Consider the following 64677-nt stretch of genomic DNA (forward strand, 5'->3'; position numbering starts at 1 on the left):
TTCTTCCTTGAATCGAATTGGAATTTGACTCAGTTTACGGATCTGTTCTAGGGCAGTACTACAAAATGATAAAATAATGAAGATGGATGCATTGATATGACTGAAACTAAATTATTTATACTCAATTGTGATAAATGAAAGTAGAATAGTCAAATAAGAATATCTAGGATAATCATTTGCCTAAATATATCCATATGCAAAAGTATAATATTCAATAAAATAATCTATAGATTTTTTCAATTTTATTCATATTTTCTAATTTTAATTCAGCCAACGGTGATTTTATTAGCTAGGCCACATTAAACCAATCATAATTCGTGCATATTTTATTTAATATGTTCTTAATCGCATTCAAGATGCAAAACGTCTACAGATCTAACGGAAAAGTCATAAATAAATATTTTTATTTGACAATCACCACTTACTCCTTAATATATAGTAATAAATTATATTTTTTAAATTCAATATCATTTTAATCGTAACGAAAAAATAATTTAAGCGCATACTTATGAGCAGTAATAAAAATCTGTTTATTGTTAGTTTTTATGATTGTCATCTTTCAAAATTTGTTTCGTTTTTTAAGTGCTTTCTCAAAATATTTCAATGTGACAATGTTATTGTGGTGGCGTATATTAAAAGATCGTAAAAAATATTGTATTGGATTTTTAAATTGGATTTTTATAATTATTTTAGAACAAAATTTTGAATTATGTGTGCTTAATAATACATTTATTTTATTTTTTCAGGGTTTGCCATTGCACCTCCAAATTGATACATTTGAAGATCCACGAGACCCAACCGTGTTTCATAGAGGTTACTGCCAGATCAAAGTCTTCTGTGATAAGGTAAAGTAAAAAATAAAATTATTATAAACCGAACAATTGTATATTTATAATTGCGAAAAGAATCATTCTTGCATATGCAGTTTATTATCAACTTACGTTACAACTAACAGGTGTCTATTTTTTTATTAAAGTCTATTTTTTTATAACCATATTTGATGATTTTGTATATTTTTGTGATATTTATGAATCAACCTAATTATTTAATTTGCAAAATTTCCAAGATTCTATTCACTTTATTACACGATAATTTATATACTAGACTTTACAATCTGGTTTTGACAGTTCATAAATTTCGAGTGGTTTGTCGAATGTTCATGTTCTGAAACTTGATGTAATTTATTGATTTTATTTATACTAACAAATTTATCGTGTATATAAAAATGAATGATTGATTAAATTTTCCGTATTAATGGAAGAATTATATATAAATATGAATTAATCTATTTATTAAACTATTTTTGCATTGAACAGTAAATTGGGTATTTTCGTACACTACAATACCTAAGAATTTATACTATATTTTATTCTTTATAATTATGTATGTATTTATAAAACATATTTATATTTATATATAGTCTCCCATCGCGACCGAGAGGCATTTTGACAGCTACTTTTTTAAATGCATGACACACAAACCTTTTTTGACAACTTGACATTTATCAGTTAAGTGTCAAATCACTCTACATATATCTCAGGAGTTCGCTCAGTATGGCGCTAATCTCTTGTTTAGATTTTTTTTAATTTCGGTATAGTTTTCTGAGTCACTTTTTTCTTGTCGGTAATTTTTTTCTTCAAAACTGATTATGTTGATTTACTAATAAATGCGTAATATATTTTGTTAGTTATTGAACCCAAAACTTTGATACTACCATCGATATCGATTCAAGAATATCGAATTTTGATTTATTATTACACTAATTACAAAGAAATATGATGTATGATTACTTATAATATGCTTGCAATTAAGCCAGAACCACTTTGAGACGTTCATGTTTAATACGATTTTCCAGATAATTTGAAACATTATCCTTATCCTGAATATAGGATTTATCGCTTAATACACGTTTTTGGTCCTGAAAATCGTCTTAACAGAGTTTTTCGTCATATTCTTAGTTTTGAAGCAATTACGAAAATTTCAAAGTTTGTACTTTACTTGTTTATAATAGTGCTTATTATTTAGCGGCGCGATTTAAATAAATTTGCCATTTTTGATATAATAATCTTTAATTTGAGCCTTTTTTAAGCCAAACTAAGCTCAAAAGTGAAATTTTAATTTAACTGATGTACTATGCTAAATTAGATTAGTACCATATAATATGACCATTTTACTTTGTTCAAAATAACGTCTAATGTGGTTTTTGCTCAATATGATTTTAACAATGCATTTTCATTGGTTACCCTTTTATATTATTTCTCAGTTATTACCAATTCAAAATCTAAAAATGTATTTTAATATTGATCTCAGCTCTTCGGCTAAGTATAATAAAATATTTGTACTTTTTTTCTCACCACGTCCAGGGTACTTAGGATTTAATACTTGCGATTATTGTGCACTGTTGGTCTCATATATCACTACGAGAACATTCAAATTGATTTATATTGGCCAGTTTCGTGTGAATTTATTGTAATTATATATCACTCGTGCTTGAGAATGCAATACTATCTGGGATAAAGGGTATAGTAAAAAACAATCTATATTGAAAAAAACATTACTAAGTACGTCTTATTGTTAGAATACTATAAAAGTTTCTAATACCTATTTTTTTACTAATTTTTGATAAAGTTATTAGATTTACCTATATTTAATTAATTTTCAATATTCATTGTTGCGTAATAACTACTTGGCATAGTTGTTAATTAATATTTTTTTAACGCGTCCGCATAATGAGCACCGTTGTAGTACACAAACATATAAATAAACGATAATTAATGTTTTTGTCTCGTCCCATTAATAATATAATATCTTCATATACATTATGCTTGTAGAAACAAAAAATATGTACTGGAATATGATTAAGATTGAAAATTTACGGTATGGCAGTTTTTTTAAAACGAATTAAAAACAAAGCTATATACTTGTATAAAACTAGAAATGTAATGGTAAGGGTATATAATTGTATGAGTAGTCACAAACTGTTAAAAGCTATGTATTTTCTGTACGATAAGGCGTTTAACACATAAAACCTAACCTCTTAAATGTACAATTGTCAAATATCAATTTCATCATAAGTGCAACTTTCTGATGTTCCTTTGATAACAAATATGCGAAGTTAGGTTTTATGTGTAAAACATAGCTAACAAATACATAGCTTTTCGACAGTTTGTCACAACCAACTCATACGAATATAGACCCATAACAAAACATTACCATAACATTTCTATTTTATCCAAAAATTGTATCCTTGGTTTATTCCACTGTTTTTCTTTATATGATTGTTCTTCAAGATGCTGTTGAATTTTAGGGTTTTAATTTGCAACAAATAACTCCCCGTCAACCAATTTATCTAGCTGCTCTAATTATTACTGCAGTTTTCCATTCAATCTTTTATCATGCATGTTAAAAATATTTAAAGTGTTACAGAATCTGACATTGGCTTTACTTGACTGTTCCTTTCAATATTTATTACTTCATCCGTGTCTGTACTCAAACTACCAACAATACTATTTGTTATCTTAGCCTCGGACAGAGGACTAAATCTCCTTCGGTAATTTATTGAGGCAATTAACAAACGCATATAAAACGATTCGATATCTCGACTCTACATACAATATAAATGACTTTAAAAGTCGCTTTAAATGAGTAATTAGAATGTGTTCCTGATTGAAAGTTTTGATTGTGCGTCAGAAGTTTTATATGCCGTTGGGCTCTTAATGTACATGAAAACGGTATTTTGTGTCAAAAGTAGTGACGAAATTTTTAATTTAGAATTATAGAATACAAATAAGAGATGCATTTAACGAATCGTTATTAGTAACAAGTGCCTTCGATTAAATCTATAACTAATTGTAAGTAGATTGATACAAGCTCGTTGTTCATTATAAAGTTTAATCAGTAAAATTATTATCAATTTTGGTTGTTAATTTCATTCGAATATTATACCATTATATAAGCCCCTAAATTCTATATCAAATGTGTTATAAAAATAAATAAATGTCAATAATTTACAATTTTGATTCGTTTTGCCATGCTTGTCTGCTGCTAAAAATCTAAATATTGAACGTGCATTAATTAATTAAATAAAATATAGTTGTGTATAAATTTTATACTATCTATAAGAATTAGCGCGACCTTCCAGTCGACTTTGAAATGTATCTATGATATTTAACTAACGTATATTTATATAGTGTTACGTGTTTCCGTGTTCGGACACAGGTGTATGCTGAATTGACAATTAGCGCAATAAATTAAAACTTATGAGCGAATAGATCCGAAAGGCAACAGATTATATTTTTTTTATTTTTCGTTTTATTTTCAAAATAAATCATCAAAACGACATCGGTATCGAAAAAGCAATCGCTAGTGACCTCCGTTGACCTTCTGATGGCTAATACAACAGCGGAATTTCGTTGTCTTCACGGATTTTTTATGTCGAAATTTTTGTGTTACGAAAGAAGACGATGTTTATTTTTTATGGTTTGTAAAATTGATATGATCAAACAATGACATATTTTGGTTTAAATCGTCTTAAAAACGTCAAAGTGTTGAATAAATGTTATCAAGCCGTTGGGAAAAGTGATCACTATCAATGATACGAATTAAATTCGTTTCTTTTCTATTCAGTTACTTTTCCGTTCTGCAAATAAGTCTGGCCGTTATTAATTTTGAATTTCGATTAATACTAATATAATTTTTGAAAATGATGCAAATCCAGTAAAACTTCAATTAAAATTAAAAAGTTCACGGTTGACCAATCAGACTGTAAACAGATCCGTTTGAACAAAATCCAGGTTAAACATGGAATTGTTAATCGTGCAATATTAATGCGTTTAAAATAAAAGCGCTTTTGTTATTAATTATGACAATGAAGCAATAAAAGTAACAATAATTGTTATAATAAATTTTATTATTTTCCAGGGCGCAGAGCGTAAAACACGCGACGAAGAGCGCAGAGCGGCAAAGAGGAAAATGACAGCAACTGGACGCAAGAAGTTGGACGAACTTTACCATCCCGTTGTCGAAAGGAGCGAATTCTACAGCATGAGCGATTTGAACAAACCGCCAGTGCTATTTTCACCTGCTGAGGACATCGATAAGGTAAATAAACTTAAAAAAACACAATTAATAAAATAGGAATAATGTTGTCTAAATATCAAAAGATATGATCCTGAAGATTCTTAAAAAATACAGTGAAATATTATGCTTATTGAAGATTTATTATATATAATCAATTTGTCTTAATTCTAGTTGACGTCTATGGAATTGCAAGGTTTCTATGGTCATGAAAACTCTGAAGGAGCATCTCTCGGAGCAGGTGACATGAAAGGAACTTCACCATTCTTACTGCATACCCCAAAGCCACCATCTACGCCTACTCTCAAGTTCCATAATCATTTTCCACCAGACACGTCTGTGTAAGTATTTAAAATAAAAAAAACTAATTCATTAAGATGACTCAAAATTTATCTGTCTTATTTGTGCTCATTTGTTTCCTGGTACTTAATTTAACCATTTGCGCTCGCTTGTGTCCTTTTGGGGACGACGTGAGTCTAGCATATCACTTAGCTCTCCTGATTGTGAGCCTATCTCTTCTGCAGCACTTTGAAGATGTATCAGTTCGTGTTGAAGCGTCGAATATAATAGATCAATGATAAGCAACCTGCGGCCCGCGGGCTTTTAAATATTTTTCTGACTGACCGCTAAGCATTTCTAAAGTAGAATTTTATTTATTTCATCAACTGTCTTTCATCAATAAATTAATTATAATGTATTTTTTTCTTGTTGCATTAATTCAGGAATATTAACTTATTTTAATTTAGTTTTTCATGTTTCAATGTTCATTAATATATATCAAGCTTAGTAAATTATTAGTGTTGCTCGCCATAAAATTTAAAAATATAAATGCGGTCCGTGAATTAAAAATTTGCTCATTCTTAGAATAAATCTATGCAGTGATAAGACAGTGTTCTCTTTTCAAAATATTACTGTTTGTAGTTTTCAAAATATTTTTCATTCTTTTTTTATAAAAAATACCGAGCAATTCGTAAAGTAAATTTTTCATCTAACAAGATGATTTACTACATTTTTCTGTAGAATGATAAAAAACACTGTCACGTCGCTAATCAATTATAACGACATTGGAATCAACCTGCTATGCCTGCTTTAAACTTTACCATAATGCAGGAAATAAATTTAGATATTATTGTAAATGTTCTTCAATTCCCCTAATTCCTATAAAACAAATTGCATAACATGCACGAAGCACGATAATACCAAGTTCACAGCAGATACGTTTTTGTCAGAATGCGGCGCCAAGTTTATGGTGCCAAGCCTGACATCAGGCAACTTTGATGTCAAATTTCCACTTGGGGTTATAGATCACAATATAATTCCAAGTGGAAATCGTCCTTCGTGGACATAGTTGCATACAATCATATGCACACTATTAAACATAAGTGCTAATATATAAACCTCACACATAGGTGAATGATGAACCGATGGGTTGCTTCTCATATCAATACCTTAGGTCATAAGTCATTCACAAAAACAGCTTATAGAACAGTAATAAAGAGTTCTGATTGTTGTGGAAACAATAAAAAAAAAAGTTTATGGTAGATTGTTTTTGAATCTTTTGTTATTATTTGCTTTTTTCTCAGATTACAGTATTTTATGGACAAAATCAGTTATAATATTGATTTTTTTTTCAGTGACAAGAAAACAGTCGATATGCTTGACCAGGGCATGTCGTCCGAATTCACGCCGCCCATGATCAAACGATCTCGCCTGTCGCCGCCGCCGTTGAGCGAGCGCGTTATGCTGTACGTGCGTCAAGAGGCCGAAGACGTCTACACTCCGCTGCACGTCGTGCCGCCCACCACACAGGGCCTACTGAATGCCGTAAGTGTTTTCAAATGTTTCTCATATAAGGAGCCTATCAGATGAGCCATAAAAATTTTCCTAAAAGTCGATGGTACCAGAAACTCGAGTCATTGGTGGTTGGCAATACCTTCTAAATGGTATTAACAATATTCCGTGAGTTTCTCGTTCAAATTATATGCCAGCGACTGTTGACCCTTAGCAAAATTTTTGTCGCTCATCTGATTGTTTCGAATGTGGATTTAAAATGGTTTGCCAAATTGTTAGATTGTACTTACAAATATATGTGTTGTCCATAACATATTTCATAATAAAAGTAATACATTGTATTCCAAATGAAAACTGTATGTGTGTATGAAAAAACTTACATTTTTAAGAACTTTAGTCGTCATAGTTCTTTTTATATTCAATTTATGTTTTGGTTTGGAATCATTTTTGTTACAATTTTCATCCAAAAATATTTGTCATGCTTTTTTGGGATGCGCTTTTTTAACGCAGACGGATGGAATATATAAAATGTTGTACATTGTGCGATGTTTTGTTAATAATATGCAACAATAATAACTAATTTATGTTTAACAAAATGAAAAACAAATGCTTGAATTAACACAAAATAACGAACACATCTGATTCAAGGTAAATTGTTCGAGATATTATGAAATTTAGTTTCATGTACATTTTTCATTCTACATGGAAATATTATTATATGATTGTTAATATGTTTTATTGTGAACTTTGGTTTATGATATATATGAATGTATGTCATATAAAAAAGTACAAATCTTGATAGTTGATTTCAAATAGTTTTGTGAAAATTTGTTACCCAAAAAATGTTTTATTTACATCGATTTTCATCAGAGAATGCATATTGTTGATGTTTAAAAATTTATTAAATTACAAAATCTATCGCGACTATTTTTTAAATGTTCCTTCTATTAAAAGTGTTTTACGTGCATACTTACAACACTTTATCAAATTAAATTAATAGTGATGTTAGCTTTGCTATATTTAGCAAAATGTATTTTTGAAAACGTGGTTGTATTTAAAATTTACATTCATTATGAAATGTAATTTTAATAACGCAAAAAGTACTGAAAATTATGTACAACACATAAATTTGATCGATGTTTTTTAAATATCAAAGTAAATTAAAACCTTTGTGTTAACGCACTATTTTGCTTATTTTTGTTTCAGATCGAAAATAAATACAAAATTTCTGCTTCAAGCATAAATAACATTTATAGAAAAAACATGAAAGGGTAAGTTTTTCCTTTAGCAAGAGCTTATTTATCGTTTTAAATAAGAACCGTATTATAGTATTTTAAACAAATTAAGCCTTTATTGTAATTCTTTTTCCAAATTTTTATTGATTTAAAAATCCATTGTCGTAGACACGTTTGCATGTATGATAACATAACATTAACATACTAATTTTGATTGTTTTTGGTTTTACAATCATTACCATAAATCATCTGGTTTTTTAACATATGGTGACAGTAGCTTTCTTGTGCTGTTTAGAAATAAGTAAGGAAATTAATATTTATTGCTTTCAATAATTATTCTTATTATAACAAAAATAAATATATTTAATAAAATTAGTAAATTTGTCACTAAATTGCATTTCAAAGAACCTGTGCATTTTTATTTTTGATTAAGTCTGCATGTTTATTATAAATATATTTATTGAGTAACTTTTGAATAGTAAAATTTATTGCAATTTTATTATAATCTCATTCAAAATTTATCTTAAAACATAGAAATTTAAAAAATTAATTGGAAAAAATCTGCTCTATCCTTAAAACTGTAACTTTTCTAGTCATAATACATACTAAATATTTTTATTATTGCAAAACATTTTTTTATTATATAGTATTATTAATATTGTATTTATATTTTCTATGGTTTAGAGAAGTAGGAAGTAGGCAGAAATATTCTTAATTATAATTTTGTAATAATATTTACTTTTTTTTCAGGATTACGGCCAAAATAGACAATGAAATGCTTTCATATTACTGTAATGAAGACCTATTTCTATTGGAAGTCAGAAGATCAGAGGATGATTTGCTCGATATAACGCTGGTTGAACTACCAAATCATTAGCAAATCTATAAATGAAATATTGTTAGATTATGAACTATCTTGCCTTACTTGACAAATGCTGGAGAATGCATTTATTAGTACATACATACATATTTTGTGAGTATATATAACTATATACTTAAATCATAAAATTTGTAATGTATATATTACTTCTTCGGCAGAATTCATGATATTGAAGGATCAATTAACGGATCATGTTATATTAGATTTTATAAGTATTGGCCTTTATGAAAAATGAATATTTTTTAGTATCTTTATGTGATTTTACAAAGATTTCATAGAAGTTTTAATATAAATCTATTTTGTTAATATTTTTACACTAATTCTAAGTTGTAGTGATTTTTAATTGTTTTTTCAACTTAAACAGAATCGACAATACTCTTATCTTTCACAAATGAATATATATGTAGATGTTAATTATTAAGTATTTTTAATACAATGTTTTGTGACAATTGTTACAAGAAAATATTTCTTTTATTAACTATTATCGTATTTTATTAGGTTTATGGATATAGTTTTGGAATATATAAATGCATTTTATATTGGCATCTTTAAATGTTGTTTAGTTTATGATCTCAAACTTTAAAAATTGATCAATATAAATTCGTTATAAAAACTGAAAATGGAAGGTATTGGAAACTTGAACTTAAAATAATTTATACGCATTTTATACATTCCTCATATACATATTTTCTATAACACGAAAGACTTGTGATCTTCTCTGCACTAATAATATCTTAACCATTACAATAGATTATACAAAAAATACAAAGCAAAAAAGCACCTGTAAAAGGTAATCACAGAAATTATATCAACTGATTTTTCATTAATAGTCCTGACAGATTTTATTTACTGGGATTTTATTAAAATTAAAATAAATACTTCACGACGTTATTCTGCAAAAATATATAATTATTAACAATCGTACGATTATTACTCAGTTTCATAGCATTTTCTTGTATATAAAATAATTTAATTAAAAAGGGTTTCATAAACAATGAGTGCCTATAATATAAACTTTACAATAAAAAGCAATGCTTTATAAAGTTTACGTAAAAATGAAGTCAAGCTTTTATATTATACCTTCATCTATGCTTTCAATTATTTAATTCGCAATGTTTTTATTGTGCCAAATATCATTAAGAAAGCATTTCAGTTTAGTGTCGGTGTATATTGTATACATACTTCAATATCCAAAGTGGATATATGATCTTCCATATTTATACTTACATATGAATATTAAGCTCTAGTTATATATTATATAAGTCTAATAATATCATTAACTTTAATTGTACTGAAAAAATATTCTTTTTGATGTATATGCCATGACAATAAACATAAGTGTTTTTTTATTAAACATATTGTTGTATAAGCTAATTTGTAAGATAAGATATATTTTATATGAAGATAATATTTTTCAATTAATCTTGCAACATTCCAAAATATTGAGCTATAAATTATGAGCTGTGACGTCTGCAAATTATATGAAAATTGTAAATCTAATAACTCACAAATGATCTTAAGTGTATAAATTACATGTTACGATCACAGACGTCATGGAATCAAACTAAAAATCACAAAATTTCTTGCCTTAATTATATTAATGAAGTAATAATTCTCTAAAATCGTCAAAATTTCAATATATTAATAACCTACAAATTACTTAAAAATATGCTTCAAAATTCTTCATACCCGTAAATGGTACCTGACTTATGCTTTATTTAAAACATAAGCCTAATAATAAAAATTATGTGAAAGTTTGACATATTAAATATGACAACATTGACTATATGATGATTAAAAAATTAGTTCATTTAATATCATATTAAATTGCTTGTTGGCCAATAGCATCAGATATATATATATATATATATATATATATATATATATATATATATATATATATATATATATATACTTGCACATCTACACCAATGTAGCAATTTATTAAATGAAAATATTTTTATAACTCTTTTATATTTATATTCACAAAATTTAGCTCGAAATTATTTTTTTACAATGTCATGAAAATACTTTTACTCAAATTACTCAAAAAGTAACAAGAAGTATTTCTAAACGTATTAGATCAAATATATTTTTGTGTTTGATCAATTATAATTTGTACATAAATAATATAATGTTTTATTAATATTTAAAAATATATAATTATATGCCTATTGTATATATCAGCTGCTATTTTCAAGAAATTTGGACATCAATTTAATACAGCCATGACAATGTGCTCTTATATGAATTATAAATAAATTTTCAGCATGTATATATGTGTACATATACATGTTATATTTATAAATAATTCATATATAATTTTGTAAGATAATTCGATTCAGAATCAACTTTGTGAAAATAGTAAGCAACAAGTGAAAAACTGCAATATTTTGTTTCCGACCCAATGGTGGCGGTGCATTACTTTATAAAATATTTTTATTATTAGTATAATCGTAATAATGTCAAATGACGGTTATTTTATTAATTTTATACTATCTAAGTATTTGATTATATTATTGTAATTTAAAAAATTACGCTTTAGAGTACAATAAAGAAGAATTGTGAATCTGATACCCATTGTTTTTTTATAATAGAAAGATAACACCAATTATATGTATGTTTGGATTTTTTTAGAGTTGAGTAATTTCGCCAATAGTAATATCTACGAAGATAACTTTTCTCGTCGAATTATACTGTTCTTTAAAAAAAATATTGACGATTTTAATAAATATGTGTATAGGATAAATCATGGTTCAAATGAACATTCTAAAATATTAGGGTTCTTCGAAAAGTAGTTTATTAAAGTTTAAAAAGTTTCAAGTTTAACAAATTTGTTAAAACTGGGAGTAAGTGATGTAATTAGAAAATATGTATGTATTCATTATATTCTCAAAGGTATTTTTGATATCTAAAAACTTTGTATATGATAGATCGCGTATTTTTGTCACCTGAACTTCCAAATTAGCAACCAGATGTCGCAAACTCTGGTACAAAGTTGAATTTTGTCAGTCAACTGGTGGTAGTTGACCATTCAGTATCAACAGTCTTATGTGTAATATAGTGTTGAAGTGTATTTATTTTTTTTAATTTTTTTTGTATTTTGTAATTCAATCTATAGTATAATTATAATCTATGTAATCAGCAACAGCACTAGTAAGCCCTTATTTATAACACTCGCGCCTTTTTGTGAACCGGACTTCCAAATTGACCACCAGATGTCGCAAAATCTGGTACAAAGTTGAATTTTGTCAGTCAACTGGTGGTAGTTGACCATTCAGTATCAACAGTCCAATGTGTAATATAGTGTTAATGTGTATTTATTTTTTCTTATTTTATAACTCGAACTGTAGTGCTTGAGTAACACATTGTGCGATGCAAATTTTAGAAAACAACAATGAGACAAATCAGCAGCAGCACTAGTAAAATATTATTTATAAGAGGTAAATTAAGGTTATAATTTTCTAAAATAATCACGCCTTTTTGTGATCTGAACATCCTAATTAGCAACCAGATGGTGCAAACTCTTTCTAAATATTAAGGTCTTATAGAAAGTGGTTTTCTATAATTCAAAAATTTATTAAAGCTTGGAATAATGGGACGCGCTTTTAAGACATGCAAGCATATTTTCGGGCAGTATAATTGATACATCTATAGATAATATAAAATTGTTTGAAAGACGTCAATTGAAAATTGCTTCGATTAGTTTTCATTGGAAGCGATCACATTATTTCCGAAATAAGCATTTAAAAATTTTATATGAATATTTCGAACATATTCATCACATATCGGAAAGTTTATGCAACTTGCCAAATAAAATAAAATGATATATAAATCGTTAAGTGTGTTCATATGATTTTCTCGAGATTTTCCAGTTTTTCATGAATTTTTCAATTGCAATTTGCCTATAGGCCATACCGTGCGGAATTCGAAGTTGCGATATATAGAAGAAAACTATATTGTAAGAATTTTGAGACTTTTCTAACGATGTATAATAATTTATATGTTTTCTTTAGAGAAATATCGAATAGTGTGGATAGTTGCTAGGACCATATAAGATTGGCAAAGTGTATCTTACATCTGCTTTAAAATTTTCATTATCATATCATAAATTAATTGCACAAACATAATATATGATTTAAAATTTAAAATATTTTATTAATAAAAGTAAATTAATGGTATACTTTTTCTATTGATCTTGTTTTAATACTATATAAAAGTTTCTTATTTGTATACAGAATATTTCTAATATATGTTTACGAATACATAAAATCTAATCAAATGCATATAATCTAAATTACTTATTTACTAAAGTATATGTATTATGAAAGTTTTGAAAATAAGAATTCGTCCCGTGTAAACATTTGTATTATAAACTAGTCGTGAGTAGCATTTTGCCTTAAGGTAAGTTGCATGAACTTTCCTATACGTACACATTACATACTTATTCAATAAGAATTGAGATTTAGCTATTTAGGTAAAATGTTCAATTGCTTATTTTGAAAATAAAATTACTGTTTTCACTCAAAGATAATCAATGTGATTTCCAACTAATATCTTTCAAACATACTTATAATATTTGTAATTGTATAAATTAAATTAATTAGTTTAACAAGATTTTATTTCATTTTTTTATGTATTTTAAAAATGTATTTAAATGTAGATGTCAACTGCAGTCAGTAGCTACCTGCAAAACACCAAAAAACGCATATATGCTTTGGTGTAGATTCTGATTAAAATCGCTCAAACTCTTGTAATTGAATATCATAAATTAATATAATTCAAGTGTTTATCGTAACCTATAATATTTTAGTAAGTTATTTCAAACTACAAACTCTATCGTTATATAAAGTATCATTAAAATTTCCAAAAAAAATCTACATTTGATTACAAAAAGAACCGGCCAATCTTTACCAAAAACTAATCAACACGATAACCAACCAATATCTTTCGTACAGTTTTGGAATTTATAATATTTATCCAAGATTGTGGGCTAAACTGTGGACAAAGAATTTTACACTTTTCTGCTAATAACAAAGAAACGGCTTGGCCGATCTTCGCACAAATCTGATAATTGTTTGCCCTTACCGAGTTTTATCAGATAGTCCAGTCATTATAGTAAGTTCACCTCGGAATTCGAGATACCCAGCTGTATGTCTGTAAATACTGTATATTGACACCCTAAAAGTTGTCCCAAAACCTACATATGGTAGGGTGTACGTGCGATATGTAGGTTTTGAGACAACTTTTAAATGTCAATATACAAGTATTTACTGACTTACAGCTGGGTATCTCGAATTCCGAGATTCTTACCTAATTTAAGCTTAAATGACTGGACTAGGATGGCTTTTCAATCTTTGAAATCGGTTCAGGCGCTTCAGAGAAAACGTCGACGAAAAGTGTAAAAATGACTCAGATACTCACACACACATACTTTTTCCAAATTTGAGAAATTTTCATCAGAATGACGTCGAGAAAGCATAAAACTAGCAAGTCAGATTTTTTTTAGCGTAAACAAACTCCTTCGGGAAGTTAATAAATATGTTAACTTATAAACAAATTTCAATATATTGTGATAGTATGCTTTCCATGTATTTATATAAATTTAATAAAATAAATAATTCATCTTTTAAATTTTTTAGATTTGATAACTCCAATCATAGTGCTCTTATGCTTATTTATCTATGACATGTCATATTATTGGGAGAAGTGTTTATTAGTTTTTGGCAAAGGCAGGCCCAGCCATTTTGAAGATACGGAGCTAAATATGTAAAAAATGGCAGTTTTTGAGAGAACTAAGCGTCCGATTTAAATGGTTCAAAAAACTTTTTGCTTGTCTTAACAAAATAATTGATTTTGGAAAAAAAAATTGTTCCATTTTTTTTTTTTTTTAGTTTTTTGTATATCGAAAATATTTCAGATTTTATTTTTAATTCTGACTATAGTTCTAATATACTTTACAAATAATTTTAACTCTGCAATTCAGTTTATATAATTCTTATAAATATTAGACAATGTTACAATATTTATAATAATCTATTTGAAAACATTCAGTATTCCTCGAACATTTCGTTACGGTACGGGAAGTTCCAGCAATTTGCCTTAAGGCTCCACTTACAGCTAGTATATTGTCTATTAGTATATTGTCTAGGGTCATAGATTCTATGACTCCAATCAACTCCAATGGTATCAAAAGGTGTAAACATAGGATATAAAGTTGCTTAGACAAGACACCCACCTTTTTGTATAATTCAGCATATTGACAAAAATCTCCAATAGGTGGCATCATTGCAGCTACCTTAAAATTTTATCACTATATTCCGTTCAATGCAATTTGACATTTGTTAGGTTATGTGACAAATTAGTAACAATTTTATTTAAAATTATCTTTTTGTTTGTAGTACTATTATTCTGTCATTGATTTTGTGTAAATAATTTCAAACATGAGGAGATCTTTGCAATTATGCCAAAAGGTTGGCGATTTAACAAAACAATATTCCAATTTGCCAGAAAGCTACATTAAGCGAAGCATGGAACAAGTATATTGGAAAACTCCTAACAAACCGAATTATTCGAGGAAAGAAATCAAAAAAAGGAAGTTCTACTTCGGAGCTCACCGACCATGGTCTCAAGAATTCCGACAAGATAATTCACCTCTTGATGCCAAGAAAAAAATCTTCATCGAGCCTATTAAAGATTGGTCTTTCTTCAGAGGCGATAGAGTAGAAGTACTTGTTGGAAAGGACAAAGGTAAACATGGTATAATAGTTCAAATATTTCAAGAACGAAATTGGGTTATCGTAGAGGGATTGAATTGTTACCTAAAAACTGTTGGAAAAGATAAAAATTTCCCCGGAATCACCATCAAACAAGAAGCTCCATTGCTTGTTACTAGTGAAGTCGCTTTAGTAGATCCAACTGATTTGAAGTCTGGACCAGTAGAGTGGCGCTACACAGAAGAAGGAGAAAAGGTTCGAGTATCTGTTAGAACTGGAAGAATAATTCCAATTCCGAAAATGGCTTCCGAAACTTTTGATTATAAAACACCTTCAGCATATATAGAACAACCAAAAGATACTACAGCAGATGCAGCAAGTCAAATCACATTTCAACCAATGTTGAAAACATTTGAGATGGATATTATGGATAAAATGGGTATAAAAGAAGACAGAGTTCCTGGCAAAACCTATTGGTATTGAAGTAGTCTATTTTGGTGAATGCCAATAATATATTAAGTAAATAATTGTTATATATGTATATATATATATATATATATATATATATATATATGTATGTATGTATGTATTTCTGAATCATATGAAATATATATAGTTGATAACTGTGTAGATATTACTTCCATGTTTTATTTTGACCACTTCAAAAATTAACTTATATTTACATACAAAAATGATAAATTTTTGCTTCTTTGTACCAGTTATTAACTTCCTGTATGACAAGTTATAGTAATTGCAAAAAAATTGAAAGTAAACATTTTTGAATATCATTACGTTTCATGGTCTTCTGCCCGTTTTTGGCATACCTTAGAGAAAATGTATGTATGTGTGTGTATAGTATGTATTTATGTTTGTTTGGATACAATCTTCCAATTCAAATCAAACAATTTGTATAATTCAAAAAATATTTGATTCGTATTTACAAGTAGAGATGCTGTTTAGTTTTTGGCAAAGGCAGGTGTAGCCGTTTCGAAGATATGGGGCGAGCAAGTTTTTTAGGGAATAGATCATCCATTAGAATGATTCAAAAAATCATTTGATTGGTACTGATGTATTTTATCATATTGATTCGTATTATCAAAAAACATATTGCTGATGATTAGTTTTTGGAAAGACAGGTCCAACGGTTTAAAGTTTTTTATTTGTTTTTAAATGACAAAAATGATTTGGATTTTAGTATATCTTTGCAATTCAGTTTACATAATTCTTAAAAATATGAGATAAGGTCCTCCAATGCTTGATGAAAAATGATATAAGGCCCTTCATATTAACTCGATTTGATTAGATTTTGTTTCTATATAGTTGATTCAAACATAAATAAACATCATCGTCCAGTGTATAAGCTCTTATATTTTGACTATAAAATATGGAGAATGAATGTTACAGTATTTATAATAATCTATTTGAAAGAATTTATGATAATTGGTATTAATTATTGATTAATCTGTATTGATTATTAATTAATTTTATTGAAACTAATGTGTAATGTTAAATAGGAAATACCTTAAGAACCGTTGCAAATGAGTTGAGTTTTGTCAGTTATGAGTTATCAGTTTCAGAATCAAACAGCAAACTTATAATACACTTGCATATAGTTTGCTATGAAATAAAGGTTGTTTTGTAAAAGTTGAACATTATATTATATATAGATATCCAATTTAGCAAAGAGGCAGTAATAAATTTTGTCTTTGCGACTACAGGGCTTCAGCTTCGATACCCATCTTTGCCAGCTTGATATTTACAAGTAGTAATATCCATTTCCACTTGAAAATACAGATCTAAATCTAATCTAATCTAAAATCTACGTCATATTTTCAATTTATTAGATCAAATTGTAAACAGATCACTGTTGGAAAAATCAAATAATAAAAATCTATCAAAAATAGATAGGTTGCCCTTTGGGTTATCTTCTAAAAAGCAATATAAAATAGAAGTTTCATTACAACAACTCTTAGAACTTTTGAAGGAAAACACGAACCATTCCGAGGTAACCAAATGTTATATTTTTGTGGTTTGCAATCAAACATTTTCTGAGCTAAAGTTAGTTAAAGAAAATGTTAAATCTAAAGCACTCGCGCCTTTTTGTGTCTCTAACTTCTAAATTAGCAACCAGATGTAAAATTTTGTACAAAGTTGAATTTTATCAGTCCACCAATGATAGTTGGCCATTCAGTATCAACAGCGCAGTGTTTAACATCATGTCAAATGGCATTAATTTTCTCTTTTTTTTAGTGAGTAATACATTATCTGATGCAATTTTTATAAAACAACAATGAGAATAATCTGCAGAAGCACTTAAACTATTATTTATAAGAAATAAATCAAGGTAATGATTTTTCTAAAGCAATCGCGCCTTTTTGTGAAGCGGACTTCCAAATTAGCAACCAGATGTCGCCAACTCTTGTGCGAAGTTGAATTTTGCCAATAAGCCGATAGTAGTTGGCCAATCAGTATCAACAGTGCAATATGTAACATCATGTTGAAGTGTATTTATTTTTTTTCCTATTTTTTGTCGTTTTATAACTCATCTAAACTGCGTGAGTATAAGTAGTTGGCAAATGTGCTTTAAGCAAATTTCAAATAATATAATCTGCAAAATATGGGACTGCAGCCGGTGCCAAATTTTAATGAAGATTACACATAATCATTGAGAACCTGAATAAGGTATGTCGAAGGTTTTTTTTAGGAATTATTAGCATTAAGTCTTAACAATTTCGAATACATGCTGCATTCCTTAATATATACATTGATTACTAATTAAGTTACTTTATTTTAAAAAAATGAAACAATATCATTCATTTCGTGTTTCTGTATTGCAAGATCTTATATAGATCATCAATATAGTATTGCTGTTCCCTAAAATCATTTTTTTAGCGTTCTGGGCTGATATTCAGTAACATTTTGTCTAACGGTATTTAATATTGGTAAAGGTACAATAAATTGTCTATGAACATACATGTGTAAAATTGTTATGAGATTTTATTAACGAATCTATATACAACAAATACTAAAACTTAACATTTTGTGTTATATGTAAAACATGAAGCTTAAGTAGTTATCATATAGAAAATATTACTGACACAAACGATCGTTCAACATGCACACAAAGATGTTTTACTAATCGAATTAAACATGGCTAGCATGAATAAAATAATGCAGGATTGGGACAGACCAAGACAATTTGATTTGTTCGACTTATCAAAAACAAACACTTTTGATCTCATTCTTCCTCCCTCTGGTGTAGAGGACCTACATTCATTGGAGGCGAGATTAAAAGATAATGAAGGATTGTGTTCAGAATATGTAAGTTCTACTGCAAATTTATTAATGATTTCTGTGTGTGCATATGTATGTATGTACTCATGTTTTTATTCATGATTGTTTTAGAAAACATTTATCGCCAGGATTGGTGGGAAGACGGGCGAAGTTCATTTGAGTGATGTCCTTAAAAGACTAATGAGAAATAATTTAGCAATGAGATATTTCTGGTATGGGAATAAGGGAAATATTCCATTGCATGAAACACGTTTGATTACATTATTAAGAAGTGAGTATTCATATTTATATACTAGTTTGAATTTGATTAATTTCTAATATTATTGTTATTATTATATAGTTGTTCTGAGAGTTGTTCACCCTGAATTCACGGATAGTACATTTAAGAAAATGATATCAAATTGGTTGAGATATGCTCGCCAGAGGAATGACAGGGCGGCGAGCAAAGCGAAGCCACCAAATGAACAGAATTCATGATAGATAAACTGTATATAAGTTTATTTTTTTAATAAATTTATCATATTATGTATTAATATTTTAATTCTTGTGTATTCATTATGTATTAAGTTTCACTGCAATAATACATGCTGCCTTTTTCAGTAATATATATATATATATATATATATATATATATATATATATTAGGGTGGTCCTTAAAATGGTCATTTTCGAATATCCTTGCTCCCAGGGGCTCAAACGGTTCCAAATAGATAAAAAACTATTCTCTGAAAGTTTTAGCTCTTAATATTGACGTTTAGATAGAGCGCAATTCAATCAAAGTTTTATATGGAAATAGCATGGAAAAATTTTAAAAATGTTTTTTAGATGTAATTTAGCGAATTGAATAAATAAAACCAAATCATTTGTCGCTAACTTATACCTAAAACATTTTTTTTAAATTTTCAAAATTTTTTCCATGCTCTTTCCATACAAACTTTGATTGAATTGCGCTCTATCTAAACGTTAATATTAAAAGCTAAAACTTTCAGAGAATTGTTTTTTATCTATTTGGAACCATTTAAGCCCCTGGGAGCAAGGAAATTCGAAAATGACCATTTTAAGGACCACCCTAATATATATATATATATATATATATATATATATATATATATATATATAATTATGAAATCTGTGTTTTGAGATTAATACAAGTTAACTGTTAAACATAAATTTTAAATTGTTTATTATATGCTTGTTATATGTAATATTTGTATAAACAAATAAAATAAATAAATAAATGATTAAGTAAACTCTATTACTTTTTAATCTACTTAACTATTAATCCAATACAAAATTTAGGCATGCATTTTTACTAAAATAAAAGTTGGATAAATGTACACAATTAAGTGGTTTTGTTGTTCTGTCAACATCAGTTAGATATTGCTAAGATGTCGTACGGTGGTCGCGAGTCGATTCAAGTGTAGAATCCATCTCAATAACACATTCGTGACTTCGACGCGGCCATGTCTCATGTCGCCGGCGCGACATCAGTGCGACTATTGCACTGATGTCGCGTGTTTACTGGGAAGTTAATTTTTTTAACTAAGTGATTTTTTTTTAATTTGTTGTATTAAAGTTAAAAAAAATCACTGCATAGTAATCGTAATCGCAATCGAAATTAATCAATCATTAATTTAATTTAGTTGATTGCAATTCATTTTTAGCACAATGTTACTCATATTTCACTAGTGCAATTTGAACAATAAATGAATAAATAATTTAAAAAACTTTCACCGAAATTGTGGGGCACTGCGACTAATAGTTTTTGTTTGATTTGCATTCAGACAAAATGTTCATTTCGTATAATGGGGCATCATTGTCAGATTTTTTGAAGAAAACATCCAACTTGCTCTGAATCGACTATAATTTAAAAAGTATATTTAGTATGACTTTATTTTCCATATAAGCCTATCTTTACGGAAACCCGTAATTGACATAATGCTTATTTTCTTTATAAAAAAGTAAAAACTGTTGACGAATATATGATATCTACACGGTTGTTAATAATAAAAAAACATGTTATTTGGATGTTTTTTATGCACCATCCGCATGCGATTTTATTATAATCATATAATATAGATAATTACACCTTCTATTTTTATTACACCTTTTGGCAACTGCTTCAAAATTAATTAATGTTGACGTTCACTGATCTGAAACATCGAATTTCGAGTGACGCGATGATTTTTTTTTTTGTTAACAATTTGATCGTATACAAAATAACACTATATAGTCAAGTTGAGTGCATCTCAGACTCCTCGTTACTATTATACTTGTATTTGATGGCATAATGTTACAAATAAATCAAATATATAATATTTTTGCGTAGAGCTTACACTGTGAATTAACAATTTTTCGTAGAGATAGATATACCACATATGAGTTTCAATATTCAAAAAGTTTATCAAATTTATAATTGTAAATGAAATATCTATTCATTAAACTAATAATTTACGTCACAAATTATAATAGATTATCGCTATGGTTTTTTGAACATTTCATTTCAAAGTTCGAATTTCGTCAAATCGACGGGTTCGTAAACCCGTATTACTTATGTTTAACATTAAATTGAATTAATGAATCGGCCCATCAATCTATTGGATTCCCTTCCATTTGAAGATCAACACAATATACTACCAATCTCAAACTCACTATCTAATTATTTATATTATATATAAAGAATAAATCCAAAATAGCAAAAAAAAAACAAAAAAAAACAAAATTATTGTCGATGTTTTGGAACTATGTACGTTACATTTTTTGAGACTTTCACTGAAAGTGAATAGGTTTAATATCTTAACATTTTTTAACATGCACTTCAGCCCTTATTATTAATGGTATTGTGTATGAATTATAATATTTTAATGATGTTCAATAAATATTCAGCTCAAAACCAAAACCAATAGTAAAAAGTTTCTTAATATTTTGTTCCTAAAATTACATTGATTTATCGTAGTTTATTTTTATAATCTTTTGAATATATTAATTAGAATTTACTTGTAATTTTATCAGAATAAAAAAATTTACTATTATGCCTGAACAATAATAACGAAAAATAGATTTTACGTTGTCATGTTATACAATTTTCACATGTACACAAATAATATCTTTAATTAAATGTATTTTTTTAATCTATTAATTTATTTATTTTCAGCAAATATCCAATTCTGGGATCAGAGGTTCTTAAAAACGTGCCAAAAAAAACAAGTAAAAAATTCACTAGAACAAAAAGTTTACTTAATATTGTGAAAAAATACACGAAATCAAAGGATATAGATGTTACTATCCTAAACAAGTGCATAAAAACCATTAAAACGTAGAAAAGTAGTGATTGTTGAATAAACACATATTGTTGAATAAATGTAATTAGACTTTTTGTATCGTTTTGTGAACCAAAAAAGTGTTTAGTTTTTTTAGTGTTTGTGTTGTGTTCTATAATATCGTGTTGTAGTGCTGGTCCCTTGTTCCTGGCCTGCTCTCTTCTGGAAATCACCAGGCAATGCACAGTTTTCTTCAGACAACAAATTGGTAAATGAGATGTTCCAGAAGAATCGGGGATTTTAAACAAAGGTCAGTGCATTTTCATTACTAGGCATGATTTATAAGGGTAAGATCACACTTCTCGTTGTGGTTTCACAATTCGACTTTTATCGAATTTTATCGATTTTCTTAAAACTTGGCACTTTTTTTCGCTAATTCCAAAGAAAAACGGGTTGGCCGGTCGTCTCATAAACGTAATTGTAAATCCTCTTTCTAAGGTTTTAACCCAATGGCTTTTAAATTTGTTAAAAAATTTTACCTATCACATCACAAGAGCGATTTTTGACACAAATGTTGACTACCATATTTGTCAAACTTTGATGATTTTTTAAAATTAAACCATTTGTCGTAGGGCCGTAAAATTTTAGTATGTTTTGTATATCCATGATCCCTATCCTCATGTACGAAGTAACGCCTTGGCCGATCTTTACCAATCTAAACTAATCATAACGATTCCCAACCAATTTCGTTTGAACAATTTTTCAATTTATAAAATCGATTCATGATTGCAGGCTAAAACGTGGACGTTTTTTTACTTTTCTGCTAATTACAAAGAAAAGGCAAATCCTTATGGAGTTGCATCGAATGGCTTTTAAATTTTTAAAACCAGTCAAGTCGTTTACGAAAAAACTTGGATGAAAGATCGCAAAATCGGCTCTCACACAGACATACTTTTTCCAAATTTGGTGTCATTTGATTCAGAATGGCTTAAAACGTCGAGAAAACATGAATTTAGCAAATTGGATTTTTAGGCGAAAACAAACTTTTTCTTCGGAAACCTAAAAAAAATATAGATTAGTATCAACTTCAAGAAATATAATTTTAATAATATATTTTTGTGGCACGAACTAGTCCCGGTTCAATTCTCGCCGCGGCCAAATTCCGACATCAGGCAGCTTTGATGTCAAATTTCCACTTGAGGTTATATATCTTAATGTAATTCCAAGAAGAAATAGCGTTTCGTGGGCAATAGCTTCAACATTCAATCATATGATAAGTTATTATATCATATCATATTGAATCAAACATCACATTATTATTTTTTATTTATTGTTTCAACAGCAATCAGAACTACTTAACCTTATATGTCCTATAAGAGGGCGTCCATTAATCACGTGATCGATTTTTGAGGATTTTTGGACCTCCGTTCCCCTTGGTGAGACGTGGTCATTTTCAAAATTTAACTTATCACTTTTAGTTATGAAAAAAAAATTCGTCAAATTTTTAACTTTCCGTAGGGTAGTTTATCGTAAGGTGACCATATGTCCCGGATTGGCCGGGACAGTTCCGATTTTCCGCCATGCGTCCCGGTTTTTTCTAAAAGCAATATTGGCCCGGTTTTAGGTGTTTTGTCCCGGATTATCCCGGATTTTTAATAATAGTTTGACTTGGAAACATATTGCTATCTATATTTCCAAGTGAAAATCGTTGTCACTGCTGCCTGATTCAGATCCCGTCGCTCTTAACCGCTTACCTACGGGCGAGCCCTCTCCTGAAAAAATGAAAAAAAAATATGTGATTTTCATAAATGTCTTATATTGAGCAAGTAAAATTAACATTACATCATTTAAATCAGAAACTCGTGAACAATATGTGTCGTGAACGTAAATTTGTGCGTTTTACTAGAAATCCGTTTAACTGGATTCAAATTAAAAATTCTCCTACTCTTTTATTCCTATGCACGCCGCTCTGCAGCCGCCGCCGCCTGTGTCAGAACTTCTGACTCGGCTAGTAAGATATTAGATTCCAACGCGTACGCTTGTTATTTCATTTCACGCGATTGCAACGTGTTAATAGAAGCATGTTATTTTATATATAAATATTATTGTTTTTGCGCTGATTCATATTTCACATATTTTTATGCGAAATATGTGCATATTTTACATTAGTTTTATTCAAGTGCAGTTCTAATTTTAATGTGCGTGAATGCAAATTTTTTATTATCTATAATAATTGTTGTGTTGAAATGCAGTGCGAGGCAGACATATACAAATAATATAAACATGTGCTTCGAATGAAATGTGATAAGATTTATTGGTGCTACTGTCACAAAATGGTTCTTAGTTAAATTTCGGATACCGTAAACAATTCTGAGGCAAGATATTTTTGAAATGACTTAATTATAAATTAATATGAATTTTGTTTTGCCAGTTAGATATAAATTTTTTGTCAATTTTTTTATTTTATTTGTCGTTGGTGATTTTCATTAGGTTGACACTACTTCCTATTAAGGTTAAATTAAAATTGTTCATTGATTGGTACATTAGTATATGGCAATTATACTTAATTATAGTTTAAGACAAATATATCAATTTGTGATATGTATATATATATAAAATATATATATATATATATATATATATATATAGTTTCCAATTGAAAATACCTAATTTTGGGCACTGCGATGTGATATGGCAATATGAAATCTCGCACTATTCTTTCCTAAATCGAGTTGGAGCTTAAGTCAGCTCACGGATCTGCCCTAAGGCAGTACTACTTATAATATATATATATGTATATATATATATATATATATATATATAATAGGTTGCCAAATATCTCCCTTCCGCTTTTTTGCTCTTGGTTTATAATACAAAAAGGCGGAAGGGAGATATTTGACAACCTAATATATATATCAAGATTAGTGTCGAAAAATTAAATTAGTTATTTGTTTAAAATAATTATGTTATTTGTTTTTTAATATGATTGATACTATTTATATCATTATTTTCAAGAGCAAATCATGTATAATTAGGTCCCATATTTTTTCAGCGTTTGCGTGTTTATTTTGGTACAATTTATTTTTGTAATTGCTTTACTTGCAGTTCATTTACCTTGTCAAACGACCAACGATGATTGATATGACAGGCTTATTTGCGAGCCAAATTTTCTGTAATCTTTATTTTAAATTATCAATTAAAATATGGCTGTATATATATATATATGTATATATATATATATATGTATATATATATATATATATATATATATATATATGTGTGTGTGTGTGTGTGTGTATGTATGTATGTATGTATGTATGTATCTATACGGTTAAACATTACAAATCTTGGTACAGAACCCATAGATGTGTAAACAAAATTTGTACTTGCTGGACCCGCCTTCTCAAAAAATTTAATTAGTTCTGCATTTTGTCAATAGAAGTAAAATGTTTTTGAATTATTGAAATCGATCGCTCCATTCTCTCAAAAAGTGATTTACTATTTTTGGCACTTTTTGCCTCGTATCACCAAAACGGCTTGGCCTGCCTTTGTCAAAAACTAATCAGCACGACTCCTTATCAATAGGAAAGAACTTTCTCTTGTTTTTACAAAGTAGTAATTGCTTTTGGAAAAAAAATTTTTTTGTTCCAATTTTGTTTCAAATATTTTTTTTGTATATCGAAAATAATTCAGTTTTTAATTTTAATTTTCACTAAAGTTCTAATATACTTTAAACAAATAATTTCAAGTTTGCGATTCAGTTTTAATTCTTATAAATATTGGACAATGTTACAATATTTATAATAATCTATTAGAAAACATTTCTTTACGGTACGGGAAGTTCCAGCAATTTGCCTTAAGGCACGATGCCATACACCACTAGTTTATCGTTCAAATCGGCGTTCTTGAAATAATCGATGAAAAAATGTATCCACACATACACATACACATATACATTCATTGCACACATTCATGTATGCTCAACTGTTCAGAAGGTTTGAAACGTAAATATATATAAAAATCTTCTAATAACTTACCCTGCGAGAAGTTAATAAATGAAACTAATATATAAAGAAGTAACATTGTGTAAAGACATACATGTAACCTATACGATCTAATTAAGTTTTATGAAGTATTTTTATTATCATTAGTTAATTAGAAACATTCCAGTTCACATGTAAAGCTTTATATCATGTTACTTTTTTATATATTAGTTTCATTTATTTTTATCTGTTTCTTTGTCACATATTTATTTTATATTGTGTTTCTTTCAATTTGTAGTCTACTGAAGATGATATAAAATATGTCGAAACGTATGGAAATAATAAAGATTTTATAAACTTCGAATTTTTATTTGATGTATTGCTCTGAAGATATATATATATATATATATATATATATAGTAATTAAATAATTATGATTTCTTAGATTTATTTCAATTATCAAAATGAATCTGTCTAGACACTTTTAATACGATTTCCAAATGAATTCAACATGAATTATCATTAAATTCATAAAAAATACATCATTCCTAAGAGCATGTGATATTCATGCAAAATGCGTAATAAAATACATATATTAAAAATATTTTATGTGATAAAATATGAATATAATATTCATAAAATTATTCGTAAAAGTTATAACTCATAAAATTAACATAGCTCTAACATTTAAATTAAAAATTTTCTGGGCGTAATATTGTAGCGTTGAAGCATAAACATTAGATAAAATATACGTTATCTCAACAAATATGTATTAAAGGATAAGCTTATCGTAAAATATTGCCATACTAAATTACCGATATGATCAGGTCTGTTTCAAAACATTTCGTTTTTTTATTTTATTTTCCATAAACTGGCAAACAGCTTATAGAACAATGTAACTCTAAGTAGTTAGGATTGGTGACACTAATATAAACAAAAAATCTATAATCTGTTGTGTTATATATTACTCAATCTAGTATTTCTAGAAGGCAACCCAGTGGTTGACCACTTTGTTTTCATTTGGTATCAGATTTAATAAAATCTATAACCTCTAGTAAAAATCATATATCAATACAGCTTGATATTAAGTTGGTCTATGTGGGTATGGAAGCCAGAACTCGTAGCTAATCATTACATTTTGTTTTCATTTTCGAATATAATCACAGGAACAAAATAATCGTCCTAAAACGTTCTGAATGAAATGTGATTGTATCTATTTTTTATACTCTATTTGATTGCAGGTTTTTCTTAAATACATTCTACTATAAGCTGTTTATGCCGCACATCTTATAATTAGTATTTCTTAAGGGGGCAACCCAGCGGTTTACCTGTCCTCTTTTATGTGGAGATTATATTAGATATCTATAGCTAATAGTAATAAACAAATATATGTTGCAGCAATCTTTAATTTATCTTTGAATCACCTTTTAATTTATCAACTTCCCGTAGGGCAAGTTATAGTAATCGCAAAGAAATCAAAAATGATAATTTTTATATATCTTTACGTTTCAAAGGTTTGAGTATTTTGGCATACCTTAGAAAAAATGGATGTATGTGTTTTGTGTGTGTGCGTGTGTACAGATACAAAGTTTCGTCGACGATTTCGGGAACACCGATCAACCGATTTGAATAATTCAAAACACATTCGATTCGTATTGATAAGGAGACGTACTGATTAGTTTTTGGCAAAGGCAGGTCTAGCGGTTCCAAAGATATGGGGCAAGTAGTGCCAAAAATGGTAACTAAGTTTTTAAGTGAACGGAGCGTCCGACTTCACTAATTCAAAAAACATTTTACTCGTATTGACAATATGAAGAACTGATTAAATTTTTGGGAAGGCAGGTCTAGCGGTTATGGACTCTCAATAAAAATAGGGTAAAAAATTGCCATTTGGCGGTCAAAAATATTTATTGGACATATGTACATCAAATTATCACACATTTTAGAGATTTTGCACCCATTTTTTGTAACGTACCAAGAGTTTTAATTACGGTACGGGAAGTTCTAGCTATTCGTCTTAAGGCACGATGCCATGCACGCCACTAGTTAACTTTTAATTCATGAATTCCATTAATTCATGTGAGGGACAACGAACCAACATACGGGATTTTGTCCAGATTTTTTGCTGTGGCCCTATAATAATCCTAAGCATCAATATTGGTTACAAACAATTAGCCCAATTCTCGGATAAAATAGAGATGTTATGGTAATGTTATGTACGGTTCTATATTTGTATGAGTTGGTAGTAACGAACTGTCAAAATGCTATGTATTTGCTGTATTATCAGGCGTTTTACATATAAAACCTAACCTGCAAAACGCATAAAAACGTCAAATGAGAATTTTGTCATAAGTGCAACTTTCTGATGTGTCTTCTATTACACATTCGTGACGTTATAAAAGAGCGTTAGCAGTTCGTTACTACCAACTCATACGAATATAGATCCGTAATAAAGCATTACCATAATATTTCTATTTTATCCGAAAATTGGCCCCAATATTTCTTAAGCAATGTGTTACTATTAATTAATACAAAATATAACTAATTCAGTGTCGTATATAAAGAAATTTATTGCTCGTATCCTAGTTTGGCATTTATCAATCTAATATGATAGTACTTGCGGCTGTCCAGATGGATGCCATTATGTGTATATGTCGCCACACATAGAAAACGATATCGTATGGCACCGTTTGACCTCAATAAAGTCCACTGTAAATAAATTGAAGACTTTAATCACGCAAACTACAAACACACCGCATATTGTAGTGGTTACATTACATTATGTCTTGTGGATATTCAATCAAGTTTTAACCAATTATATTGTTAAATTTCATCTTTTAACTCAATTTTCTAAATATCATATAATGAAATTACAATATTTAAATCAAAATTAATAGAGCTTTAGATCTTTAGCCAGAATTAAAATTATTTTCGATGCACAAAAAAAAATTAAAAAAAAAAAAAATTGAAATAATTCTTTTTCCAAAAGCAATTGTTTTGTCAACACAAGCAGAAAGTTTTCTAAATCATTCAAATCGGATGCTTAGTTCTTTCAAAAACTGCAATTTTTGTACATTAAGTTTTGTATCTTCGAAATGGCTTTACCTGCCTTTGCCAAAAACTAATCGCCAAATCTCCCAATCATTACAAATTGAATATTTTTTAGACCATTCAAATCGGGCACTCCGTTCTCTCAAAAACTCCATTTCTATTTTTTGCTCCGTATCTCCGTAATGGCTGGACCTACCTAAACCAAAAACTAATCAGCACATCTCCCAATAAATAGGAATCGAATGTTTTCTGAACCATTCAAATCGGTTGATCCGTTCGCCTGAAAACGTGAACGAAAAATAGCGGACGCACAAAACACACACCCACACATTCATTTTTTCTGAGGTATGCCAAAATGTTCAGAAACCTCTGAAACGTGAAGATATGCAAACATTTTAATTTTCGATTTTCGGCCCATTACTATAACTTACCCTACGGGAAGTTAATATAATGTCCACAAATACTTAGAGTATAGTCAAGGTCATTAAATAACTGCTGGGTTTTGCCACCCATTCAAAAAGCCATATAATTGCCAAAACAATTATTGAATGCCCTACAATGACAGATTGTAATTACAAGTATAACACAAAAACACTTTTCACGATGTTTCTTACATATTTCTGATTCAAGATACTTATACATATTATTTATGAACATTATTTTCTCCCATGTGGCCTAGTGGTTAGAGTAAAGGGCAACGAATCAGTTTCCAGTATCGCTATCTGACTCCGACAGCCTAATGTTAAGCATTAATGACTTCGGTTTTCATTTAGAAATATAAATAACAATCTATTCATGTCCTTGCTCATGTCCTTACTCGGCATTGTAGCACTAATAAAAAAATCGTCAGTATTTCATGAATTGTAATAATAAATGCATCACATAGGATAGGAGATAGGACAACCATTTGAGTTGCCAGCTATAAAAAAACCAAGTCCTTTCAACAGTCAGCACAACGGCACATAGGACTCATTAAGTTCCGATTGTTATTAAAAAAAGTGAAAAAGTACTGTTAAGAAATTTTTAATTATACATTTAACATTTTGACCTCGGATCTTTAACACTGGTAAGACATTTATGCAATAACCACAATGCGGAAAAACCTTCATGCTCACCTGATTGATTCGTTAATTTTTTAAATATTTATTAAAAAGATTGTAGTTGTGATTGATTTTTGAGAGAGTTAAAATTTTCGAATTCATTTTTTTTTTCAATGAAGTATGAGCTGAATTATTTTAAAAATAATTGAGCACAGAAATGATTTGACTATTTGTGAAAGTGTTTTATTTATATTTACATAGTAATAAAATATTATTGTGAGTATAGGCAAGGCTACTAGAATAAAATCTCGCACAAAAAGAGGTCAAGCGTTATGGCATGTTAACTGGAGAGTGGTTTAAAATCTTATAAAATGTGGGAAATCGTGGTAGATCCTATTCTTGCAGAATTAAAATGATCATATATATATATATATATATATATATATATATATATATATATATATATATATGTATATAATTTGAACATCATTCACTCAAATTTAAAACAACAAAATTTAAAGGATGATTGAAATATACAAACATAAGCAATTTTATAATTTTTGAAAAATTTAATATAATTTTTTTTCATTATTTATCATACAAAACCATGCTTAAGGGGGTCTCCTCATCAGTCAGTTTCAAAAAATCGATTTTTTTATTTTCGCTTCAATCGTTAGATTAATTATTTAAGAATATTCTTGCAAAGTTTGAGAGTCCAACTCAAACTAGTTTAGGATTTACAGGTCCGAGTAGAGTCGCGCGTGGGGCAAGCGCCAGTCAAGCCGCGCAACTTTAAAGCTTATTTTCCGAAAACCGATTTTTGTAAAATTCCGTGCACGATTAAAAATGAACCATAAAAGCTACATATACAAGTAAGACACCGTTTTTTAGATAATTTTATTGTCCATAGATTGAACTAAAAACATGTATTGAAAATTTTCATTTTACAATGTTGTTAACGCAATTACTCCTTAAAAAAGCCCTAAAAAAACAGTACTTTTTTAAAAAAATGTTAAAAATGTTTAAATTTCAACTTTGAGCCACCATAATAGTCTATGATATGCAGAAAAGCCTTCTGAATAAAGAAGTATTTCCATTTTTAGTTTCAGTTAAAAATTACGGGCTGTACCTTGCACGGAGTTTGAGTTGTCAATCGCGAGCTGCTGCGCAAGATTGTTTATAAATCAGCCATTTTTATTTATTTTGACATACAATAAATTTTATTTTGTTGAATAAATACGTGTTCAAAACTATGCAAAAGATCTTTTGTTTCTCTTGTTGTTTTCATGTTCAAAAAAAATACTGAAAAATCCCTTTTTTTGTAAGCTACTGATGAGGAGACCCCCTTAATTAATCTCAGTTAAAAGTTGGACAAAACTTATATTTAATTTATTACCTAATGATATCGAATAGTTTTTCCCTATACGTGATTTTTTCACATAAGAGATATCCAATTATTCGTTATATTCATTGTTAATAAAGAAAACTAGGAATAGATAAATTAAAGTTGTTTTTTTTAAATAAGAAGTGAATCTAATGAATTAAATTTGTCTCTTATAATACCTGTTAAAGTTGATGTTCTTTTATTATAAAAGATTTTGCCAAATCGGCCGTTTACGTGAAAATGTAAACGCTAAATGTTAGAACATTTACTTAAATGTAAAATATTCAAAGCTCTAAAGCATCTTCTATAAATAATAATTTTTTTCTTGGGTTGAATTATTACCTTTTGAAGTACAGTATATCTAGGAAATATATAAAATCTACCATGATAATATCTTTAACATCAAGAAGTATTTTGAAGTACATTTAGTATTGAAAATATTATTTTATTATATAGCAAACTAGATGAATCTAGCAATGAGTAACTTAACTCCTGAAGAACGAGTTTTTATTAGCAGGAGATTTAATTTCCACTACAAGAAAGTCAATATGAAATATTTTATTAACTTTTCTGTTCACATTTTTCTTCTGTTGGCATTTTCCAATAATTTGAACCTATGTCAATATTATGTATTGAAATAATATAAAGTTGAATGTGTGGCAATAAAACTGTTGTTGTTTGTGACAGATTCACGGATGTTAGGAAAATGATACTCTCCCATAAATATCATATAACGTTATTCATAGTTTGATTATTTTGCACTAACATTATTAATAATATTCACGTTTCAAATGATTTTAGTTTTATAGATATAGAAATACACACTTACATATGTGTATGCATATGCTTTTTTATATATAGTGAAGAAGGTATCCTAGACTTAAATATTATACTCCTCTTTTCTTGCCTCTTGTACCGACGGCGACCGCCGTTAGGCATCACTTCATGGGGGGAGGATCTAGAATTATAGGATTCTTTAACGTAATTATAATTTTTTCCTAATTTATATATATATATATATATAATATATATATATATGTGTGTGTACTAATGTTCATGCATTTATCCAAATATAAAAAAAAACTTAAATATGTTTGTAAAAAGTTTTATAAAACAATTTCATACTCTTTTAGAACTCTGAAAAAATCGATTTTTGAGATTTTTAAAACTAACTTACGTAACGTGAGATTTTCAAACTTACTACGTATACTTTAAAATTGTAAATTTTGAACTTTTTTTTAAAGCAATTGCGATACGTTAACTGCGTAGAAGCGCGTGGGCGCCGCGTTCAAGTATAACGGATACCGCGTTTACATAGAAATGTAAACAAAATTTATACCTATTATTAAAATCTCTATAAAGTATCGGAAAAATTGATGTGACCGACAAATGACATTTTTTTCACTTTTTTATTGGATCTCCAAAACCGCTAGATCAGCTTTTCCAAATTCAATCAGTTCTTCATTACGTCAATACAAATAAAATGTTTTTTGAATTATTCAAATCGGACGTTTCGTTCTCTCAAAAACTGAGTTACCATTTTTGGCATTTTTTCCCCGTATCTCCGAAACGGCTGGACCTGCCTTTGCTAACAACTAATCAGCACGTCTCCTTATCAATACGAATCGCATATTCTTTTTTTATTTATCGGTTGACCCGTGTTCTCGAAATCGTCGACGAAAATTTGTATCCACACACACACACACACATACACAGCACATCCATTTTTTCTAAGGTATGCCAAAATGTTCAGAAACCTTTGAAATGTGAAGTTATATAAAAAAATTCATTTTCGATTTTTTTGCGGTTACTATAACTTAATGATGTAAGGGAAGTTAATGATGTACTAATTATTAAAATTTATAAAAAAAACTATAAAAATATTAACGAAAAAAATAGTTTTACAAGTATCTATGAAAAATCTACATAGCTAACAACATAAGCAGTAAATTACTTGAAAATAAAATGATACAAAATATAAATATCGTTGCATGCTACTTGATATCATACAGTATTAGTTGTATTCATTTTCACTTGAAATTATAGATAAAAAGTATCTTTCGAGAGAAAATAGCCATTAAGGAAAGAAGTGTTAAATATTGCATATAATAGAACAGACAAAAAAAATTGAATGTATGTAAAGAATCTATATGATAAAATTTCAATGAAATGTGTAGAGCGTCGAACAGGATATAAGTTAAAAATATCGGCAGTGAATACTTTAGCACAAGGTCAATTAAAAAAACTCAAAACTGAAATGCACACCTGCATCATAATATACTTACATTGTTTTAGATATTATATTAACACTGAAAATAAAATGTTTTCTTCCATGTATGCTCTGTAAACAGTAGCACACTTACCTCACTATACAGTTGGAATTACTTTACAGCTTGGTAAACAATGGTAATTTACAAATTCAACATCTGATAAATGTTTCTAAATACCACAAAACAATAGCATTACCGTGTGAGTCAACAAGTTATAATGAAGACGTTTCTGTGAAATCTTTAATAGAATAAAGCTGAAAATATCGTTTTTTGGCTATAAATAATTAAATGATTAGTTGTGTTTGTATCATTTGTGCATTATGTTGTATTATATGTATATGTATATGTATATATATATATATATATTTATTTTATGTCCTCGTAAGTGGAAGTGAACAAATTAGGTAATGAGCGTTATAACTTATATTAAAGATAATAAGTATTATATACCTACATAATTAGCACGTAATATTAAAACTGTTAGAAAATGTGGATTAATTAGTGATATATCTTGATACTCTGCTTTTTCCTTATTTACTCATGATGTATAATCTTACATATTTAATGAATGTGAAAAAATCATCCTCTTGTTTTAAGTAAATTCAATTATTGCACTTAAAAACAAATCAAATTTTATAACATTGTTTTAAACTATTAAAATTAAACATTTTGTAATATTTTGTATATCATATTTTTTATATCTTTATATAAAATACAATTTTCTTTTTATATAAATTACAATATTAGTTTTTTTTATATAAAATACAATTTGCTCTGTCAATAACCTGCCAAGAAAGTTTCATCAATATGCCAAATTCTTCTTATTACAAGTCGCACTCTTTGCATTAGAATATGGTAATTTATGTTTCTCATCGAAATACCAAATTCGTCAAAGTGAATTTATATGTAGGGGAGACTGGGTACTTTTGTGTCACTTTTTTTTAATTTGCAATAATTTTGTTAATCTACCAGTCAGCTGGGAGAAAAGTAATTGAACATTTACTTGAACATTACCACAAATGGTAATTTGAACATTTGTCTACGTGGAAATGCTGAAATACTCTTTTTAATACGATGGATTAGTCATAAAATCGAATTATATAAGAAAAGGGCGAGAGTCACAACCGTCCACACCTTCTTATAATTTATAAGTCACCATCACTACTAGTGTTAAAAACAATTTCTTCTATAAAATCTGTGTAAAATGTTAATTAAGAGCAGTGCCGGTCTACAGATCATGTTAATAGGGCGCTGACTGACAGTTATAATGCGAACTTGTTCAAACAAACATACTACATCTTTTCTCTTTGAACCCTATTTCAAAATCAGTATAGTTCAGCTGTTATAACGACTGTGTCTGCCGTACTCTGGCACAACCGTACCCAGTCTCCCCTATATATATTTTTGGTGATTTTTTATAGCGGAGTGAATATATTTTTTAGTATAATTTATGCATATTATTATTCAATATGACGCAGGTTTATTCGCAATTCTGCAAGAATTGACTAAGTTACACTTTGTAAAACGATAAATGGGAATATCTTTTCACAGTTAATCATTTAGTTACATTGGATCAAATAAAACATACATATTTTTTTTTATTAACATTCAATATTTTAATAATCCATAAAGATACACATTATTTGTACTCTTTTTAGTTTATCATTGTAAATTCTCACGAAAGTATATAATATAATCAAATTATACTGATATAAAAATACAACATAAATTTTATCGTTTTCAAATAAAGACTACGTGTTAAAATGAATAATAATTTTATTATACAAATATTGATTGTCTGAGCAATTATTATTAAAACAGTGGGTAAATATTTGAATTATTTTCAGCTTGAAATGCTTGTTGTGAATTGGTATTTAAAATTATAAACGCTATAAAATCATTTTTTTTAGAACAGATTGTTATAAAAGCAAGTCATGAAAATTTTATTACATCGTTTCATGGTTTTTGATTATGTTGAAATATCTGTTTACATAAAATGTGATAAATCGTATTAAACAATACAAATTTGTGAAATTGGAATTAAAAATTCAAATTATATGCAGTTGCTTAAGTATAAGAACTCAATTTGTTCATATTAACATTCGAACACAATTTGTGATACTGATGCAAAGTTTATTTATCTGTTTATCATAAATTTAGTTATTGATATTTTGCCAAATTTTATTTCCAGGATTGTAAACCGAAATTCTATTTGTACTAATAATATAGTCACATAACAAGTTGGATAATAGTTAAAAACTTTTATTCTATTGATGTCTTAGTTTCTTATTTAATTTAATTACCTGCAATGCACTTGTATAAATCTTAATTCATGTAATGATAATGTATTTTTTTTGTCAATCAAGACTTACAATGTCTCAATATACAAATCTTGAATGGTATCAAAGGAACAACTAAATAAAATAATGTGTATTAAATATGCAGAAAAAAATTGTTCATTTGCATATTTAATATCGGATGATAGTTTGAAAACTTCATTGAATTAAATATTTATTATAATTGACATATAAAATAACATAAAAAGCAAGGACACCTTCAGCTTAGTCTCAATCATATTATCCAGTTAAATGTGATTGACGAATATACTCGACATGGTAGTGGCAACACAGTTAACTATTTAAATTGATTATTTTATAGAAGTAGGGAAAATTATAGTAATCGCAAAAAATCGAAAATGAAAATCTGTGTATATCTTTACGTTTCAAAGCCTTCTGAACATTTTGGCTTACCTTAGAAGAAATTGATGTATGTGCGTATACAAATTTTATTTCACGATTTCGAGAGGACAGCTTAACCGATTTGAGTGATTAAACTAGTGGTGTATGGCATCGTGCCTTAAGGAAAATTGCTAGAACTTTCCGTACCGTAACGAAATGTTCAAGAAATATTAAATATTTCAAATAGATTATTATAAATATTGTAACATGGTCTAATATTTATAAAAATTATATAAAGTGAATTGCAAAGTTGAAATTATTTGTTCATTAGAACTTGTCAGAATTAAAATTAAAATCTGAATTATTTTCGATATACAAAAAAAAATGAAAAAAAAAATTGAAACAAATATTTTTTTTCCAAAAGCAATTATTTTGTTGAAACAAGCAGAAAGTTCTTTAAATCATTCAAATCGGACGCTTAGTTCTCTCAAAAACTGCCATTTTTGCACATTTAGCTCAGTATTTTTGAAATGCTAATCACCTCTTCTCTAAAAATAATCAGCACATCTCCCTTTCAATAGGAATTGAATGTTTTTTGAACCATTCAAATCGGTTGATCCATGCGCCCGAAAACGTGGACGAAAAAAATGCGGACATACAAAACACACACACAATCAATTTTTTCTGAGGTATGCCAAAATGTTCAGAAACCTTCAAAACGTCGAGAAATGCAAAAAATTTTCATTTTCGATATTCGGCCCATTACTAAAACTACCCAATGGGAAGTTAAAAATTATTAAAAAAAAACATTGTATTTATTTGTATTGACAAAATAAAAAATTCAATTTTTGGAAGATAGGTCCAGCGATTTTGGAGATCCAATAAAAAATATTTAAAAAAATTGCATTTGGCTGTCAAGAATGATTATTAGACATATGCACATCAAATTATCAGATATATTGTAGAAATTTTAATAATAAGTACTTTGTTTACATTTCTATGAGTTTCGTAAAACTAGATTTATACTGCTTTAAATTATACGTTATACTACTACAAAATTTCAAAATTTTCAAAAAAAATTCATAATTTTACGGTACGGGATGTTCGAGCGATTTGCTGTAAGGCACGATGCCATGCACCTCTAGTTGTGTTTTATAAGACGAATTGCATAATTTGAACATAGAATATATTGATAGAATGATTCATAGCAATCAAATAATTAAATATGGTTAATGGTTTTCAAACTGTTGAACGATAGTTTTAAAAAATTGTTGTTACTTGTAGAGCTGATAAACGTCTTTGACAGGCTTATAAATAATAAGGTGCTTTTTGACTCTTTAGTACGGAACTCTAATAACTTTTTTACAATATTGTAGTTAACGCAAGAAATAATGTTCATATAATTTTTATTGCCAATATAAATATAATCGTTAAAATGAGAATTCTGCTCAAACATACATTTTATATTAATGCTACAAGTGGAATTCACTCGCCACACAAAAGCCTAAGACCGTGAAGCTATTTTTAGAAGTTGGTTTATAGGAAACAACAGGGATTATTCATACATGAACATATACAAACCCATATTCAAACACACACTGATCAAACACAACCAGTTAACGATATCTAGCAGATCCACTAATAAAATTAATGTGCCGAATGCAGTTTCATACATCGTTCGATACTTTCAAAAGATATATATATATATATATATATATATATATATATATATATATTGTTTGATTTTGAATTAAATATAAATTTCTTTTAAGAATTTATTTTACATCCATACGTTTCGGCTATAATCCTAGCTTTCATTCAGTGGAAAAATTAATTCATCTTACAAGGGAACCCTCAGGATTACTCTTCTGGGATTTTGATGAAACTTTGCATGGTGATGCAGTTGAGAATCAAACTTGTAATTAAACAATATTTCACAAAATACTATCTAGAAAAAATCACAAATAGATAGTGTGCAATATATGTATTGTCCATAAACGGGTTTAGGGGTTCACTGGATTATTGAACGTTCTGTTTGAACAATAATTTTATCTAATTTTCTCACTGAGTAAAGGGTAGGATTATAGCCGAAACGTATGGATTTAAAATAAATTCTTTAGAGAAATTTTGTTTGAGATGTTTGTTCGAGAAAAAATTAGAGAAGACTTTGTTAATCATTTAGTATATGTTTTGAAAGATATAAATAATTTTATATTGATTTTCTTGATAAACCATGCAACGAAATATATTCACTTATATTTACACTATAGCGCTATATATATATATATATATATATATATATATATACTGTTATATCTATATTTGTTTTATATAACAAATGTATTCTGAGTGGTTAGATATTAATTTAGAAACATGAGCAAACAGCACTCTTTTTTTTGCACTAGTTTATTAAATATTAATTTTACAAATATAATATATATATATATATATATATATATATATACATTGTATATATATATGTATATATATATGTATATATATGTATATATATATATATATATATATATATATATATATATGGAGAGCTTCGAACAAAGAATCCAAAAAGTAATAAAAAACAAGTTTTTTTTTAAAAAAAAAAAAAATTTCTTTATTTACTGACGAATTTTTGGAAGACATAGTCTCGATAAGATTTAAATAAACAATATATTTAAGAAAAGTAGAAAAGGGTGGATTATTTATATAAAATATGTGGAAGAAATAACATTTTAGAAGTATGACCATATAATCAAAATGAAAGTAATGAAAATTAATGAATGGATTATATAACAAAATGTTAGAAATGTTAGAAAATTTGAGAGTTTCTTTTTTTTTAAAAAAAGGGCTAAGAAAAACAGAATGAATTACCTGCATGATTGGTTATACACTAACAATTTATTTCATAAAAGTCCACGAACATCTATTTTTCTAAAGTATATATATTGTTGGTTGAAACCTAATTAAGATCATGTTTTTTGTCTGATGTCCTGAAGATGGAACGTACCTAGTTCCTATGAATTGCAGTAATTTTTATTCTATCATCTTTCAGATAGTCTTTTGTAACATTTAGTATAAAATAAATATTTATTTTTATTTGTTCAAACATTTTTTTGTTAAAGTATATGTTTCTGTTGCAAAACTTATAGTAAATCATTTAAAATATAGTAAACTTAACGTGTTTTTTCAAAAGCTTTTTATTTAGGAGTTCATATTAATCTTTAATCATCAGAGTTGACTTGGCAGACGTAAAAGTTGTCTTCGTCTAACGTGTTATTCACAAAAATTGGTATTCGAATATCTCTATTCCCACATATTATCTGAAACATATCAATAAAGTTATTTTAAAATATTAATTTAAATAAAAAATTGAGTATAATATTTTTTTGCATAAGATATTTTATAAAAGTGAATTTATTTCTTCTGCAATAACATTTTATTTATTTGTTTATTTATTGTCATTAGATAATATGCAAACCTTTAATTCTGTAGCAAAGTCTTTTATACAATTTTGATGATCGTAAGTTATGTTGAAATCCACGAAGTCAGATGGATCAATGTATCCAAAAATTGGCTCTATCTTGAACCGATTTTTATCTGGTACCTAAACGAAATAGATCGGTATAACGATTGATTGAAAGTAAAAGAATATATTTTTAAACTAAAAATGATTTGATGAGTTAAACATTAGTACTATTTATTATTTTTTGACTTAATGAATCGTTACTTCAAAATCATCGATTAAAATGAACTTTATTTTACTTATACAATGCATTAATGAGAATGACGATGATTGATTTTAATGTTGCAATTTTCATAATTGACAACGTTAATAATTGATACTTTTCTAATAACAATTCATTTTCAAAAAAATCAGAATAAAAAGCAATTTATCATGTTGGTTGATGAATTAAGCACTTACGAAAATAGTTTTCAGATATGATCAATTCAACCTCGAAATTTTAATAATGTTAATGAAATTTAAATATATTTTCGTAGAATTTAATGTTTAAGTTATCACTATAGATTTTATATGTCCAATATTGCAGTTGTTTAATTAATTTATAATTTGAATAAATTTCTAAATGACTAATTTCTAACTGATTTTTAACATTTCTAAATGAGATCTTGGATTTTTATCTTATTTATTAAATTTGTCTCTGAATCTTGATTAATATACTGATACATATATATTTCAAATTAAAATCAGATTAAGGATTATAGACAGGGTCTTACAGTTTCTTTCATTTCAGAGCATTGTCTCCGTATTAAGGTATTTTGTTCGGACGTCTTTTCGTTTTATTATATTGGCCATGAAGGTCACAAACTTCAGGGCATTAAGCTTTACACGGAATGGTTGCTACCCCTGGTAGAGGGGGTAGCGGAGTGTTTTAATTGAACTAGTGGTTTACTTCTAAAAGTAAAGTCCGCTTAACATGTAAATAACCAATAAAAATAAATATATCTTCTTTCATTATAACTTAGTAACTGTAATTAGAACTGCAACAAATACATAATATACAAACAAATCAGTGTTTAATACAGTCCACAGCTACAAGGGTTAAATTATAACCCAACAACCTGAATTATCGAAGGAGAGTTTTAATAAATTCTATAATTACGTAACAAAAGTACATATTTATTTTTACCCTTTTTCCTGAGTTAAATTATTGAAATTATTCTAACTTGTTATTATTTTAAAATTTTCAGTAGTGTAATTTTTAAGAACATTTTTATTGATTGGAAATTCTTACAATGTTTCATCTTGCTGGCTCGAACAGCAAACTCACTGCAACAGTCTCGTAGCTAAATGGTTAAATGCCATTTTGATAATATGTTTGCAAAAACATCAAATAAAAAGTTGAACTTTTTAATTCTTTAATAAATATTACGTTTTATTTTATACTTTTTAGAATAGATTTTTGTTATAAATTAAATATATTACTAGTACAACAACTCACTTCAAATATTTGCACGATGTTTGAATAACTAATTAATCTAAAGCACGGAATGTTAAAGTATGGAGGGCGTAGCACTATTTGTTGCGGTTGGCATATATACATTTTTAAGAAACTATTTTTTGCTTTTGCCTTACTAGAATTTTGAATCTGTTTTGTGACAAGTAATTTTAAAATATGAACATGATTAGCATTTGTTTTAAAATTGTCATTAATAACCTTCGACTACATGGACTGCTAGTCGAGCGCTAAATAAGTGCTCAACTACTCGAGATCCCTAGTTCAAGAAGATTGAAGAGAGTTTCCGTAGGATTTATATTAATTTATTTAATTAACTAATTAGTTAACTGAATGGAACAGTTTTTTATTCTATTATTATATTTATTTTTTTTCTTACTTTTTATTATTAAATAAATATAATATTATATTATTAAAATAAATATATGGCATATGACATTTAATCAATCGGGAGAGTTCCGCGATTGTCGACAATGTTCGCTCAGTGTCATCACAGTCCTTTCTAAGTTTGATCACTATGTACAACGAAAAACATGAGGACTAGCAGTCTATGTAGTATAAGGTCTATGATTTTAATACATACATTTTTGATTGAAATATACGTCTGGCTTTTTGACCGTTCGTTACTACCAATTCATATGAATATAGAGCCGTAACGTAGTTTTACTATATAATCGTTCTATTTTATTCGAGAATTGACACCTTATTTATCTTAATATAAAAATGATTGTTGGAATCGTATGCTTGAATAATAACGCATTGTATGTTTAAACATGAGGCTTGCAAGGAGCACTTGGTTTTCTCATTAGTCATTAGTATTTTTAATCAATTTTCATTAATCTGTCAAATCAAGGTAAATGGAAAAAATGTTTATAATATAATAATTTTAAGAACTATAGAATATATAATATGAGCAGTAAACTTGAAATTATTATTATTAATTGTAACTACTAAACAAGATGATAATATAAATTCAAGTCAAGTGTAATTTGTTTAAAACATTTTCAACCTCCCGAAGGAGAAGTTTATTTTCATCAAAAAAAACGATTAGCTAATTTTATGTTTTCTCGACGTTTCAAGCCATTCTGAATCGAATGAGACCAAATTTGGATAAAGTATGTGTGTATATATATGTGTATGGTGTATGTGTGTGTGCGTGTGTGTGCGTGTGTGTGCGTGTGTGTGTGTGAAATTTTTTTTGCCGTAAATCGGCGTTTTCTCAACAGCTCCTGAACCGATTTCAGAAATTTAAAAGCCATTTAATGTATCTCAATGAGGACTATCGTTTGTCAATTCTGTGCGACGATCTGCCGAGCGGTTTCTTTGTGATTTGAAAAAAAGTGTTAAACTTTTCGTCCACATTTAAGCTTATATTACCAAATCGATTTTAAAAAATCAAAAACTGTTCGAACGATATTAGTTGGGAATGATCTTGATTAGTTTTAGGTGAAAATCTACCAAGCCGTTGTCTTGTAATTAACTGTTCAAAAAAAAATTAAGCCGGTTTTTATGGAACTTTTTTTGGCGTTATATATAATGGTCTTATAGAACTTACTGAAATATTACGGCCTTACGATAAGCAGTTTCATTCGAGTATCGGCAGCCGAAGAGTAAGGATCGTCTACAGGTACAAATTTAAATATTGTGAATAATAGTTTGTTTACCAGTTATGGATACCGAGCCGCCGGACCCCGGCGGCAGACCCTTATCGCCGATATCTGATATAGATATCGACATTGATAATGTTAGTGAGTCACAGTGCGTAAATAATACTTATTATAAAATGGAAGGAGACAAAATACATTGGGTTAATGACACTACCCATATTAGTGCTATTAATTCGGTAAATATTAGTGAAATAAATGAAGAAAATATAAATTATAATGAAAATAAAGAAACAAATAGTGATAATTTAACAAGTGTCGGTGCGGAAAGTGTAAATAAAAAATTAAAAACAGGTATAATATCAGTCGCAAATTCTGAACAAAGTAGTGAAATATCAAATGTAAACAATGGAATCAAAACAAGTTGGTATAATATGTGGTTAAAAGATAAGGATACAGCAATAGTAGGCGAAAATATTAAAGAAATTAAATTCTATTTAGAAACAGACGAAGGTCCATTCATTATTCATGCTGAAAGCAAAGATAAAAATATCGGTAGACTACACCCGATGGCCGTGGGAAGAATATTTCACAGAAATTTAATAAATATTAGTAAGGATATAGAAAATATTAGCGCTATTGGCAAAAACAAGATAAAAATAACATTTAATAATTATAAGAGTGCAAACAGAGTCATCAGAGAAAATCTGCTGGATATTTTTAATATTAAGGCATTCATTCCCAGATACAAACTAGTAAGAACCGGAATCATCTTCGATATAGACCCAGATCTAGAAGAAGAGGAAATTTTTAATTGTATTAGGTGCGATAGCGAAGTTATAAGTATTAAATGCTTAAAAAGTAAAAATAATGAATCAATGAAACCTAATTCGCAGAGAGTAAAAATTTTATTTAGAGGCAATATGTTACCAGAAAGAGTGTTTATCCATTCAGTAAGTTGTCGGGTTATGCCATATATACAAAGATTAATACAGTGCCACAAATGTTGGAGATTTGGACATATAAAAATACAATGCAGAAGCAAAGAAAGGTGTAAAAAATGTGCAGATGAACATAACATAAATGCATGCAAAAATGACGAGGAAACTTGCTGCCTATGTTATGAAAACCATCAAGCAGATAGCAAAATATGCGAGGTATATCTGAAGAATAAAAAAATAAAAGAAATCATGGCAATGCAGAATTCATCTTACGAAGAAACTAAAAAAATTATTCAGAACAACGGATATGCAAAAGCAGTTAGCACCTATAATCAATATAAATCCTATCAAAATAACTTTCCAGGTCTTAATAGTAATATGAGAAGCAGTTCAGATAAACCAAATGCTAATAAATATGAAATATTAGCAAATCTAATAGAAAAAGAACAGGTTTATGACACAGATAACTTAATGAGAATGAATAAACCAACAAATATCTCAAGCAGAAATGATAGAAGAAATTATTATAAAGCAAATTATGAGTATCGAAGAGGTGAACGTAGGGTAGACAGAACTGACGTGATTAAGTCTCACAAAAGGTCACAAAGCAATGAGGATAAAGAAATTTCAGCAGCGCGAAGGACTCAATTGAGAAGCGACATTAAAAACATAATTAAAAAACTAGAAGACAAAAGATATGGTATAGATATAAGCAAGGAAACTAATATGTCGAACATAAAAATTAGATTAGAAATGATAATCGAAAGTTTGGGTATAGTAAGTTCTCAAGTAGAAAACACAATAGGAGTTGGTTCTAAAGAAAATGAGAAAAAAGATATTAGTGACAATAATTATAGTTGATTAAAAAAACAAATAAATAAATAAATAATAAAAATAAAAATATAAATGAATCAATTAAAAATTTTACAACTGAATTGCAGATCACTAGTATCAAATAGGGAAAGTATTCAACACTTTATGTTCCAAAACCAAATCCACATAGCGGCACTACAAGAAACGTGGCTAAAACCAGATAGGAATTATAACTTCTCTGGGTATAAAATATTTCGTGATGACAGAGATGATGGTTATGGCGGGGTAGCTATTTTAGTAAAAAATGAAATTGCTTGCGAAGAAGTCATTTTTTCTAATGATAACGATAATATACAACTCTGTGCAGTTTTGATTAAAACCCATACACCATTTTATATAATGTCCGTATATTACTCTCCTAATACAAGTATAGATATGACGGATTTTAAAAATCTAATAGAACAATGTCAAAGAGCAAGAATTTTGATTTCGGGTGATTTCAATAGCCACCACTTTGCGTGGGGCAGCAATTATATAGACAAAAGGGGTGCTACAATATATGAGTTAATAGAAGATTATTCTTTTTGTATACTGAATGATGGAAGAACAACAACAATTCAATCAAAATACAAAAGAAGCTCACCAATAGACTTATCATTTTGTTCCAACAATTTAATTAGTTTGTTGGATTGGAATATAGTTAATGAGAGTATTGGATCAGACCATCTCCCAATAATTATAACGGCGAATGTGTATATAAAAACAATGATACACATTAATATAAATAAACGATGGAATATTAAGAAAGCAAATTGGACAAAATTTGAAGAAAATATTGACAAAATGACAACAACCTTTAATCACACAGAAAGCATCCAAGTAAAATATAAATCTATTACAAACATAATAGAAAAAGCAGCAATAAGTAGTATAAAACAAAATAAACAGAATTACATTAGGACTTTTAGACCTACTCCATGGTGGGATGAAGAGTGCATGGAAATCATATCCAAAAGAAAAATAGCATATAAAAAAATGTTAAATAATTTCAACTATAACAACTATATTAATTATCAAAAAATTAATGCAGAGATAAAAATAATGCTTCGCAACAAAAAGAAAAGAAAATGGATAGACTTTACTAACTCCTTGAATAATACCATGCCTATTACACAACTATGGAAAAAAATCAATATATTCTCAAACAGTAAATCTAAAGTAAATTCTTATAATCAAATATCGCAGGATTTTGGATATAATATTTTGAAAAACTATACGCCAGATTATGTTAGAAGTTGCATCCGTCACTACAAGAATGATAGACTTCGAAATCGAAATATTAACGAGGAAGCAATAAATTGTCCAATAAATACCGAAGAACTTGATAATGTTTTGAGAAATAAAAAAGATTCTGCGCCAGGAATGGATAACATCCATTACTCTATGATTTCTAAATCCCCTAGGGAATTTAAAAAAATCATTGTAAATCTGTTTAACGAGATAATTAAAAATAATATGATTCCCGAAGATTGGAGAAATGTTTGTTTGTTACCATTATGTAAGCCCAATAAATCTCCATTTGACGTCAATTCATATAGGCCGATAGCATTAACGTCATGCGTGGCAAAATCATTTGAGAAAATAATTAAAACAAGACTGGAATGGTTTATCGAAAACCAAAATCTATTAAGTCCATTACAAATTGGATTTAGAAAAGGTAAAAGCACTATGGATGTTATAAGCATTATCTCAAACGATATTCATATCTCAAATTCCAATAATAACTACCTCCTATTTATTGCAGTAGATATCGAAAAAGCATACGATAACGTAAACCAGGAAATTCTACAAAATAAAATGCGAAAGTTTAAGATTCCAAAACTTATAATTAATTGCGTTATGAATCTTATTTCACAAAAAAGAATTTATATCAAAACTAAGGAAGGAATTATAGGGCCAAGAACAACAAATACGGGTATTCTCCAAGGGTCAATACTTAGCCCACTACTCTTTAACATTTATACCTCCGATTTGATCAAAATAATAAAATCAAACGATATCAAAATCTTACAGTATGCGGATGATCTGTTTATATATGTAGCAAAACCATCAATTGAGATATGCATAAAGAAGGCTAGTGAAGCAATAAAGAAACTACAAAATTGGCTCAATAAAAACAATCTAAGTATATCCCCAAGTAAAAGTTCAATAACAATATTCACCAGACACAACAAATCATACCAGCAAGACCAAATTAGGTTGGGCAGTTTAGACTTTCCCATTAAAAAATGCGTAAAAATACTCGGTGTTTATTTGGATAACAAAATGAGTTTTAAAAATCACATTCAAGAATTATGCAAAAAGGGTGAAAAAGGTTTAAACATTTTGAGAAAACTAGCGAATACCAGTTGGGGAGCTCACCCAGAATCGTGCTTGATGATATATAAGAGTTTAATAAGATCTCAAATGGACTATGGATGTTTTATTTACGGCACAATAAACTCTTCTGAAATGCAAAAATTAAATAAATTACAATATTCAGCACTTAGATTGAGCCTAGGAGCTCTAAAATCAACTCCTACAAATAGTTTACTTGCGGAAGCAGGTGAAATAACTTTTCAGCTGAGAATACAAATGTTATCAAATAAATATCTTACGAAAAAATTTAATTCGGCATGCGAAGAAATTCCAAATCAATTACAACTGTTATCAAATCACCATATTACCAAAAAATTTTGGTTCAAGAAAAATACTCCACCATTATTATCAAGTTTTTATTTTTTCAAAAAGTTTGATGAATATATAACTATAAATAAGACCATACCACTTTTTGAATTTCCGTGGATAATGCAGTTTGAGAAACCCGATATAATATTTACATCGTTTCCAATTGAACCGAATATTTTAAACATTGGAGTCAGAAACAGGGAATTGGAGACTTACATAAATGAAAAATGGCCTGATCACATACAAATCTATACAGATGGGTCAAGGGGACAAGGAAAAACAGGTTGTGCTATTTACATCCCCAATTTTAATTATAAAAGAAAAGTGAGGTTGCCGGACATTGCATCGATTTTCACTGCAGAAGTATTAGCAATTTATTTAGCATTAGAGTATATCAAGCAAAATAACATCAATAAAGTGATAATTCTTTCGGACAGCAAAGCAGCATTAAAATCTATCAACAAGCCAAATATTAAATCAAATAAACTTATCTTAAAAACTACAGAAATTTTAATACAACTAACTAGAGATAAATTTTCAATCAAATTATTATGGGTAAAAGGTCACTCCAACATATTGGGTAACGACATAGCCGACAATCTTGCGAAAGAGGCATGGGATCTGGACGTGGACCCTTATAAAGTTCCATGTACTGATCTATTTTATTGGATAAAGTCACAAACCATTAAAACTTGGCAAGAGGAGTTTAAAACCTTATCAAAAAGGAAGGGAAGGCTATATGCTACAATTAATCCATCTCCAAAATTTAATACATGGTTTAATAAAAGGCTAGACATCGACAGAAAATTGATTTCAATTTTCTGTAGAATGCGATTCAATCATACATTGTGCAAGGACCAGTTATACCGGTTTCGGATCGTAGATAATAACAAATGCATATGTGGAGCTGCAGAAACAATTGATCACTTATTTTGGCAATGCCATCTTCATAATGAACATCGTAATAAACTATACAAATGTCTGAGTGAAAAGGGAATGTCATTTCCAATAAATACAGTCATATTAGTCGCTACAAACAATATACAAATTTATAAAATCGTTTTGGACTTTATTACTAAATGCAAAATAAAAATTTAAATTTCTTAATTGATATCTGTGTGTATATGTAGGTATGTGTATGTGTATATATAAATATATATGTGCATGTGTGTATGTGTATATATGTATCGATATGTATATAGTTAAGTTTAGATATATATATATATATATATATGTATGTATATATATATATAGTTATAATTAATATTATAAATGTCTGTAATGTGCTAGATAACCATAAGGTTGAAGCCAAATAAATAAATAAATAAATAAAAATAAGCAGTTTAATTTTAAAAATTCATCAAAGTTTGAGAAAATGAGTAGTTTGTTTGACTTTTGTAAAAATTAAAATTATGCTATTTATTTGGTATAACGACAGAGTACTTGGTCTTAATGAACATACTAAACCATTAAAGTCCTCAATTATAAAAATTGTTCATTTTTGAAACCTTGCTTTTAGAAAATACTCCGAGTTAACGTGCTTGTTCGTTTTCAGTTATGTGTAATAAATCCACTCGGAATACTTTTAATCACTCACTAAATTAATTTATTATTTGTTGATTAAGTCGATTATTTACACATGTCGGAAGTTCATGTAACTTGCCTCAAGGCAAAATACCAATACCAGCTAGTTTATTTTATTTTTAAATCAAATTTCTGTTCTAATTTCCAACGGAAGATTTCTGTGATCATAATAATCTGGTTTCGGTATTACGATGAGTTGATATTCTATTTTTCAGTTTTTACGGGGCGATTGTACGCTGGATCTTGACAAATTGTCTTTTCCATAACATTGAACAAAGTGACAAGGCCGTCTACATGGACATAAACGTTTCAAGAAAGATTATGGAAATAATATGGTTTTAGATTTCATACATGTAGTAAAAATAATTAGCGTGAGAATTATTTATATACAAATTTTTCTGTACTATATTGTATTCTTCTTTATTCTTACCTTTTAGTTTCTCTTTGAGTTATGTATTTCATATTGCTATTTTGTGCTGTATTCTATTCTGTGCTTACTAAATCTGACTTATTTACTTTAATATCAGTTTTTATTGTTATCTTTAAATAGCAATCAGAACTACGAGTTCTATCCGCTCCTATGATTTTACTTCTCCTATTTGATTACATTTAGTTAGATTGTCTTGTATATTTTGATGTGTTTTACATCAATGGTTGTAGTAATGTATATTTAGTTTTTTCAGCAATGCTATAAACGGTTATTTTTTATGAAAACTTGTTTTGATCTATATTTTCAAGTTAAAATGGACATTATTATTACTGCTTGATATCAAATTGTCCGAAACGCGGATTTAAATCGGGGAACCGTGATTGCTCCTAACCTCACTCGATACTTACTTTGTTTTTAATGGTTCAGACCATTGTCATTTTCTAACCCATCACAATGACTAATGATAACTAATTCATAATATCATATGATATTAACGAATGCATTTGCAAAATATACAGAAAATCAGCGTACACCGGTAAGACAAGAAACTGTGTATGTTTATACTTGTTTATCTATGGTTGTACTATGAAGAATTTTGTTTTGATTATGATTTTATAATAGGTGAATCATTATCCAAATTCTTAAATCTTTATATTAATATTTTACTTTCAAAATTATATTCGGGTCTTCAAACCTACCTAAGCAAAAATTATAAAAGCTTTTCAAATTTTCTGTACATCAGAAAACTGAAGTCATCATCCGCTATCAATTCGTCCAACAGTTTGCTAAACCAAAAGCAAAAAAAGTGTATAAAAAGCGACAGATAGATAAATTATGATAAACCAAGATTTCTCCTAGTTTTTTTTTTTGAATTTGCGATAAATCATTACCCTTCTTAAGGACCCTTAAAATAATTTTATACAAGCCTCCGCTAAGGCAGGTTATACTTTTGATTGATTAGACGCGCCTGTTGAACTTATTGTTAAAGTGGAAAAAATGATATAAAACCTTTTAATTAAAGGCTTTTATATCTTTTTAAATGAAAGATATGAATTCAAAACTAGGACTTACCTTCCCATAATATTTAACCATTCAGCAGTGGGTTTATTAATTTAAAATAAGTCATTTGAGCGCCTCTGTCGATCCACGCCTAGGACGGCTCAGGCTAGGCACGTTGAGGTCTCGAATTCTGAAAACATCGTAAAATTCACAAAATAGTGTTAAAATTCTATTACATAGCTAAGACCTATGTCATCTATGTCGCACAAGTCAGCTGAACATGTGCGAAATATTTTTCACAAAAAAACATTTCTACCGGCAATTTGGCACTATGTTGCTTACTCAATTATTCACATGGATTTATTACTGTTGATGATATTTGATTCATCACTGTACTGATCCTTGTCTAACAAGAAAGAGGAGTTTAAACAAAGAAGTTAAAACAATTGTATAGGAAAACATGGCTATCGTTTATTTTTGGCCAAAAGAAATTCGTTTCATCACTTTTTTCCTAACTTCTAGTCTTGGCAGTGAGAGGTTTGAAATTTGGGAGGAATGAAGAAGTTATAGAAGCAGTTTGAGGAATCACGTTAAAAATTGGTATAACTATATTAGAACACCTTTATGAGAAATGTATCATACTCAATTGAAATTATATTTAGATATAAATCAAATATATTTTCTTGGTCAACTCGGAAACTTTTCATTTCGTTTTCTTACGTTATGGAACAATATAATATGCCATTGTCAATTTTAACATGCCTTTTGATTGTATTATTTATGTTGCTACAAAAACAATTATCAGAACTATAAATTACACATTCTATTTAGAGCGCCAATGTATATTTAAGGTGGGAAATAATATACCTATAATGGACCTAAATTTACATTTATGCAAACATCATAAATGGGCATGCCATACGGGTGTGCCCGTTTGTCTGCGTTTATATGATAGTCAATACTCATTTTTAGTGAGAGAGCTTAGAAACGATGTATGTTCAATTTTCAGAACATCTGTCAACAACATGATCTTGATTGGAAAATAAACAAAATCAATAGAAACTAGTGATGTATGGCGTTTTGCCTTAAGACAAATTGCATTAACTTCCAATACAGTAATAAAACATTCGAGGAATGAAAATAGTCAATTATCAATAAAAATTGTCAGATTCTACCTGGCTACTTTTCTGTATATCTGGACCTATGTGGACTAAGAGACGAGTATACCTGTCACCTAGTCCCACGTGTCAATAATTTGATTCGTATTTAAATTAATAATATTGATATATTGTTTATTTTTGACTATCAAACGTCAATTTTTAACCTTTTCTTTTGCAACCCTAAAACCACTGGACCTTCCTTCGCAAAAGTTCAACAAATTATTCATTTTGTCATTATAAGTAAAATGTTTATAAATCATTTAAATCGGTTGCTCTGTTCTCTCAAAAACTTAATTTCAATTTTTTGCACTTTTTGCTCCGTATCTCAGACACGGTTGGACCAATTTTTGCCAAAAACTAACTTGAACTATTAAAATCGGTTGATCCGTACTGCCGAAATGTTCGATGAAAAATTGCATACACACACACACATCCATTTTTTCGAAGGTGTTAAAATGTTCAAAACCTCTGAAACGTAAAATATGAAAAAAAAAACATTTGATTTTTGGACGATTACTATGGGAAGTTAAAAACATAACTCAATAGATTATAATATAAACAATAAAATTATATATAAATTTCTATATGTAATAATTACTATGGGAAGTTAAAAACATAACTCAATAGATTATAATATAAACAATAAAATTATATATAAATTTCTATATGTAATAATTAATATATTATTTATATATTATATAAATTTATTTATGATAATTATATAAGATTTATAAAATAATAAGATATATAAAAAACATAAATGAACGAGTTATATAACGAAATATTAAAATAAAAACTATGTATTTTTAAATAATAAATTAGATGCTTAAAGTTCGAGGAAAATACGTAAAGATAAATTGCAATTTTTTATAATTAAAAATTTTTAATTGTCACAAAAAATAGATTTTATGAAGACGGCAGTTTTCAGGTGTGTTCAAATCAAATAGCTAATTAATTTAATTAAGTTAATTATTCAGACTCTTATTCAGTTTATATATTCTTATTCCCAAAGAGCTTGTTCTATCTGTTAAATCGATAGAGTTTATTTTTTGTTTATGCTTCATGGTACAAGGACGGCCGTCACAGATCGCATTTGTATTCGGTTTATGCTTGCCAAGTTGAATTAATTATAATTTCATTTCCTTAACGTCATTAAATTATATTGCGTATATTTGCACATACTGCAAATTCTTGGGCGTATTCGACCATTCAGAGTTTTTATAGACCCAAAAATAATATTTCTCTGAAAATTCGTTTCATATTATTACTCCGGTTATACTTTGATAACTACTTTCATTCATTTTGCTAGATCATCTTATAAGATTTTTGGAGTCAAACCTAATATATAAGAAATATATATATATATATATATATATAATTATATATTATTTTTACGTGTATTTATGATTTTTTATTTCATAGATGCTTGTACCATTGTTTCCTTTGCTGATATTACTCCTAGCCACCTGTTGTTCATGTCATGGGCGAATAGATGAAGAGCTGAGGCCTGTTCAGCCTCCTGAAATACCCACATCAACCACTGCTACAACTTCTACCACCACAAGGTATGTTAGTTTGGTGTTTTGGCACAACCGGTTGCAAAATAAAATTGACGTATTGACGTAGAAACCTTTTGCAGCAAAACTCTTATTGAGGAATGGACCAGAGTGAAACATCCCAAATATACCTGAACGTCATCAAACCGATTTAAAAAATTTGCTATTTTTTAAATGTTTTACCATTTATCACATTATTTTATTCGATTTTATCATTATACAAATGAAATAGAAACATAATATAACTTTAGAGCCAGAGCAGATTTTTTGCTACCATTTAGCGATATACAAAACGAGATACAAACATTATGTTTATTCCAGTTTGCCAACATCATTTCTTGAAAAACTACTTTATATCCTCAATGAATTTCAGATTACCAGAATTTTTTGAATAATCTGCTCTGGTTACCAACTCCCCAATCGTGATGAACCCTATGCAACCTATTTGTATTCCTAGAATTTCAGAATAATCAAATACTATGCATAAAAAATAATAGGAACGTTTATTTATGTTTTACGTATACTTTAGCACAATTGGTTTCTCATCGAGAAGTTCGGCTCGTTCCCAGTCCGAAATGGATCTAGACTGTTTTCATGTACCAGAGGAAGTGTGCAAAGATGAGTTGCTGTGGAAGGACAATGATGACAACGCGCCTAAAAGCAAATGCCGAAGGATGGACAATATTCCGGAAGCTGTAGTATGCTGCAATGTTACTAGATTTACATTGTTGGAGAGTTTGTCATTAGCGGGTGAGTTTTAAACACGATGTTATTAACAGACCAAAAAGGGCGCCTGCTGAATAAAACTATAGTCATAAAACTTCAAATAATAGCTATTAGAAAGGATAAAATTTACAAATTTTTACTCGAGTATCGCTTATTGTTATACATTATGAAATTTGTTTTAGATAAATGGGCCGACTCTGTCGCACAACAGACCAATGTTATGGCAAGGCCATGTTACGCTCCAACTTCCATACATTTTGCTAGTGAATCATACTGAGTACTATCAAAATGTCATGAACTTGCTGTACATTCAAACGTTTTACGAAAAACTGCAACGTCACTTGTGTTATGAAGCTGGGTCAGAAAGACCCTATTATCTTAGATCGTTTTTTTTTACATTTGTGCGGTTTCTAGGTTAGGCTTCTTGAGAAAAACGCCTGACTGCACAGCAACTACATTGCCTTTTTCAATATTTAGTATGGAACGTTCTTCATAACATAGCCTTGCCATAACATTGGTCTGTCGTGCGGGAGAATCGGTCCAAAAATATATGTTTTATAAGCATGATATTAACATTATTTTATAGATTAATAAATATTGTTGTCAATTATTTTTGCTGATTTTTTTTGCACTTGCTATTATTTTGTAATTGAATGTGGAAGTAAAACAATGAAAATAAAATTTAATAAATTTTATTTATTATTCTACATTTAATATTTCTTTTTCGTATGATAAGCAGTATAACAATCATCAACATGTAATGGTACACAATAGCATTTACAAATATATCTAGTTTCGGTTAGCAACGTTCGGCCCTACAAGCACGAGGTAACTTGTGACCTGTCAATAAAGTGTTAATATAATGGAAAATTCATTTAAATAATTACTGACAAAATCAAGATAAATAAATTATTACTTAAATATTTTTTGAGCGTTACGAATATCAGTTATGCGTTAATGATCCAATAAGCGCAATAATGAATAATATATTCATTATGAAAAAGCTTTATGAAGGTATAGTACGATATACTCGTATACAGTAAATTGTATAAAAATATCAGGTTTTTGATAACGATAAAGTTTCAGTTCACAGTTGACAGCATCGCATATTTATTGTCAATTTTACACCATAAGTCAGTTAAAAGGCACATATTTTAAACAAAATACGATAGTTGACATACCTTTCTTTTTTTTTAATTTCAATAATTATTACAACTGTTAAATTATTAACATCTAGTAATATTGATAAATAATAACATAAATTTAAATAAATAAAAGTGCAAAGGATAAAATTTACATGAAAATAATATCCGTAATATGATTTGATATAAAATATAAGCAAATAATAATAAAAATAAAATTAATAAATAATATAAATAAAATTTCTGATTAATAAAATAATACTAGAAAAATAATAAAATATAACAAAATGACAATAATAAAAATAGTAGGATAATAATAATAATAATATTAATAATAATAATAATAATAATGTTAGCGTTTACAAAATTATGAGATCATTGGGAATTTTTCGTTTTAGCCTTGTTGGGCGCGCTTCTGAGAATACTTTGTGTGCCAAGTAATTTGGGTGTTCGTCTATTCTTCTTTTGTAGTTGTTTGTTTTTTGTTGAATTTCTTCATTTACTGTCATCATGCTGCTGTCCTGGTGAATCAACCAGTTGGGAACGTACCTAGGTGCGTTCAGTGCCTGCCGTATGATCTTGTTCTGCATTCGCTGAATAATCTGTAGATTGTTTTTTTTTGGCGGTGCCCCATAGTTGAATCCCATAAGACCACACTGGTTTGAAAATACATTTGTAAATAATTAGTTTGTTGTTTGTCGACAGTTCGGAACGTGTATTCAGTAGCCAGTAATGTTTTTTAAATAGTTCATCAATCTGCTGTTTTTTCTTGTTAATGTGAACTCTCCAGTTCAATTTTGTGTCTAGGTGTATTCCGAGATATTTTACGCTATCTTTTACTGGGATTTCCTGTCCATTTAACTTAATTTTAGGGCATATACCAGTACGCAGCGTGAAAGTGATATGCGTAGATTTTGAGCCGTTTGTCATAATCCTCCATAAAGAAAGTCATTTTGTAGCAATATCTAGATGTTCTTGTAATAGTTGCGAAGCTATGCGGGATCTTTATTGGAAGCAATGATACATGTATCGTCAGCAAATGTCGACACGTTTGTTCCGGAGTATAAAAGAAAATCCGCTGTGAATATAAGGAATAAGGTTGGAGAAAGTACGCTTCCCTGGGGCACCCCAGAGAGGATCTTTCTTTTGGTCGACTCCTCGTTGTTGATGCTGACGAAAAATTCCCTATTTTCAAGGAACGATTTTATTATTGAAAATATCGGTTCTGATAAACAGAGTTTTAGTTTGTACAACAAACCAGTGTGACATACCTTTCTGGATTATGATTAGTGAGTGATAAGTAATTTTGATCATTGTTAATGTGTGAAACTGAAATCATGAATCAAGCATGAATCATGTGTATAAAAAATATGCAGATATATTAATTTATCTATAAAAAAATCCGACAATTTTATGTATAATTATATTATTTTTTATCACAATTTTAAAATTACTCCACATAAAGTTCATCATAGATTATTTCGTATGTTTCAGGTCTAAATGGTTCTAACAAGATACGAGCGCTCCATGTACGCAATGCAACTATGGAGTCATTAGATCTGTCTGAACCTAGATATAAACAATTAACTTCAATATCCATCACTGATGGTAATATCACCAAATTGGCAGGAGAATTTACAAAAATGACATCTGTTACATGTTTAAATGTGTCCAATAACAATATAAATAGCATAGAACCAAGAGCATTGTCTAATTTATATGATCTAGTTATGCTGGATTTGTCTCATAACAACCTAACAAGAATGCCCAATTTTAGGAAGCCGGAGAAAAATTTTACAATTGATATTATGGGTAAGTAATAGTTTGTAAATTTTATTATTGTATTCCTAGTTTATTGAACAATAAGTCATAAATATATTTCGAGTTAATTATGCAATTATACGTAATATTTTCTTGTAGGCAATGACGGCATGCTATGTAAGAGTGTCACTGAAACTATGAATAATACCGGTCCAGGGGGTGCGATCAATTTTAATCATGTCAATGAAACATTTTGCGCGTCATCGTTGAAGTATCAGTGGTTCAACAGTACTGAAATGATAACTCTTCGAAATGTGTTGTTTGCGCATCAGGTAGAAGAAACATTTATTTATTTACTCTTTAAAATTGCATTAATTTGTCGTTCTGCATATTTTCAGTAAGTTATTTGTTTTGTGACTTGCTCACGTGAGCGTACGCCAAAGTTTAAATGCAGGTGACCCCCTTATATGACGGTAGTTACGTTCCAAAAAACTACAAAATGAGGCGTTGAGTTCCAAAAATTGATAAAACATGGTACATATTATAATTTCATTATTAAATTTTCTTAAGTAATACACATTAAATGAAATAAATGATATTTGCTATGAGTGAAAAGATATTTATATATTTCTTTATTGATGTAAAGCACATGCAAAGTTCACTTTATTAAAATTTTGTGCTCATTTAATTTGTTCAGCCAGAGGAGCATTAATTTATTATGCCTTTTTTCGAGAGAATGTACGCGCTCGAATAAAAAATAACAATAATGTATCTTTTGTAATAGTTTTATCATGTTTATTAAGCTATTATACGTTCATTTTACTGACTTCAAATTAGATAACGTTAATTTTACATAAGTTCTAAGTTTGCCGTGATATAAGGGAGATATCCGCAATTATTGACGTAATGTGTTATGCGGGGGTTAACTGTATTTGAAGCTTAAACAAAGATAAGATGATGATTTATCAAAAATAAATAAAAAACACCTATACTCCAATAACGCAAGATTGTATTTACAGCTTGAATCTGAATGTAAGAACATCCTAAATCAATCTAAAAACTATGTTCCATGTACATGCCAACCATCACGTATGGACATGGTACAAGGTCGACCAGCCACTCTTTCTGTAGGAGTTGACTGTTCATATAGAAAACTGACATCGTTGCCCGAACATTTACCTCCAAATACTTATAAACTAAACATTACTGGTAATAATGTGAGTAAAATTTGTTATGTCAATTAGATGAACATGTGAGTAATCAAAAAACATGTTTTTATACTATTGTATGTCGATTTTACACAATCAATATATATCGTTTATAATAACTATCTAGTTTGTAGTTTTTTTATACTTTCTTTATCCTTACTAGTAAGAACAAAATATATGTTTATATTTTATTCTTAACATGTTTGAAAAGCAAAATATTTATAAGTAAAATAACAAAAATTCGTATAATCTGTCTTCACTGTTTTGAGAATTCACTTTGCCATCATTCGTAAAGGGTATTCACGAATATTTCTGCATGTAATATCTTATATAAAATATAGATAGAATATTTTATAGAAGATCTTTTTTTCTCTTATGAATCAAATCAGGTCCAGACATTTCGCAGATATCAAAATTGCCATTTGATAGCTCAAAATGATTATTTAATAAGCATCAAATTACATATTCTTGAAGGAGAACTTTGTTTTTTGGAAAATCCGATTAGCCAGGTTTTCTTGAAACTTCAAGTCATTCTCAATTGTTTGTCGGGCCGTGACGAAATTTTTTTAAAAATGTTGAAGCTTTGAACAGAATTTTTTATCAATCAAAATTTTACAAACATTCGTATCTTAAAAATTGTCCAGAATTTTCAAAAAAAAATTAATTTCAAAATCTTCAAATTAATTTCATTTTCACAATTTTCAAAGACTCTAAGGATTGTTTTACTGTGTATGACAATAGATAACTAAGATAATTCTTGTGGGATTACTCAAAATTTCATTGATTATTCTACTTTGGATGATCAATTTTTATTCATCAGGTATTTTAGTTGTAACTGTATCTCATATCACATTTTAATCGCATGTGTTAGAAAAGAACTAAAACCAACAACAAGTTTTGTACTGAACGTGCACAATGTTACATAATAATGTGTACAATATTTTGCGATCAGTTTTGGTTTATTTTGTATTTTCAGAAGTAGTTGGAATTAAAAATGAAAAAATTTAATTAGAAATGGTTTATTTTTAGATTACAAGTCTTTCTGCATTGAATGATGATCCTATTTATCAGTATATTCGCGAACTAATCGCAAAAGATAATCAAATAGAATCTATCTCTGAACTGGAAGGAACGAAATTTATGGATAATTTTGTGCTTCTGGATTTAAGTAATAATGCATTAAAAACTGTATGTATTTCATGCTAGACTTGATTAAATGAATGATTATTAATAATTTAATTTAATTCATAGATTCACGCTTATATTTTATCAAATTCCTTTGATAGAAATAATGATCGTAGGAAAGTTTTTCTGGGAGGTAATCGCTTACATTGTGATTGTAATACTGCAAAAGTTCTTAAGGTATGCAATATATTATCTTGTTTCTGTTTTGCAAGTCGAATTTTGTTTTCACAAAATTGTGTTTCATTAATGTTTGTTATAATTGTTACTGAAAGCAAATTTCTACTCTTGCTTTTACTTACTTTTTGAACTTGCAAAAAAGTTTCAGAATACTATAAAGTTAAATTTATTGTTAATTACAAAGTGTTCGAACTTACTGTATTTACAGGTATGGCTGTTAGGGAAAAGAAACTTCATTCCTGATTATAATGCAATTGAATGTGGAAATTCTCCTTCTAAAGTTATAGACTTGGCAGAGAGCAAAATGTGTCAATCACTTAGAGATTGGACTGATTATATATACTACATTATAGCAGTTGAAGTTATGTTACTTGTTTGTTTAATCTTAAAAGTTACATATGACTATTGGATATTCAAAACAGCTGGATATTTGCCTTGGCCAGCTAACAAAATGCCCAAATTGCCATGTGATTGGTTATGTGAGACATAATTGATTTATATGTAAGCTTTCTTTTGCCTTATATCAATGCACACGTTAAGACTGATTTATTCTATAATATGTATGTAAACAATTATTGTGTGTAATAAATTGTTTAAATTTATTTTTTTATATTAATACAATAAAGTTTAATCAAACCTGTGGATGCATAAATTAGGTATGCTAATTAGTACATGTCGTGAATGTAATATATTTTAATCCTTTTTGGTCGTTTGACAACTCTGTCACCAAAGCCTTTTTACCGTTTCGGTCAACCGTTTTGTATAATTTTTATACAAAAACAACACTAAATAAGTGTATTGATTAAAAATATATCTAAAGTGCACAAAACAATTATTTAATCTTGTTAACACATCCTAAACTTGCGTGTTCAGCTTTATCGACGGAAAATAATTCCGAGCAATACGATACCCGTCTTGAAATTTAATTTGACCGAAAAGGGTTAAAATGCAATTTAGTTTTATATATAAAAAATACTACAAAATATATGAATTGTTTTTATGATGGGTTTCTCAAAGAAAGTATAAAGGAATCTTAAAAATGCCTTCATGAAATTCACTCCCCACACAGCACATGTGTGGTTCCGCATGCCTGAATTTTGGTCAATCTCCACATTATAATGAGCCGAATAACCGGCCCCATATGCGACGTGAGTCATCCCGGTAGGCATAGAATTGATGAAGAATAGTTTATTGATTTGATTGAGGTCGGTATTTGGCAAATACGTTGAGAATCGTTCGATCACAGGTGAGAATGCGGCATTTAGATTGAAAATAGTTTGATTGTCGGTAAAATTTGGCATAGGTCTTGAAAATAGAATGATCATAGTTTAAAAAATGCGGCATATATCTTGAGTATAGTTTGATCGTAAAAAATAGAAATTAAAAATATATATTAAATTAAAAAATTTGAAATTACATTTTCTTTTTTTTTTTCAAATATGCTTCAGACTGTTTTCTGTATCATGTTTTTGATTTTTCATGTTTTTTTTTTCTTTTCCAAGATTTTTTTCCAAGTTTTTTCTGACAAAATTATTTGTTCAATTTCAAGTTTTCTTTTAACAAACATTTTTTCCAAATTTTTTTCTCTACATACTTTTTCGGGTGACTTGACATACGAGCGCTTCGAAATACGAGTAATTCGTGTTCCAAGCTATTTAAAACAACAATTGGAACATTACATGTCAAATTATTTGATGAAAAAAATATTTTTGCGAAAAAATTCTTGGAAATTTTTTTTTCAAAAAAAAATTTTTTAATTTATTTTTCCAAAAATCATGGATTTTTTTTCCACAATTGCTTTCCACAATTTTTTGTCCAAATTTATTCCCCGCTTTTTTTACTAAATTTTTTCCCCCCAAAATTTTTATTCCAAATTTTTTTTTCCAAAAAATTAAAGACTTAGTTCATGGTTTTTTCCAAAATTTTCCCCAAATTTGTTTTGTCAACATTTTTTTCCCTAAAATTTTTTCTCCAAAATCTTTCCTCTTCCTATCACCTCTTTCTACCACCTTCCCCTCGTGGCTGACACCTTATCGTCGTGAGGGGGTTCAGTTGGCCGATAACCGTCCAATTGCCAAGAGCAGTCGCTGCTCACTCACTTTTAAGTAATATCCTTTCACCACTTAAAAAAAATAAAAGAAATTAAATAAAATACCAGTTTCCAAAGATGACGTGGTATATGAAATAATTCAACATAAGTAGTCCAAATAACTAATAACAAATAAAATTAAGAAGATAAACCTGATTAATTTGAATAAATGAAATAAGGACAAAATATACGCGTATAAAACATTTTTTCCCAATTTTTTTTGCCAAAATTTTTTTTTATTTTTTTTTCCCAATTTTTTTTTCATTTTTTTTTCCTAATTTTTCTTTCCAAATTTTTTTTTCAGATTTTTTTTTGTCCATAATTTTTGCTACATTTTTTTCCTAAAATTTTTTCCCAAAAATTTTTTTCTCAAAATTTTTTTGACCAAAATTTTTTGTCCAAAAATGTTTTCCCAAAAGTTTTTTGACCAAATTTTTTTTTCAAAAATTTTTTTGCCCAAAATTAGTTGACCAAAATTTTTTTGACTAAAATTTTTTGACCAAAATTGTTTTCCCAAAATTTTTTTGACCAAATTTTTTTTGTCCAAAATTTTTTCCTACATTTTTTTTCCCAAAAATTTTTATCGCAAAAATAAATTTTTTTGACCAAACATTTTTTTTCCGAAAATTTTTTGACCAAACATTTTATCCCCAAATTTTTTTTGACCAAAATTTTTTTTCCGCAAATTTTTCCCAAAAATTTTTTTCCCAAAATTTTTCCCAAAATTTTTCGCAAATTTTTTTCCAAAATTTTTCCCAAAAAATTTTTCTGACCAAAATTTTTTAAAAAATTTTTTAGACCAAAAATTTTTTTGTCCAAAATGTTTTTCAAATTCCAAAATTTAATAAAATTGAATTGGGTGAAAAGGTAGTTTTTTTGACATGTTTGAACCGACTTTATACAAGTTTTTAAATAGATATATGGATATATAGATATATTTAAATAGATAGCTACTTACAAGTCAAATTTTTTTTTTCCAAATTTTTTTTTCCAAAATTTTTTTGAACATAAACTTTTTTCACAAGATTTTTTTGATCAAATTTTTTTTTTCCAAAATTTTTTTTCCAAAATTTTTTGGACCAAAATTTTTTGACCAAAAATTTTTTTGACCAAAAATTTTTTTGACCAAAATTTTTTGGCCAAAAATTTTTTTGACCAAAATTTTTTTGACCAAAGTTTTTTTCCAAAAATTATTTTGACCAAAATTTTTTTGACCGAAAAGTTTTTTCAAATTTTTTTTCCAAAATTTTTTTTTCCAATTTTTTGACCAAAAATTTTTTTGACCAAAATTTTTTTGACCAAAATTTTTTTTGACCAAAATTTTTTTTTGATCGAAAATTTTTTTTGATCAAAAATTTTTTTTGACCAAAAATTTTTTTAACTAAAAATTTTTTTGACCAAAATTTTTTCAACCGAAAATTTTTTTTCAAATTTTTTTTGACGAAAATTTTTTTGACCCAAATTTTTTTGACCAAAAATTTTTTTGACCAAAATTTTTTTGACTAAAAATTTTTTTGATCAAAAATTTTTTTGATCAAAAATTTTTTTGACCAAAATTTTTTTAACCAAAAATTTTTTTAACCGAAATTTTTTTTTCAAATTTTTTTTTGACCAAAATTTTTTTGACCCAAATTTTTTTGACCAAAAATCTTTTTTCTTAAAATTTTTTAACCAAAATTTTTTTTAACCGAAAATTTTTATTCAAATTTTTTTTTCACCAAAACTTTTTGACCAAAATTTTTTTGACCAAAATTTTTTTGACTTAAATTTTTTTGACCAAAATTTTTTTGAACCAAATTTTTTGGACCAAAATTTTTTTCCAAAAATTATTTTGTCCAAAACTTTTGGACCGAAAATTTTATCCCAATTTTTTTTCCACAAAATTTTTTTCACCAAAATTTTTTTTCCTAAAATTTTTTGGACCTAAATTTTTTTGACCAAATTTTTTTTTCTTAAATTTTTTTTGACCAAAATTTTTTTCCCAATTTTTTTTTCAAAAATTTTTTGACCAAAAATTTTTTTGACCAAAATTTTTTTTCGAAAATTTTTTTTCCAAAAAATTTTGGAAAAAAAATTTTTTTTCTCAAAATTTTTTTGTCCAAAATTTTTTTTGACCAAAAGTTTTTTTGACCAAAAATTTTTTTGACCAAATTTTTTTTTCGAAAATTTTTTGGGCCAAAATTTTTTGGGCCAAAAATTTTTTAGACCAAAAATTTTTTTGCCAAAATTTTTTTCGAAAATTTTTTGGGCCAAAATTTTTTTGACCAAAATTTTTTTGACTAAAAATTTTTTTGACCAAAATTTTTTCGACACTTCGATATTTCGACTTTCCGATAATCCGACATTCCGATAATCCGACATTTCGATACTTTGATATTCTGACATTCCGATACTCCAATACTCCGAATTTTTGACCAAATTTTTTTTCGAAAATTTTTTCAGCCAAAATTTTTTTTCGAAAATTTTTTGGGCCAAATTTTTTTGGGCTAAAAAATTTTTTGACCAAAATTTTTTTTCGAAATTTTTTGGGCCAAAATTTTTTTGACCAAAATTTTTTTTGACGAAAATTTTTTTGACCAAAAATTTTTTTGACCAAAATTTTTTTTCGAAAATTTTTTGGCCAAAATTTTTTTGACTAAAAATTTTTTTGACCAAATTTTTTTTGACCAAAAATTTTTATGACCAAAATTTTTTTCGAAAATTTTTTTGGTCAAAAATTTTTTTGACCAAAATTTTTTTTCGAAAATTTTTTGGGCCAAAATTTTTTGGGTCATAATTTTTTTGACCAAAATTTTTTTGACCAAAAATTTTTTTGACCAAAATTTTTTTCGAAAATTTTTTGGGCAAAATTTTTTGACCAAAATTTTTTGACCAAAATTTTTTTGTCTAAAAATTTTTTGACCAAAATTTTTTTGACCAAAATTTTTTGGGCCAAAATTTTTTT

General features: G+C 28.1%; 3 protein-coding genes across 5 annotated transcripts in view; all 3 read left to right on the forward strand.

The window, feature by feature from the left end:
- LOC113376531 (protein grainyhead) overlaps nucleotides 1-9050 on the forward strand; it is a 461786-nt gene extending 452736 nt beyond the window's left edge. The window contains exons 13-17 of the mRNA XM_026616482.1: nucleotides 4921-5100; nucleotides 5251-5417; nucleotides 6711-6900; nucleotides 8074-8138; nucleotides 8853-9050. Coding sequence (XP_026472267.1) covers nucleotides 4921-5100; nucleotides 5251-5417; nucleotides 6711-6900; nucleotides 8074-8138; nucleotides 8853-8979 — 729 coding nt within the window. The 3' untranslated portion in view covers nucleotides 8980-9050. The remainder of the gene's footprint in view (nucleotides 1-4920; nucleotides 5101-5250; nucleotides 5418-6710; nucleotides 6901-8073; nucleotides 8139-8852) is intronic.
- Nucleotides 9051-15326: 6276 nt separating this feature from the next.
- On the forward strand, nucleotides 15327-16200 carry LOC113377532 (probable 39S ribosomal protein L24, mitochondrial). Its single transcript, XM_026617883.1, has one exon. It carries the CDS (start codon nucleotides 15426-15428, stop codon nucleotides 16179-16181), a length of 756 nt encoding a protein of 251 aa, XP_026473668.1. The 5' UTR covers nucleotides 15327-15425; the 3' UTR covers nucleotides 16182-16200.
- A 6222-nt stretch (nucleotides 16201-22422) lies between these two features.
- LOC113377451 (protein halfway) lies at nucleotides 22423-60173 on the forward strand. 3 transcript variants are annotated; one of them, XM_026617778.1, is made up of 9 exons: nucleotides 22423-22562; nucleotides 53312-53454; nucleotides 53975-54195; nucleotides 56808-57125; nucleotides 57234-57406; nucleotides 58094-58291; nucleotides 59312-59470; nucleotides 59534-59644; nucleotides 59853-60173. In XM_026617778.1, the coding sequence occupies exons 2-9, from the start codon at nucleotides 53312-53314 to the stop codon at nucleotides 60132-60134; spliced, it is 1605 nt and encodes a 534-aa protein (XP_026473563.1). In that variant the 5' UTR covers nucleotides 22423-22562; the 3' UTR covers nucleotides 60135-60173. The 3 variants fall into 3 exon arrangements, with proteins under 3 accessions (XP_026473563.1, XP_026473562.1, XP_026473561.1); XM_026617777.1 differs by lacking the exon at nucleotides 22423-22562 and adding an exon at nucleotides 24293-24627; XM_026617776.1 differs by lacking the exon at nucleotides 22423-22562 and adding an exon at nucleotides 32591-32691.
- The last annotated feature ends 4504 nt before the right edge of the window (nucleotides 60174-64677 follow it).

The sequence above is a fragment of the Ctenocephalides felis genome, unplaced genomic scaffold, assembly GCF_003426905.1.
Source record: "Ctenocephalides felis isolate EL2017-DRISC unplaced genomic scaffold, ASM342690v1 CF-g0.4_SCAFFOLD_01886, whole genome shotgun sequence".
NCBI lineage: Eukaryota > Metazoa > Arthropoda > Insecta > Siphonaptera > Pulicidae > Ctenocephalides > Ctenocephalides felis.

Bases quoted from the DNA above. Each gene is read 5' to 3' on its own strand.
- LOC113377451 (XM_026617776.1), top strand. From the start codon at position 32,656: ATGGGGGGAGGATCTAGAATTATAGGATTCTTTAAC. The intron at 58,292-59,311 runs GTGAGTAAAATT...GTTTATTTTTAG, and splicing joins TAAACATTACTGGTAATAAT to ATTACAAGTCTTTCTGCATT. The intron at 59,645-59,852 runs GTATGCAATATA...CTGTATTTACAG, and splicing joins ATACTGCAAAAGTTCTTAAG to GTATGGCTGTTAGGGAAAAG.
- LOC113377532 (XM_026617883.1), top strand. From the start codon at position 15,426: ATGAGGAGATCTTTGCAATTATGCCAAAAGGTTGGCGATTTAACAAAA.